Here is a 72089-nt window from a genome sequence, read left to right as displayed (position 1 = left end):
AGAATAAGGGTAAAATCCTGTAATGACCTAACCAGTTGTTTTGAGCATTTTCACTTCGCTCGGTGATTTGTGAGCATGATTAGCTTTGTATAATGTATTATGACTTGTGTGAATCATCGGTTTTGATTTTCAAGTGATCCGGAGTTGATTTAGAAGAATAATTCTCAACTATAAAGCTTTAAGTTGGAAGAGTTAACCAAATTTGACTTTTATGTATTTAACCCCGGATCAGAGGTTTGTTGGTTTCGTTAAATCCGTATGGTGATTTTGGACTTGGGAGTATGCCCGGATTTGCATTCGGATGTTTCTTGAAGGTTCTAGCATTAATTGGCGAAAGTTTGGCAATTTGGAGTTTTGGAATATATATAAGTTTAATCGGAAGTTGACTTTGGTGATATCGGGTTCGGATTTTGATTCAACGCCACATAGGACCACAATCATCAATAACAACAATTGCCTCACACGGCCAATGACAATAACTAACACAAGAATTCATACACGTACCTTAAGGTTGTGATGTCTCAGTTGGACCCTTCTATAGAGGAGGAAATAAGTAGGGATATCTAGACTTCATGTCTTCCTTGGCCTCCTAAGTCATTTCTTCCATATTGTTGTTTCTCTAAAGTACTTTCACCGAAGCTACGTCTTTAGTTCTCAATCTCCGAACCTGTCTGTCTAATAGAGCAATGGGAGTTTTTTCATATGATAGCTGCTCTGTGACCTGAACGTCGTCAACTGACATGATTCTAGAAGGATCTCCGATACATTTACGGAGCATAGACACATGAAAGACTGGTTGTACAAACTCCAAGTCCAAAGGCAAGTTTAACTCATATGCTACCTAGCCTACCTTGCGTATGATCCTATATGGTCCAATGTACCAAGGGTTAAGTTTTACTTTCTTACCGAACCTCATATCACCTTTCATCGGTGATACCTTTAGGAATACCCTATCGTCAACCTGAAACTCTAACTCTCGCCGTCGATTATTTGCATAAGACTTCTGATGGCTTTGAGCTGCTAATAGCCTTTCCTGTATAAGCTTAATTTTCTCGATTACCTGTCGTACGAATTCTGGTCCTACTAACGTAGTTTCCCTAACATCGAACCACCTTATAGGCGACCTACACTTCCGTCCATAAAGAGATTCATATGGAGCCATCTGAATACTGGAATGGTAGCTATTATTATATGCGAACTCAATAAGTGGTAGATGATCATCCCAGCTACCTTTGAAGTCTATCACACAAGCTCGTAACATATCCTCAAGTGTCTGAATAGTAGGCTGAGCCTGTCCATCTATCTGGGGATGAAATGTTGTACTAAGACTTACCTGAGTCCCCATTCCTTTTTGGAAGGACCTCCAGAAGCTAGCTGTAAATTGAGCTCCTCTATCCGAGATAATAGATACAGGGACACCATGCAGTTGTACTATCTCCTTAATATAAAGCCTTGCATAATCTCTGCAGAATATGTAGTCCTAACGGGCAGAAAATAGGCTAACTTTGTAAGCCTATCAATAATCACCTATACCGAATCGAACTTACGCTGGGTACGAGGTAAGACTACGATGAAATCCATATTGATTACTTCCCACTTTCAAGTCGTAATCTCTATAGACTGCAATAATCCACCGGGTTTTTGATGCTCAATCTTGACCTGCTGACAGTTAGGGTGTTGAGCAACAAACTCTGCTATATCCTTTTTTATTCCGTCCCATCAATATACTTCCCTGATATCATGATACATCTTTGTTGCTCCTGGATGAATAGAATAACAAGAATAGTAAGTTTCTCCCATAACTTACCAACGCAGCCCTGCAACATTAGGGACATATAATTGTCCTCGATCTCTGAGGATCCCATCTTCTGTAATCTCAAATGGTGTCTTCTCCTTCGGAAGGGTGGTATCCCTATAATGAACTAACACAGGATCCTTGTACAGACGTTTCTTCACTTTAGTTACTAATGAGGATGTTGTCGTATCCAGAATAGTACTTCCAATATCACCTGAGTCTAGCAACCTAACTCCAATGCTAGCTAGCTGATGAATCTCATGGGCTATTCCCCTCTTCTCTAGCTATAAATATGACAGGTTACCCATAGATCTACGGCTGAGGACATCGGCTACCACGTTTACCTTTCCTAGATGGTATAAAATATCAACGTCATAATCTTTAAGTAGCTCCAACCATCTTCTTTGACGTAAATTCAATTCCTTTTGCTTGAAGACATACTAGAGGCTCTTATGATCCATATAGATATCAATATGAATACCATACAAGTAGTGCCTCCACATCTTTAGTGCATGAATCACCACGGCTAACTCTAAATTGTGGGTCGGGTAGTTCTTCTCGTGCTTTCTTAGTTGTCTAGAAGCATAAGCTACAACCTTACCATGCTGCATTAGCACACAACCCAATCTAACTCCTGAAGTGTCACAATAGATAACATAACCACCGGTCCCTTCTAGGAGTGTTAGAACCAGTGTTGAAATTAATCTGTCCTTCAATGCCTGGAAACTCCGTTCGCAAGCATCAGTCCATTGAAACTTTGCTCCATTCTGAGTCAACTTTGTCAAAGGTTCTGAAAGGGAAGGAATCCCTCTACAAATCTGTTACACCCCGCATTTTTATATGTTAAAATTTCGTCGTAAGTTAATCGACGTAAGTTCAGGAATGAGATTATTTTTGGATTATAAGTATTGTACTACTTCAAATAAGTGATAAGTACATTCGTAAAGGTAAAAGGGTAAGCGAATCAAAGAAAATAAATTTCATCGAAGTTTGATATTTTGGGATAAAATACGGCCCAAGCTAAAATACCTGGTATTTATGGACTAGTACCATACAAGGTACCACATGACCATGATAGTAAGGTGTATAAGGTATGTTAAAAGTGATTAGTATTTTAAGTAATTTGAAATAATTCTTAATTATGTGGGTAATTGGTTAATTATTGAACTGATGAGGGATTACCACGTTAATTAAGAAGTTGAGGAATAATTAATTTAAATCTTTTGGATAAGAATTGAATCAACCAACGTGGCAGCAAGGCTTTGAAGTAATTGTGACTATTTGGTCTTGATAGTTAGGTAGCATGTGTAGGGCAATTTAGGATTAATTAAACCTCAAAAGTGGGGCCCACAAGTCTTTAAAATAAGAGAATGTGGATAATTACATGAAAGACTAATAGTAAATTGGTTATTTTGCCCTCTATTTTCTCATAATCTGCTGACATATGAATTGCCACAAGTAATGTGAAATAAGAGAAAGAAATCTATTGTTTGAAACTACAAGAAACATAATTGTGATACATCTAACCCTCAGTCGTAGCTTTTGTAACTATACTTCAATATACTTATTATATCCTACATATATATTATATACAAATATATTGTACTCCAAAGAAAAGCTTTACTGGAAATCTAGAAGGGAATCACAATAATAAATGGAGCACTTGTGTTGCTAAGAAACGGGAAAAGTCTCAAACACGATTTCATGAAAATCTTTTACAAAGTGAGATACATCTACATGATTTTGCTTAAGCAAATTGTTTTATCCGAAATTATACTACATAACAGTAACGGAATTTTGTGATTCTAAGGGGAGTACAGTGCAATCTTTCTCAAGAATATCATACGAATTTTCCCCTATGTTGGTTACTCAATCCCGTGTTGTCATAATTGACGTATGTTAGAGGGATTGTCAAGAGAATCGGCTCAGGTATGTTAAGGCTATCCCTTCTTTCTCTTTGGCATGATCTATACGACACGAATGAAACGGGCTAATGCACAACTTCCATAAATTACTCTATTCATAGAAGTATTAGAGATGCCTATTTTCTTGAATTCCCATATATCTTATTATTCCATCGTCTATTCATGGGTCTCAGAAAAAATGTAAGCTGATATAGTTTGTTTCATGATATTAATCAAAGGCATAATGGTCTTATGACGTTCTGAGAGATTTTATTGACGTACTTTTAATGCATTACATTCATTTATACATGTACATTTACCCATGACCAGACGGTGTTCTTTCGTGCATATATATATATATATATATATATATATATATATATATATATATATATATATATATATATATATATGTGTGTGTGTGTGTGTGTGTGTGTGTGTGTGTGTGTGTGTGTGTGTGTATAGGTTACGGCGTTATATATGCACTATCACCTAATCAGCTGGTATACGTTGATGATTTTGCCCACACTGGCCGAGATGATATGATGGGATGCCCTCAGAGGCTTGATGATGTTATGAACATATGTACCTATGCACGACATGACATTCATATGCATATGCATGACACCATAAGTATTTCATAATTTACAGAGTTATCTAGACTTACAAGTTGAGTCATTTACTCTATATTTCTTCCATGTCTTTTATGTACTTATTTATATGCCTTACATACTCGGGACATTATTCGTACTGACATCCCTTTTGCCTGGGGATGCTGCGCCTCATGCTTGTAGGTCCTGATAGACAGGTCGAGAGTCCTCCAAGTAAGCTATCAGCTCAGCGAAAGATGTTGGTGCGCTCCATTTGCTCTGGAGTTGCTTGTTTGGTCAGTATGATTTAGACGTGTATTGTTTGGTATGGCGGGGCCCTGTCCAGACTGTTATGTTAAGTATGTACTCGTAGAGATTTGTAGGCAGATGTCATATATACAAATGCTTGTATGGCCTTGCCGTCCTATATTTTGAGTTTACAAATGATATTGTTGGCCTTATAGACCCGTATATCACATGTATAAGTTTTTATATCAGGTTGGGTTGTCCTATATTGAATATTTTCCTATGTTTATTCTGGTTAGCCCATGATGGCCCGTTTGACCCATTTGCCAATGAAAGTACAATAAGAAAGATATGTTATTGTTGTTACTTGGTTAAGTAAGGTACCGGGTGCTCGTTACGGACCATAGGTTTGGGTCGTGACAAAATCTCCTGTAATAGCCTGCCAAACCGAGATAGCTACGAACCTCCATCGGTATTGTGGGTCTAGGCCAAGTCTTTACTGGATCAATCTTTTGTGTATCCACCTGGATGCCTTCACCCGAAATGATATGCCCAAGGAAAACTATGTAGTTCAACCAGAATTCATATTTAGAGAATTTTGCATACAACTTCCCTTTTTATAGAACTCTGAGTACAGTACGCAGATGATCTGCATGCTCAGCCTCTGAACGAGAATACACCAATATATCATCGATAAATACAATTATGAACAGATCTAAAACGGGCCTCAACACACGGTTCATCAAATCCATGAATACTGCTGGGGCATTGGTCAAACCAAATGACATAACACGAAACTCAAAGTGTCCGTATCTGGTCTTGAATGTTGTCTTCGGAATATCTTCCTCCTTAACCCTTACTTGATGGTACCCAGACCTCAATTCTATCTTTGAAAAAAACTTGGCACCTTGCAACTAATCAAATAAATCATCAATCCTTGGGAGCAGGTACTTATTCTTGATTGTCACCTTATTCAACTATCTATAATCAATACACATCCATAAGGAACCATCTTTCTTCCTTACAAATAACACAGGTGCTCCTCACAGCGATGTATTAGGTCTAATAAAGCCTTTTTCAAGTAAGTCCTTTAGTTGTTCCTTCAATTCTTTCAGCTCTGCGGGGGCCATCCTATAGGGAGGAATAAATATTAGATGAGTATCTGGTAGTAGGTCAATAACAAACTCAATTTCTCGCTCTGCCAGAAGACCCGGAAGCTTACCGGGGAAAAAATCAGGAAACTCATTAACCGCAGGGATGGACTGAATAGTTGGTGACTCTACTTCCACATCCTGAACCCGAACTAAGTGATAAATACAACCTTTTTTCCGATCATCTTCCTTGCCTTGAGATAGGAAATAAATCTACCTCTCGGCGACGCCGTATTACCTTTCCACTCCAAAACAGGCTCCCCTAGAAATTAAAATTGGACTATCTTTGATCTACAATCAACGTTGGCATGACAAGAAGCCAGCCAACCCATATCCATTATAACATCAAATTCTACCATATCTAATTCGATTAGCTCCGCTACGGTAGATTGGCTATGAACTACTATTATGCAACCTCTATATACTCGCTTAGTTATTACTGAGTCCCCAACAGGTGTAGACACCTCAAAAGGTTTAACCAATTTAGGTTTTATTCCCAACTTACTAGCAACCGACGGAGTAACATATGATAAGGTGGAACCAGGGTCATTCAATGCATACACATCATATGAGGATACTAATAATATACTAGTAATAACATCATGGGCTGAACGTATAGAGGAGGGCGTTGGAGCTGGTGCCCCTCAGAGCTCTTCTGGAATGGGCAGGGTATGTGAAGTTTGAGATGGAATCTTACTATGAGACTCTCTCCGAGCCTTGGTAACTCATGGCGCTCGACTAGTAGTCTCACCAGCCATGGACTTTCCCTTCTAGGTTCGGAGGCATCGCTGAAAACGTCAAATATTGTTAGGAACATGAATTCTTATATCGCACGATCTAAGATAAAAAGAGAGGATAACATCATGTATGTCCTGTAGCCTCCTATCGATAAGTGTGGTGTACAACACACCCATAAACAAGACTCTACTAGACACGGTTGGTAGACAACCCTAGGACAGAACTGCTCTGATACCACTTTTGTCACGACCCAAACCGATGGGCCGCGACGAGTGCCAGAATCCTACATGTCGAACATCCTTAAACATGTATTTAAAATATAAACGTGAATAACATACATGAGGGAAATCTATCCAAGAGACATATATTCATATACATGCGGAATACAGTGGGCGAGCTGGCAAGGCTGCTATAGACAACTATGTACCCAAAACTGAAAGCCGATAAGACCACATACTATTCAACTATACATAACTGTCTACAGACCTCTAGTAGAAATACAATTGTATAAAGACGGGACTAAGCCACGTTATACCTTATATATACAAGCATATCATACAAAAATCAAAAGCAGCTCTGAATCAAGTGGAGCATGCCAACTCTCGCTGATCAAGGATCCTAAAAAGGGGGACCTTCAGCTTGCCTACCTGCACCTACGGGTATGAAACGCAGACTCCGAGAAATAGGGCGTCAGTATGAATAATTTACTAAGTATGTAAGGCATGAAAATCAGAGCATAAAAGACATAGATGAAACATGGAATCAGAAATTTTGTCTGTAAGTCTAAACAACTTTGTAAATTCTGAAATATTTATAATGTCATGCACGTGCATATAAATGTCGTGTCATGCATAGGTATAGGAGTACATAACATCATTAAGCCTCTGAGGGCATCCCATCATATCGTCTCGGTCACTGTGGTCAAACATCATCAACATATACCAACTGATCAGGTGGTGGTGCGTATATAACGTCGTAACCTTTTTCCTATATACCATATACATATATTTATATATACATATAAATACACGTATATAATGTCCTCTGATCATGCGTCAATGTACATGTATAAATGAATAAAATGCATGAAAATATGTTAATAATCTCAATAATTCTTTCGGATAAACTTTTGTCAACTGTGTGTTATTCTGATACCCATGAACAGAAGATATAATAATATGTCACATGGGGAATCAAGAACACAGATACCCCTAGTATTTCTATGAATAGAGTTGTTTATGAAAATTGTGTGTTTGCTCATTTCTTCTGTATAACTTGAATCATGCCAAAAAAGAAAGAAGAGATAGCCTTAACATACCTGGATTAGGGAAAATTCGTATGATATTCTTGGAAAAGGTTGCCCGTACTCCTTTAGAACCGCAAAATTTTTACATTGTTAATCTTCTAATAATTCTTGTTGAATTTTGGTTGAAGAAATCTCGTTGTTAATGTGCTAAGGTTCACGTCTGTTTGTGGTTTATTGAAAGTCTTAAGTGTTGTATTGAAAGTCTTAGATTTGAAGTATCTTGTAAGTAATATATTAGGTGGCTTAGAATTTAACTGTATTGTAACTAACCTAATTTGGTGCCACCTAATCTCAAATGACTAAGAGTCATTTTATTAGAATGTGACTTGCTGCCACGTGGGGGGATTTTAAATCTTTATCCAAACTTATTAGTTAATTAGGTAATGTCCCGTTACACGATAATTAACTAATTACCTGCATAATTAAGAATTGTCTCAAATTACTTAAAATTCTACTTATTTGATACACTTTATACCTCATACTATCATGGTCATATGTTACCTTGTACAGTACTAGTCCATAAATATCGGCTATTATCGCTCGGCCCGTATTTTATCCCAAATCAACAACCTTCAACGAAACTCATTTTTTTAATTCGTGAACCCTTTATCCTTCATGGTACTTACTTATTGCTTGTTATAAATAGCATAAATATGCTAACCTCAATATAATCTCATCCCTGCGTCTATGTCGATTAACTGAATTTGAAATTTTAACATACAAAAATGCGAGATGTAACACCAGGCATGCTACCGGACATGGATATTAACTTCAGTATTGATTTGGTGCCAGGCACTCAGCTTATTTCTATTCCACCATACCGTATGGCACCGATTGAGTTGAAGGAGCAGCTTCAGGAGCTCCTTGAGAAGGGTTTTATTAGGCCTAGTGTGTCACCATGGGGTGCACCTATTCTATTTGTGAAGAAGAATGATGGCACTATGAGAATTTGCATTGATTATAGGTAGTTGAACAAAGTCACAATCAAGAACAAGTATCCTTTGCCGCATATTGATGATCTATTTGACCAGCTTCAGGGAATGAGGGTGTTCTCCAAGATTGATCTCAGGTCAGGGTATCACCAGTTGAAGATTAGGGACTCGGACATTCTTAAGACAGCTTACAGGACCCGATATGGTCATTATGATTTCCTTGTGATGTCTTTTCGGCTTACCAATGCCTCAGCAATGTTCATGCATTTGATGAACAATGTGTTCTAGCCTTATCTCAACTCGTTTGTTATTGTATTCATTGATGATATCCTAGTGTACTCTTATAGCCAGGAGGAGCATGCCAAGCATTTGCGGATTGTGTTACATCGGTTGAGGGAGGAGAAGCTTTATGCTAAGTTCTCCAAGTGTGAGTTTTGTCTCAGTTCAGTGGCGTTCTTGGGGCATGTGGTGTCCATTAAGGGTATTCAGGTTGACTCGAAGAAGATAGAGGCAGTCTAGAGTTAGCCCAGACCATCTTCAGCCACAGAGATTCGTAGCTTTCTTGGTTTGGCGGGTTATTGCCATCGGTTCGTGCAAGGGTTCTCTTCTATTGAATCGCCCTTAACCAAATTAATCCAAAAGGGTTCTCCTTTCAGGTCGTCGGATGAGTGTGAGGCGAGCTTTCAGAAGCTCAAGATTGCCTTGACCACAGCTCCAGTGTTAGTTCTGCCATCAACTTCTGGTTCATATTCAGTATATTGTGATGCTTTTTGGATCGGTATTGGATGTGTTTTGATGTAGGAGGGTAGAGTGATTGTTTATGCTTCTCGTCAGTTGAAGTCCCATGAGAAAAACTACCATGTTCATGATTTAGAGTTGGCTGTCATTGTTCACGCGTTGAAGATTTGGAGGCATTACCTCTATGGTGTGTCTTGTGAGGTGTTTGCTGATCATCGTATCCTCCAACACTTGTTCAAATAGAAGGATCTCAATTTGAGGCAGTGGAGATAGTTAGAGTTGCTAAAGGACTATGATATTACCATTTTGTATCATCCAAGAAATGCCAATGTGGTGGCCTATTCCTTAAGTAGGAAGGCGGTGAGTATGGGCAGTTTTGCATTTATTCTTGTTGAGGAGAGACCTCTTGCGGTTGATGTTCAGGCTTTGGCCAACCAGCTAGTGAGATTGGATATTTCGGAGCCCAGTCGGGTTCTAGCTTGTGTGGTTTCTCGGTCTTCCTTATTTGATTGCATCAGAGAGTGTCAGTATGATGATCCTTATTTGCTTGTCCTCAAGGACAAAGTTTCGCATTATGATGCCAGGGATATGACTATTGGAGATGACAGGGTATTGAGGATGCAGGGCTGGATATATGTGCCCAATGTGGATGGTCTACGGGAGTCGATTTTAGAGGAGGCCGATAGTTTGCGATATTCCATCCATCCGGTGCCGCAAAGATGTATCAGGATTTGAGACATCACTATTGGTTGAGGAGAATGAATAAAGATATAGTTGGGTTTATAACTCGGTGTCTCAACTGTCAGCAAGTAAAATATGAGCATTAGAGACCGGGTAGCTTGCTTTTGCAGATAGAGATTCCAGAGTAGAAGTGGGAGTGAATCACCATAGATTTTGTAGTTGGGCTCCCACGGACTTCGAGGAAGTTCGACGCTATTTGGGTTATTGTGGATCGGCTAACCAATTCCACACACTTTATTCCTATGATTACTACCTATTCTTCAGATCGGTTGGCTGAGATTTACATCAGAGAGATTGTCCACCTGCACGATGTGCCAGTTTCTATCATTTCAGACCGAGGTACGGAGTTTACATCGTAATTTTGGAGAGCCGTGCAGCGAAAGTTGGTCATTCAGGCTGAGTTGAGTACAACATTTCATCCTCAGATGGACGGATAGTTCGAGCGCACTATTTAGATATTGAAGGACATGTTACGTGCACGTGTCATTAATTTTGGTGGTTCATGGGACCAGTTTGTACCACTCACAAAGTTTGCTTATAATAAGAGTTATCAGTCGAGAATTCAAATGTCTCCATATTAGGCTTTATATGAGAGGCGGTGTAGATCCCCAGTGGGTTGGTTTCAGCTAGGTGAGGCTAGGCTTCTGGGTACCAACTTGGTATAAGATGCTTTGGACAAGGTGAAAGTGATTCAAGAGTGGCTTCACACAGCATAGTCAAGGCAAAAGAGTTATGTTGACACGAAGGTCCGTGATGTGTTTTATATGGTTGGGGAGAAGGTTCTACTGAAGGTTTCACCCATGAAGGGTGTTATGAGGTTTGGAAAGAAGGGCAAGTTGAGCCCTCGGTTTATTGGGCTGTTTGAGGTGCTTCGGAGGATTGGGGAGGTGGCTTATAAGCTTGCTTTGCCACCTAGCTTGTCAGGTGTGCATCCAGCATTTCATGTTTCTATGCTCTGGAAGTATATCCGTGATCCGTCTCACGTCTTGGATTTTAGCAAGCGTGCAGTTAGATGGTGATTTGACTTATGATATGGAGCCAGTGGCTATTTTGGAGCGGCAAGTCCGAAAGTTGAGATCAAAGGATATAGCTTCAGTGAAAGTGCAACATAGAGGTTAGCTCTTGGAGGAGGCTACTTGGGAGACTGAGCGGGAGATGCAGAGCAGATATCCACACCTATTTGAGGCTCTAGGTATGTTTCTAGACCCGTTCGAGGACGAACGTTTGTTTAAGAGGGGGAGGATGTAACGACCCGCCGGTCATTCCAAGAGTTACAACCCTATTTTCCCATTTCCTACTTATTTTATGTTCTTCATCTGTATTTTGACTTACCGGGTTAGTTGGTTCGGATTCGGAATGGTTTTAGAGTGAATTGAGACACTTAGTCTCTTATGTGAAGGCTTAAGTTGGAAAAGTTAACTGAATGGTTGACTTATGTGTAAACGATCTTGGATTTGAATTTTGATGGTTCTGTTAGCTCCGTTAGGTGATTTTGGACTTGGGAGCGCGTATATGATTTGGAGGCCCGTGGTGGAATTACGCTTGAATTGGCGAAAGTTAGAATTTTGGTGATTTTGGTCGGTGGTGGAAATTTTGATATTGGGTTCGGAGGTTATTGATAGTACTCGTAGCTGATCATTGGAGATTGCGAGGTAGCTGCCGGCGTTCGCAGCGCTGCTTTCTTCTTCCCTATCTATCCTTATTTTCTATATTTTGGATTCTAGACTATGTTAGGTCTTGTTACTTTTGGGTCGGCTACGTTAGATGCTCATGACTAGTGACACCCCGATGATGGGCTTTATTTTTGCACTTATGTTTTTGGGGTTCACCTCATTTTATGGCAAAGACTTCAGTTATTTTAAGAGTTTTGATTATTTCTGGTTATGTTGAAAGCGCTTATGTAATGTCGGCTGGCCTAGTATCATCGATAGGCGCCATCACGACGGGTCGTATTTTGGGGTCGTGACAACTAATATAACTTGTATTAACTTGTCAATTGGCTTAATATTTTGATGATAATTCTCTTTAAATATAACATAGATATATATTTTCTTACACTAGAAATATTTTTATTTTTAAATCTCATTTTATTAACAAAATCTCAACTCAAATATTTCTATCTATAAATTCAAAATAATATTTTTATCTTTAAATTCAAAATCAAAGCTCCAGTTGCTACCCCCTGTTCAGCCAGCTAGAGGTGGAGGTCACCCTAGAGGGGGAGGCCAGGCCCGATACTATGCCCTTTCTGCCAGTACCAGGGATGTTGCCTCCAATTCTGTCATCATAGTTATTATACTGGTTTGTCACAGAGATCATCGGTTCTATTTGATCCAGGCTCCACTTATTCTTATGTGTCTTCTTATTTTGCTCCGCATTTGGGTGTATCTCAGGATTATTTGAGTTCCTCTGTTTATGTTTCTACTCCTATGGGAGATTCTCTTATTGTGGACTGCGTTTATCGGTCGTGTTTGGTTGCTCTTAGTGATTTTGAGACCAGAGCCGATTTATTGTTTCTCGGCATCGTAGATTTTGACATTATCTTGGGCATGGACTAGTTGTCGCCCCATTATGCTATTCTTGATTATCACGCTAAAACCGTGACGTTGGCTATGCCAAGTGTACCATGTGTTGAGTGGAGGGGTACTTTAGATCACACTCCCAGTAGAGTTATTTCTTTTCTTAAAGCTCAGCGCATGGTTGAGAATGGGTGTGACGTGTATTTAGCTTATGTGAGAGATGTCAGTATTGATACCCCTTCAGTTGATTCAGTCCTAGTAGTACGGGATTTTCCCGATGTGTTTCCGGCTGATCTTCCAAGCATGCCGCCTGATAGAGATATTGATTTTAGCATTGATCTGTTGTCGAGCACTCAACCTATTTCTATTCATCCGTATCGTATGGCTCCTCCTGAGTTGAAGATATTGAAGGATCAGTTACATGAATTTCTTGATAAGGGTTTTATTTGACCCAATATATTACCTTGGGGTGCTTCTGTCTTGTTTTTGAAGAAAAAGGATGGTTTTATGCGTATGTGTATTGATTATCGCTAGTTGAACAAGGTTACAGTGAAGAACTGTTATCCTTTGCCTCGTATTGATGATCTGTTTGACCAGCTTCAGGGCGCACGGGTGTTTTCTAAGATTGATTTGTGCTCAAGTTACCATTAGTTGAAGATTCGGGAGCCAGATATCCCGAAGACTGCTTTCAGGACTCGGTATGGTCATTATGAGTTCCTTGTTATGTCATTTGGACTGACCAATGCCCCAGCAGCCTTTATGCATTTGATGCACAGTGTGTTTCGGCCGTATCTTGACTCGTTCATCATTGTCCTTATGGATGATATTCTGATGTATTCCCGAAGTCGGGAAGATTATGAGCAGTACCTGAGGACTGTGTTTCAGACTCTAAGAGAGAAGAAATTATATGCTAAGTTCTCAAAATGTGAGTTTTGGTTGGATTAAGTGGCATTCTTAGGCCACGTGGTATCGAGTGAGGTTATTCAGGTGGATTCGAAGAAGATAGAGGCCATGTAGAGTTGGCCCAGACCATCCTCAGCTACCAAGATCCGAAGTTTCCTTGGCCTAGCGGGTTACTACCATCGTTTTGTGGAGGGGTTTTCATCGATTGCAGACCCTATGACCAGGTTGACCCAGAAGGTTGCTCCGTTTCAGTGGACGGAGAAGTGTGAGGCAAGCTTTCAGAAGCTCAAGACAGCTTTGACTGCAGCCCCAATTTTGATATTGCCCACAGGTTCGGGGTCTTATACGGTTTATTGTGATGCCTCGAGGATTAGCCTCGGAGCAGTGTTGATGCAGGATGGTAGGGTGATTGCCTACGCATTCCGATAGTTGAAGGTACATGAGAAGAACTATCCGGTCCATGATCTTGAGTTAGTTGTCATTGTTCACGCCCTGAAGATCTGGCACCATTATTTATACGGTGTGCCTTATGAGATTTATACTAACCATCGGAGCTTGTAGCACTTGTTCCAGCAAAAGGATCTAAATTTGCACCAGAGGAGGTGGTTAGAGCTGCTGAAAGACTATGACATCACTATTTTGTATCACCCGGGCAAGGCCAATATGGTGGCCGATGCTTTGACTCGCCGGGCAGAGAGATTGGGGAGTTTGGCTTATTTACCAGCATCGTAGAGGCCTATGACAATGACAGGCCTTAGCCAGCCAGTTAGTGAGATTGGATCTTTCGGAGCCCAGTCGGGTTCTAGCATGCGTGATTTCTCGGTCTTCCTTATTTGTCGTATCAGGGAGCGGCAGTATGATGACCCTCATTTGCTTGTCCTCAAGGACAAGGTTCAGCACGCTGATGCCATATATGTGACTATTGGTGATGATGGGGTATTGAGGATGCAGGGTCAGATTTGTGTACCCAATGTCGATGGGCTTCGAGAGTTGATTCTAGAGGAGGCCCATAGTTTGCGGCATTCCATCCATCCGGGTGCCGCGAAGATGTATCAGGATTTGAGGCAGCACTACTGGTGGAGACGAATGAACAAAGATATTGTTGGATTTGTAGCTCAGTGCCTTAACTGTCAACAGGTGAAGTATGAGCACCAGAGACCGGGTGGGTTGCTTCAGTAGATAGAGATTCCGGAGTGGAAGTGGGAGCGGATCATAATGGACTTTGTAGTTGGGCTCCCATGGACTTTGAGGAAGTTTGACGCTATCTGGGTGATTGTGGATCGGCAGACCAAGTCCGCTCATTTCATTCCTGTATGTACTACCTATTCTTCGAAGCAGTTGGCAGAGATTTATATCCGGGAGATTGTTCATTTGCATGGTATTCCAGTGTCCATCATTTCAGATAGAGGTACTCAGTTCACATCACAATTCTAGAGGGTCGTTCAGCATGAGTTGGGTACTTGGGTGGAGTTGAGTACAATATTTCACCCTCAGACGGACGGACAGTCTGAGTGCACTATTTAGATTCTTGAGGATATGCTCTGTGCGTATGTGATTGAGTTTGGAGGGTGTCAGGATCAGTTCTTGCCATTGGCAGAGTTTGCTTACAACAATACCTATCAGTCCAGCATTCAGACGGCACCGTATGAGGCTTTATATGGTAGACGATGTAGATCCTTGGTGGGTTGGTTTGAGCCAGGTGAGGCCAAATTATTGGGTACAGACTTGGTTCAGGATGCTTTGGAGAAGGTCAAGGTGATTCAGGATAGACTCTGTACAGCCCAGTCCAGATAGAAGAGTTATGCGAATCGGAAGGTTCATGATGTTTCTTATATGGTTGGAGAACGGGTTCTGCTTCGGGTTTCGCTATGAAGGGCGTTATGAGATTTAGGAAGAAAAGAAAGTTGAGTCCGAGGTTTATTGGCCCTTTTGAGATAATGAGGCATGTTGGGGAGGTTTCTTATGAGCTTGCCTTACCTCCCAGCTTGGCAGGAGTTCATCCGGTATTTCATGTTTTGATGCTCCGGAGGTATCACAGTCACCAGTCATACGTATTGGATTTTAGTTCAGTCCAATTGGACAAGGATCTATCTTATGTTGAGGAGTCAGTGACAATATTGGACAGGCAGGTTAGAGAGCTGAGGTCAAAGAACATTGCATCGGTAAAGGTTCAATCTCGGGGTCAGCCGGTTGAGGAGGCGACCTGGGAGACCGAGCAGGATATGCGCAGTCATTACCCTCACCTTTTCACTACTTCAGGTATGTCTCTATGCTCATTCAAGGACGAACGAATGTCTAAGTGTTGGAGGATGTGACGACCCAGCCGGTCGTCTTAAGAATTAATGCCCCGATCCCCCATTAATTGCTTTCCCCAAGTTTATTTCTGCTATTTTGATTTTTCGGGATGTTCGGTTATGAGTTTCGGAGAGTTTTGAGACACTTAGTCCCTAAATGAGAGCTTAAGTGTTAGAAAGTTGACCGTAGTCGAAAAAGTGTGAAGACGGCCTCGAAATGGAAATCTGATGATTCTGTTAGCTCTGTTGGGTGATTTCGGGCTTAGGGGCGTGTTTGGATTGTGTTTTGGAGGTCTGTAGCAAATTTAGGCTTGAAATACCGAAAGTTGAATTTTTGAAGTTTCCGGTTTGATAGTGAGATCTTGATCCGAGGGTCGGAATGGAATTCCGGGAGTTGGAGTAGCTCCATAGTGTTTAATGTGACATGTGTGCAAAATTTCAGGTCATTCGGACGAGGTTTGATAGACATTTTGATCGAAAGCATATTTTTAGAGTTTTTGGAATTCTTAGGCTTGAATCCGATGAAATATAGATGTTTTGATGTTGTTTTGAGCATTCTGAAGATTGGAACAAGTTTGAATGAAGTTATGGGATATATTGGTAGGTTTGGTTGAGGTCCCGGGGGCCTCGGGTATGTTTCGGATGCTCAACGGACCATTTTTGGACTTGGAGAAGGATTAGATTTTGCTGGTATGTGTTGCAAACTTTTCTTCATCGCGATCGCGTAAGGAGGATCGCGATCGCGAAGGCTTAGATGAGGCAGAGGGAAATTTTTCTCTTCACGTTCGCATGAAGAGGAATGAAAACGCATAGCTTTGGGCAGTGCCGAATCGCGAACGCGTGGACTAGGCCGCGTTTGCGTAGAAGAAATAAGGCGGCAGTGGATTTTAAGTGCTTCTCTACGTGGTCGCGTGAAGCCAACCGCGATCGCGTAGGTCTGAGGGAGATAAGCATCGTGTTCGCGGACGGGGTTCCGCATTCGCATAGAGTAAATTTGAGGCGCGTGGTCTTTTCTCTTCGCGATCGCATCTGGACTTCCGCGATCGCGATTAAGGGAAAAGTTGGGCAGAATATAAAAATTTCAAATCGAGGGTTTAGCCATTTTCAGAAAACTTAAGCTTGGGAGCTCGGATTTGAGCGAGGTTTTGACAGATATTCAGAGATATCGTTTGGGTAATGATTCTTAACTCCTTTTGCTTGTAACTCATTAATCTAAACATGAATTCATCATTAAATTTCGGAATTTATATGAAAATTTGGGGAAAGTTCTTAGACCAAAAATTTGAGTTTTGATTAGGGATTTGACATCAGATTTGGATAATTTTTGTATGGTTATACTCGTGAGAGTATGAGAATTCTGAAAATATAAATTTTACCCTATTCTGAGACGTTGGCCCGAGGGGCATTTTGGCCATTTTACCTAATTTCGCATATTAGCTTTGAATTTCTTTGTAGAATCAGTTACTTGAAGTGTTATTTACATTATGCAATTGAATTGGATAGATTTGGGCCATTTGGAGTCGAGTACTCGTGGCAAAAGCGTGGTTTCGGGTTGATTTTGTGCCGGTTCGAGGTAAGTGGCTTGTCTAACCTTGTGTGGGGGACCTTCCCCTTAGGATTTGGTATATTTGGTAATTGAAATGCCTTGTACGTGAGGTGACGAGTGCGTACTTGTGCTAATTGTTGGAAATCCGATTTTCTTTAAGTAATTACTAGTATGTTTCCTTTCATGTTTTTATTACTTGCACTATTAAGCCTGTTGTTAGCTTAGGAAAGCATGTCTAAGTGACTTAATTGCTTTACTTGCTCAAACTACCTTACCTGAATTCTTTGCTGCATGCTAGGCTAGAATTACTTGTTTGCCTTAATATGAAATTGCCATTTCTGAATATTTTTCCTGATGTTGTTGTGTATTTACATTGGGACTATGGATGTGGGATTCCGGTAGATCCCCCCTTGCCTGTTTATTTGGGACTACGGATGTGGGATTCCGATAGATCCCCCTTGTCTATTTATTTGGGACTACGGATGTGGGATTCCGGTAGATCCCCCTGCACAGTTATATGGAACTACGGGACTCCACCCGGTAGATTCCCCCAATACTAGGTATTTACATTTGGGGACTACGGAACGGGATTTCGGTGATTCCCGGTGCACTATGAGTTGGACTACGGGACGACACCCGAGAGATCCACTGGACATTTACATTTTGGGGCTACAGGACGGTATCCTGGTAGATCCCCGGTTGCTATCTCTGTGTTGAGCTGTGTTCCCTCGGTGATTACTTTGCCTCTGTTCTAGTTGTTGTTGCTTTTTCTATTTTATGTTATTTCTTACAATTGCACTGAATTATACTGTCTTGTTCTACACTGTTATACTTTGTATTTTATTTAACCGCAGTAGGGCCCTGACCTTCCTCGTCAGTACTCGACTGAGGTTAGGCTTGACACTTACTGAGTACCGCTGTGGTATACTCATGCCCCTTCTGCGTATGTTTTTCATGTGCAAATCCAAGTACTTTCACTTTGTCTTATCATCCTTGAGGCGAGGCGCTTCTGTAGAGACTTCGAGTTATATCTGCCGCGTCCACAGACCGGGGAGTCCCTTTCTATCTTTCTGTAATAGTATAGCCCTTCAGTATTCCCCTTTTGGTTAGACATTTCTGGAGTTAGAGCTTCTTATGTATCTCTTAGCTTGTGATTTATGAGTTTTCGGGTTTTAGTAGAGGTATATATATTGGATTTGAGAGTTATATTTTGTATGCCTAGCGACACTTTTAAAACGCTGTTTTATTACATTATTTCTGTTTTAAATTGTATTCTTCCGCAAATTGGTTTATCTTTTGCATTTTAGGCTTACCTAGTCGTAGAGACTAGGTGCCGTCACGATGGTACACGGAGGGCGAACCAGAGTCATGACAGATTTCCACTTGGCTTGATGTGGAGGCTTATTCATCTCCTTTTAATAATATATAGATATATATTATAATACGAAAATTAATTAATGACAAGATTATTTAGAGAATATATTTTTATTGGAAAATATTTGGTTCATTGGATTAAAAATAGGATATTTACGAGATCTAAAATAAATATGTATTTGGTGTATGCAAGTCACTAGATAAGTCGAGATAAATTTTTATTTTTAATTTTAAGCTTGAATTATTTAAAAGAGTTTGGGGGAAGAGCCTTAGAAAGGGCATCTTTGTTATTTTAGTATTTATATCGGGATTAATTGATCCAAGGATTATTATCCACCCTTAATAAAAAAGGACAACCCAATACACCAAACTCTTGCTATGCACGAGGTCCGGGGAAGGGTCGGACCACAAGGGTCTATTGTATGCAACCTTACCACCCTCAATACGGGATAAAATAATATTTAATTTTGGAATTAATTAATTCTGAGATTGTTAATCCCATATTTAAAAATTTGATCAATCGTAGGATAAAATAATTTCCAGCTTGTTTGGATGGTTGTTACCCATTGTATCGTATTGTATTTGTTATCCCAAAACAATGTTTGTTTTGATTATTTATTTAAAATTGATTGTATCATATTGCTAAATCCATTGTTCCGGAACAACCAAAAGCTCCATTTTATGAAATAACTGATTTGGTGTGGTGAGATCGTTTCCTATTTTCTTTTCCAATTATGCCCTTACATATAACTCTAAATTCTATTTTATCATTTAATTTTTTTTAATTTTAACTTCAAATCTCCAACCTATTGACCTACTTTGTCTTCTTCCATCTTTTCTAGAGTTGATTTGCCCCGTTCTTTTTATCCAACTCTCCGTTTGATTCTTTATCTCTTTCCATTGTTTTAATTTATTTATTTTTGCTAATATTAATTAACCTTTTTTTTTCCAGGTTTTTGCTCTTATTTCCAAACTACGTAATTAATGATAAATTACTAGAAAGAGGTTGTCTTAAATTATTTTTATGTGTAATTCTTGATAAATTTTATTAAAAACAATTAGGGTTATTTTAGAGAACTTATCGTTTATACCACAGTACGATACAATAAACCAAACAACAAAATATTATTTAACAACAGCAAACGATACAATCTATTCAAATATTGTATTCATAAAACAATACAATACAATACAATACATTATAAAACGACGGGTAACGATGATCGATACAGAGTGTTCACATCTAATCCCAAAATTATTATATTTAATTATATGGTAAATGTTTGGCTAGTTCGTAAAGAGCAAGTAATAAAAGCTATATGTGGACTTTTATATCGGCAGGCCTGGGATTGAGGCATTTCGAAGTTAGAAAGAAGAACATACGATAAGATAAGTGCACGCCGGGTTTCTCTCCATCCTTTTGTCGCGCACAGAACCTACGAAGGAAGCGAAAGAAAATACTGCGATAATGGCGTTAGAACAAACAATTGCATTAACAAACAACTTCTTCTCTTCAACTCCTCGAAGCCCCTTTACTAGAACTCACATCCCTGCAAAATCTTTGTCTTTTCGCCTTTTTTCGCCGTTGAAGAAAGCATCAAGGCAAACGGAACTTGCAGAACGTGGCAGCATAAGGTGCTCATTCGACTACAATCGCAATGGAAACAGTGACGTTCATGTATATGAGTATGAAAGATTCGCTGGGCGTACTCAATACCCACGACCTTCGGAAATACAGTGGAACAAGGAACTTTGTAATTCGGTGCAACTCATTGGCAACGTAGCAGCGCCTGTCCAAATTAAGCATTTGAATTCCGGAAAGGTAGTAGCTTGGACTCGCCTCGCTGTCAGGAAGTCTCAAAACGACACTACTTGGTAAACCAAACGACACCTAATTCATAGCATTTTTTGTTCTTTTTTGTGTTTGTCCTTTTTGAAAACTTTAACATTTTCCAATCTGCTGTTATAATTTTGTGGGGTTAAATGGATTATTTTGAAGCCGTCATAGCTTGAAATCTTTATGTATTAAATCATTACCACTGCAATCTACTGTTGGCACCATGAGGATATGGCCATCCGTAATCTGACTGCTCAAAACTGAAAAAGATAATTGGCAATGTTGAAGACATAATTAAGTAATAAGTATGCACTTTCGGACAACTTAAACTTTTAGATGAGATGGTCACACACTTCAACATTGGCATCGAGCAAGCAGGTTTCACGGCACCCTTTATCAAAAAGAATTCTCAGGTCTTTGGCCCGTGAAAAACAATTATGCTCGCACGTGAGCGAGCGTGTGAAGACATAAGTAATATAACTGTGCTCTCTATAGCAGTTTAAACTTTTAGATGACAGTCACACACTTTAACAAGCAATGCCATGAAAAAGAATTAAGCTTGCACATGAAAGGGCGTGTTGAAGACATAATTAAGTAATAAAAATATGTTCTCCAGAAGGCGAAATTATTCACGTTTTCAACTGTAATGAATTTGGCTTTTTCTTTTACCTACTTCAAGATACAAGGTTGCAAAATCCATGACCATAAACTGCTTGTTAAATCCATTGACTCATGAAAGCTATCTCTGCTGTAAGAAATCCACGTATCCTAATGTTCACGAATCTACTTTTATTCCTCTTCCTCAGCTGGACAGTCTCTGAGTTCTCCATACCATATAGTCAGAATGTCAGTAATCATGAGGTTCCTGGTACCAATTTTTAGCTCGACTGCAGGACTAGCAATATTTCTAAAACTAAAATTTACTCTAGGGCATGAACTAGGTGCACTTCTGTAAAATAGTCGCTGAAGCAAGCTCTAATTTTGAGATTTCCTTGTCCAAATCCATTTGCATTCTTAGAAATGCCTCCAGGCTTTTGAGTTTGGACGATCATTTTATTTGAAGCAGAAGTAGTGTGAAACCAACAATCTTTTTGATGCCTTTTGTAACTCTATGGAAGTGACATCCTTTTACTTTTAGGACTAAGTACCTGAAAGTGGCCATTTGGTTTTGCGTTACTCCTTGCCTCGGGCTTTCATTTTTTTCACTAGGGCAATGACTAGTCTATTTATCTTGCACTGTGAGGTTTACAGCTGTGTTTGTCCTCCGAATTAATATCTTCTTTGAGGACTCAGTCATGTTCTTTTCGAGTGAATTTGAGTTTAACCTGGATTATTTCTACATAAAAGTTTTATTTCATTGTTCTTGTTTTCCTACTGATGCTTCTTAATGAGTAAAAGAGAGGTTAAGTAGTGATGAAGCTTACTCTGCTTGAAATAGCAATCCTCCCTTTCTATCTTCTTTATCCTGTTTAAATGGCCAATAGCAGAAATTTCAGATCTTGGTTTATTATCAGATAGTTACAGCAGTAGTCTATTTTTGTGGTTTCAGGGTTAATTTGACATTTTGGGATGAGTTGGCTAGTGTTGCCAATCAGCATGTAGAGAAAGGACACCAGATTTATGTCTCTGGTCGCCTAATCTCAGATACAGTTGAAGGTGATGATGGGAAACAGCAGACATATTATAAGGTAGCTTTATTTTAATTTTTCTTTTAGTGTTATGGTAACATCACGTTTGTTCATTTTCTTATTGACTGTGAACTTTTATGGTCTCTTTTGGCAGGTTGTGGTTCAGCAATTAAATTTTGTTGAAAAGACCTCTCCTTCTGTTGCCTCGTATAATGGGGACTCTAATTCCATGGCACCAAGTAAATAACACTTCTTTACCTAAATACTTCGTTACTGCTAGAGCTGTGTACACATCCTTCTGGAGTTAAATTTTAAAGAGATTTTTACCTGTGGCTTTGCAGGTAGAAAGCAAAATAATTATCCCGCAAATACCACTGGATCCACAGAGGAGTTATGGCAAGCTTTCTTTGCTAATCCGCTGGAATGGTGGGATAATAGGAAGAACAAGGTACCCCAGTAAATCATTAAGTTGTCAATTGTGGTAGCATCACTAATTTGGCTTAGTTTCCTTGCATCATAATCAAGTTGCACTTATTTACTTGTCTTTGTTGGTGCATGTGTTATGCATGCGTGTGACACGCTTGTAGCAGAATTGAGCTTTTGAATGCCATATGCTTCATCTAGTGTAACTCCTATTTTTTGGTAAAATTTAGTGCTAATTCTAGAGATAAAAAAAGTGCACTTTTGCTTAGGAGGAAGGAAGACAAACTAAAAGCAAAAGATAGTCTGAATGTTTTATGCACCTATCTAATATAGTAATAAAAATCAAAATATTGTTCGAAATGTGAACTTGGGTGTTCAAATTTCAAGATTGACTAGATTTCACAATGTTATTTTGTTTTGCTAGTACTAACATCCGGCACACGAAAGAAATACTAAATGATATTATTTCCTTACGCAGCGGAGTCCAAACTATCCAGACTTCAAGCACAAAGATACAGGTGAAGCATTGTGGGTAGAAGGCAGGTATAATCCAACATGGGTAAAATCTCAACTTGCAGTACTGGATTCAAAGATGGAATCTTTTCATGATCAAAATGGCAGCGCGAATGCAGACTTCATGTCCATGGAAAATTTCCAATTTTAGCTGTTCTCCATTTGATTTTGGCTGTACTTTCAAATATACTCTTGTATAGTTTTGTTTCTTCAAGTAGTAACATAAAATTTTGTGTTGTCTGTTTGCTAGTATTGCTTTTCAAGGAATTTAGTATTCACAGGGAAGTTTGTGAATCATTCTACGGCGGTTGTAAGCTAAGAAGAAGAATCTACTACAGTCAGCTTCATAATGGCATATCCTTGAGCATACTTCTCAAGAGTAGATGGTTCTCTCATGTGACAAAAAGAATTACTCCATTTAACTAGCATCTGAATCAAACGACTAGGTATTAGTGGAATATCTGGGCAATCATTTGCACAGGGCTTGATTGATGAACAATTACAGAATAAAGAGAGCACATACGGTTGTAAGAAATTTAGTACACTACACTAACGACAACAATCCTAAACATGAGTTTGGCTATCCCAATCTTGCATGTTCCTACACGGTTGAGGGTTTAAAACATTAATCGTGACATTGGGCAGATATAAAAGCAGCTATTAGGTCTGTGTCTGCTACTGCAATCAGCTGGAGTTGGGGGTTCATGAGCTTCCAGCGTTAATTAGTATGGCAATGGATGTTGCTGCAATTATGCTCCCTTTTTGTCTTAAAATGTGTTAGACATAGCAAACTAAGTTAAAATTTGTTGACCCATTTTTTGGTGCAATTCAAAATAACAACATATACTTCTGGGTAGGGGCGTATATAGGTGGGGTTGGTTTGGTTTTTTCCTTTACCAAACCAAACCAATAATAGTCGGGTTTTTCAACTTCAGATTTTCTCAGATTTTTTGTGGTTCGATGGGCATCATCTTACAATAAGTCTATTTACCCTAAAAATTGGATAACAGTTAAACTTATAATGTGGTTTTAAGGACACGTGATTTCACCTAATATCAATTAATGAATTCGAAAATTAGTAGCAGAAATTAACAATAAAATTAAGCAAACCAGTGTTTGAACGGAGTTCAGCCCTCAAGTTGAATACCCTCGAACTGATCGATGCAAGAATAATTAAAAATATAGTAATCTGATGAAAAAGAATATAAGCAAGAAAGTATCGTATTGGTTTGATATGCTTGAATGTAAGGTGTTTACAAAATGATCAAACCCCTCCTTATATAGTAGAAGAATCCTATTTATGGTACAATTCTAATTATAGAAGTAAATCCCATGATAAGCCTGAACAATCGCCCTTGATTTGATTTGTTCTGGAATTTCCGCCGTGATCTTCGACCGGCCACGAATATCCCGCCTTTCCGTTATTGCGCTTTGCTCGAAGTCTACCATATTTGGTCTTGATCATCGCTGGCCTCGATCTCGACAGGCACCTCGATTCTCGAACTCGGCACCTTATCTTCTTCACATTGATCTGCTCCACTACGAGGCTGACCCTCGATGCAACTTTTGGTCTCGATCAAATAGTAAAATCGGGTAGGTCCGGTTTTAACCGTATACACATTCCCCTCGTTTCTTGGAATGTAATGAGAAGAAATGAATTGAGGCTTCGATTTTATACCCAGGCCTTTCATGACGTCATCTTCATGACGTAAGCGGCAGGAGTGATTGAAACGTCCCATCGGTACAGTTCCCAAAGTCATTAATGAGCATCGGCCACCAGTGCCTTTGAACCGTCGCCATGAATCGCTTAAATATGCCCCTTCTCTCATTGATTCAATCTTTTCTTTCACTTCTTTCTAATCCTTTAAGCTATTTACATCTCTTAAGCTCTTTATTTCTTCAAAATCTCCAGTTTTCGTTATCAACCTTCCCTCAAAACACCACACCTTACTCTCTTCTACTTTCTTTATACTTATACAAAAATGACAAAAATGTTAAAGACCGTTCCTCAAAAGGAAAAAGTTTCTTCATCGCGGCCGGCCGGCGACAAAACACTGGTGGAGCCGCGCCCTGAGGAGTGTGTTCCCGAGAAGGGGTGTGTACTTGATTCTCGATAACTGAGAGTGACCTTAAGCAGGTAAAGTAAGAATACCATTGAGAAGATAAAGAGGTGGTGATTCCGGCCCCCGAAGAAGACATCACTACCTATGTGGAAGGGTTTCTAAGTGTTTACACTTACCCTTTCACCCTGGGCTATGTTGATCCCATCATTATTGATTTTTGCCGCCAATATCAAATAACCATCGGCCAGATCCATCCTTATTTTTGGCGGATTGTCATTCTGCTCTAATTCTTCGCGACCAAAGCCGAAGGGATGCCTTTCACCCTCGACCACCTCATCAGGTTGTACAACCCCAGTCTCTTTCGAGGCAGGTTAATAAAACTCCAACTTCGAGCCACCAAGGTGTTGTTCTCAAGTATAGATGAGGATAAGGATCGAAAGGGTTGATGGGAAGGTTCGTTCGAGTGAAGACTCCGGACCTATTCCCGGCCGAGAAAATGCCATTTCCCGAGGAGTGTAATATGTAGCGTAAGTATAATCCTGCCTTTAGCTTCAATTTATTGTTTTGTTTCCTTTTCTTCTTCTCATCGACATTACTTTCTATGATGTAGCGGTCTCTTGGATGTCTGGTGAAATTCCTAACCTCGAGAGCTGGGTTCGGAAACTAGCTTCGACCTCCTCGTATGTTGAGCGCTCATGGCGCGATTTGACAAGGGGCCAATGGGAGGCCAAAAATCATGGAAAGTCCTTTTTAACATACTTAATGATTTTCGCTAAAATGTTTCTTTTCATACTTACTCAACACCCTTTCATATAGTCCATGGAAAAGACGCTGTCATGAGGCCCCCGTTTGGGGAGAAGGAGGTTTCACCCCCGGCCCCGAAGCCGGCGAAGGATAAGAAGAGAAAAAGGGTCTCAACCTCCGAGACTCCAAAGCCCAAGAAGAGTAAGGCTCGTAAGTCAAAGAAAGACACCGCAGTCCTGCCTGCGGATGTAGTTCAGCGACTAAGAGACGAAGAAGAGTAAAATGAAGATGATGGCTTCGATCTGGTGGCCTGAACGATGTGGAGCACCAAAGCGTCGAAGGCCGCTGAGCCGGTGAGGGTCGAAGAAATTCAACCTCGAACCGAGAAAACCTCGGAAGAGGGCCCGAGCAAAGTCCCTGAGTCGTCAGAGGATGAAGATTCCCCTTGCCGAAACGCGCAATCGGTGGGTGTGCCCGAAGGGGCTGGCTCCGAGGCCCTTCAAAATGAAGAGAATGCCCCAAGTGACTCGTTTGGGGAAATAGAAATTGGCGATTCGCCAATCCTCCCTAAATTTTCTGAGGGGCAAATTCAGGAAGCCCAGGCCATGGGGACCTCTGATGTAGAAGAAGCCCACGGGGGAGAGAAACTTTTCCGTGGTTGTTTAACAGGAGCCGAAGATGCTACCGACCTGAATGAGGCATCGAGTATCTTTGATGAGGCTCAACGACTCCTGAGTCAGGTAAATCTCAACTCCCCTCATCGATATCTCACTTGTATTTATTTATTTTTGTCTAATTTCCTTTCTTTCTACATAGACCTTGACACTTCATCGGGATGCGTTTTCTAAATCCCGAGCAAAGATGAGCCGATGCGAGGCCGATCTTCAAAGGCTCACGGAGGAAATAAATGCCCTTAAACTTCTCACCGGTCAAAAAGAAGAGGAGATCAAGGACCTCCGAGCCGAATTGGCCACATCTCATAAAGAGCAAACCGACTTGATTGAGCAGGTAATGAAATTTTTTAGAAGCTCGATGTATCAATTCGGGGACGAGGACTAATACTTCGATCCTGCAGGTTCAGTAGAAGGCCGAAAAGATCGAACAACCCCGTGAGGAGGCCAACATTGGTGATGACAAAGACTTTGGGGTAGAAACAAAACATGGACTGCCTTGCCTCAGAGAAAGATGTTGCCCGAGCCCAACTGTCATCGACCGAACGTTAGCTCCAAAGCATGAAGGAGGAAAGCTCGGCCCAAGCCAAGAAAATTGAGGAGCTCGAGGCTTGGTTGGATGCCAAACTTGTAAAAGTTATATCTGAGGAAGAAAAAGTAAAGGTTGATGCGGAGGCGATTGTGGCCGTCTACCGAGCTGATGCTGAAGCTGCTCAAGCTCGAGCAAAGGAAGTTGTTGATACCGCTCAGACTCGAGCATACTGGGCTGCCGAGCATGCCAAGTACTATTCTCGAAGAGAGACTCTTGAGGAGATTCATGCTCGTTTCTTTAACCTTGTTGTCTAGACCGAGAATGCAAAAAAGCTCAAGGCCGAAGCCAAAATGTTGCTCTCTTCCGATGATGATGATTCTAGGAGCGTGAGTTGATCCGAGGGTGGAGGGTATTCCGTGGCGAAGGTGTAGCTACCAAGTAAAATTAGGCACTTAGAATTTTTTCTTTTTCAAATTTTTTGTGTAGGATCCTAACCGATCCATGTAAATATTTTCATATATAAAAGATCTCTTTTCTATTTGATTTGTCTTTATTTCAATTTCCGCCTCGTACAAATTCTGTTTTGACCATGTCTCGAAAAGTCTCATAAGTATGAGGCTTGGGCAATTTGATCGAAGTCGGACTAGTGTAGTCTTTATAATCGAGTGAGTATTTGCTCGAACTCGAAGTAGGATGACCCTTAGGTTTTAGTTGAGTGAGGATGACTTCTCGAACTCAAAAACAAAATGGCCCTTAGGCTCTTGAATTAGGCCGATATAGCCTCAAAAGAATGGCTCTTTTCCCTTTTTGGCTTAAAAAAGTTAATCATATAAAAAATTGTTATGCCTTAGCAAGAAATGACGTTGTTTCAAGAGTTCGAATAATTTGATGCCCTTTTAGGGTTTTCGAGGGTTGATATTATCGAAAACCCTTTATAATTTTGCCGAGGGTAGGCTTTTTAACCGGTGTGAAGATATTAGAAGGCTTGTTTTCATTACGGAATTCGAACGTCTCCAAACCGTGTTAGTTTGGTTGTACCTTTTAACTTGAGATTTTCCCCACCTAGTGGGAACATACTGGGTTTATTTTTTTTGTTGCTTGCTTCTCAATTGCATTCCGAACTTGTTCGAAATGTTAGTCCCCGAGTGGGGTGGTTGTGACCTATAAAAACGAGGGTTGCATTTTTAAGGTCTTATGGTCTCGAGATTTTAGTAGTTCGATTACATCGATTTTTCGGACGGTAGTCCCCGAGTACGGGGTAAGTTGTTCAAACTTCAGTTGTGATTGGCCCTTAAGCCTGTTTCCACAACAGACCAAAAGTAATAAATTGTAAAGTAAAATTTTCTCTAAGGCATGATGTATTTTGCAAGGAAAAACACTTCTCTCAATAGATTATACATGCGTATATGTTTGTCTTTAGGGCTAGAGTAATCTACATGGGCACGGTTCGTTTGATTGTTTGGCCCTTACAAAGTTTTACCTATCGATACCCTGTTGACACGAAGTACCTTCCTTGTAACAAAGTTAACATCCGAGGGTGATACCCCACAGTATTCGAGTTTGGTTGTAAAGAAGCCTCAGATACTATTGAATTTCCTTAAGGTAGCACAAATAATGGTTGTCTCGTTAAAAACCTCACCGGAAAAACCCACTTGGGACAAAAACTGGTCCAAGGGAAAAAGAGTGCAACGAGTGATTAAAACCTAAGGACTTTGTGTTGGAGAGTTCCTCGATGTCTTCGATCGGACACCTACTATTGGTTAGTATAAAATCCAAATGAAAATGGAGAAGGTCATACCTTAACAGTAATATCATTTGAGGAGTGATATGTTCCAATTGTTTGGTAATTGTTCGCCATCCATCGTGCCAAGTTTGTAGGATCCTTTTTCGACGATATCGAGGACCTGATACAGTTCTTCCTAGTTAGGGCCAAGTTTTCCTTCATTTGGGTTCCGAGTATTAATGGTGACCTTTCTCAGAACTAAGTCCCCGATTTTAAAGTGTCCAAGATTGGCTCTTCGGTTTTAATACCTCTCGATGTGCTGTTTCTGCGCGGCCATTCGAACAAGGGCGACTTCTCGCCTTTTATCTAGCAATTTAAGTCTCCTATTCATAGCCTCATGGTTTGACTCTTTCGTTGCATATCGAAACCTGAAGCTAGGTTCCCCAACTTCGATCGGGATCAAAGCTTCGGCACCATATACTAAAGAGAATGGTGTTTCCCCCGTACTGGATTTTGACATTGTTCGATACGCCCAAAGGACCTCGGGCAACACTTCTCTCCATTTTGCTTTGGCTTCGTTCATTCTTTTCTTCAGATTTTAGATGACGGTCTTGTTTGTCGATTCGGCTTGACCGTTCCCACTAGGATGATACGGTGTTGACAGGATCCTCTTTATTTTGTGATCTTCAAAAAACTTCGTCACTTTGCTACCAACAAATTGCTTTCCATTGTCGCATACGATCTCGGCAGGCATTCCGAATCGACATATAATGTGATCCCAGATGAAGTCTATAACCTCTTTTTCTCTGACTTTCTCTAAGGCCTGTGCTTCAACCCACTTAGAAAAATAGTCAGTCATAAACAAAATGAATTTATCCTTACCTGGGGACGATGGTAGAGGGCCGACGATATTCATTCCCCATTTCATGAACGGCCATTAGGACAGGACTGAATGAAGTTGCTCCCCGGGCTGGTGTATCATTGGCGCATACCTTTGATATTTGTCGCATTTTTCAAATGAATTCTTTAGCGTCTTTTTCCATATCGGCCCAATAGTATCCTGCTCTGATGACTTTGTGAACTAATGACTTGGCACCGGAATGGTTTCCGCAAGTGCCATTGTGAATTTCTCGTAGAACTAATCGGTGTCTCCTGGTCCCAAACATTTTGCTAATGGTCCATCGAACGTTCTCCTATGCAGTGTTCCATCCTCATCCAAAGTGAATCGTGCGACCTTAGTGCGTAAAGTCCTTGATTCTTTAGGATCCGATGGAAGCTTCTCGTTCTTTAGGTATTCGATGTACTTATTCCTCCAATCCCAGGTTAGACTTGTGGAGTTTATCTCAGCGTGTCCTTCTTTGATTATTGACCTTAAAAGTTGTTCGACAGTCCCTAAGATAAGCTCATCATCTTCGATCGACGATCCCAAATTTGCAAGGGCATCGACCTCGTTATTTTGTTCTCGAGATACGTGCTATATCATCCATTCTTTAAATCGATGTAGAGACATTTGTAATTTGTACTTTCAATAAAGAAGTAGTTTAGAATTTTGTTACAATAACTCACGAATTTTCCTAGAAAAAACTGGGGCAAAAAAATTTTGTTTGTTTGTTTGTTTTGGTGTCTGAGCAGGTTTTACCTCGTGGCACAAGGTTCCGATGACCAAAAGAATGAGTCTCAATCCAGAATAAAGAAAAAAGAAGAAAAAGAAAAAGAAGTGAACTCAAAGTGCAGAAGCGGAGAAAAGATGTGGACCGCTCACGACGTGATTGAAGTCACAAGCTTTGCATATCCCGCCCTGATCCGAGAAGTTGAAAAAGGAAAGCACCTGCAGCTAACAAGCATCAAGTTTCAGATCAGAGTCCGCATAAAGAACCAACCAAGACTCAAGATCAAGCTTCAGAAGGCTCATAGATAGGAATCTTGTAACTCGTAGCTGATAAGCTTAGTTAGTATTTTTGATTTTTGATTTTGATGTAATAACGAGACCGCGGACCGGAACCTCGACGGCACCTCAATTGGCTCTCCACCGCGGTATACTCCATCACTCTTCCTAATTTCGAACTACACGTGGCCTGATTCCTTTATAACCAAGGTTATGTAGGCAGCTCAGATACCAGGGCTCGATCACATTCTCCTTTCTCTTAGTTTTTGGTCGCTCTAAATAAGGGTCGGGTCAAAAAACCTGTCTCGTCGTTCTTTGTCTGAAAACTCTTCGCATTTCCAGTCAAAGAGGGGCAGCTGTAGACATGTAATTTTTGACCCTCCCCAAGATTTTATACATTTTAGCGTAAAATATTTAGTTTAGGTTTAATGTCGTTATTTTAAATAGTTTTGACTCTTTTACTTTATTTTATCACAAAAAAATAAAATAAATATGTTCATATTTAGGTTAAAGTCAATTAGTATATTTATATTTATAGTATTATAATATTTGAAAATACAAAAAAATTAGTTTCACTCGTAGTATTTAGTTTTATATTAGTTTATTTTAATTTAGAGTGATTTTTACATTTTTATAGATACATTGTATTATTTGGTCTTTTTAGCCTAAGTTCAAATTCAAAAGACATGGTCTAACCCAATCACTCTTTGTCAATTCTTCCCATCCCATTAGCCCACTTAAGTGCAAGATTTAATCCTAACTATCTATTTCCTTCTAATACAATGACCATCATCTCTTCCCACCTCCATATAAAATACCCAATTATAGAAACCCTATCCTAAGTTTCAATTCTTAGACCTAGAGCTAAAAAAAAGGTGAACGGCGATGCCCAAAACAAAAACTTCTGCCAACTTCGTTGTTTCTCTAGGTGCCACATGAAAAAAGAAACACAAATTAAATCTAAATCTTGAAAAATGAAAGTAAACAAAGGGCCAAATTGATTATAACAGTTGGCAAACCACGTTGCTATATATCCTGTCCCGTTAATCTAATTTACACGCTGCCCTATATGAATATGGAGTTATATGGAGATTTGTGATCTAAGCTAACCAAGAGAAATCACAATCGGCATTTTTTAAGTGAAGCCCATCAGGAGATATTCCGGCGCCAGCCACGGCCGCCGTCGTATTCAGCACCTTGGTTTCCGTCTCCAGTTCCTTTGTTTTTGGTTCTGCTACATTTGTTTCGAGTTTGGGTGTCGGGTGTTCTGGTGTCGATTCGAGGTATCGGTTCGCAATTTCGTTATTTCGGTCCAAGGATTGTTGCTTTGCTTAGCCCGATTGATTTATAATTTTCAGTTTTGTTCATCAATAAAAGGTCCATATCTCAATTTTTATTCTCATTTCATTGTGTTATGATAGTTTGATGCGCGTGTTGGTTGATTTGTGATTCTAAGCTATTTGAGTAGTATGCCTTAATTTTCATTTAAATTATTTTAATTAGTTTTTATTTCAATTGTGATGCATGTAGTCTTGAGTTCTTGAACAAATGCTTTTAATCAGGTAGATGAAAAAATTGGAGTTGTTTCTTTCTTGGCCAGGAATAAGAGTGGGCCATGAGTGGTATTAAGTCAGAAGAATGCATAACTCTTAAGCCTCGCAATAATCCCAAATTAGTTTTAGGAAAAATATGAATATTCGTAGAAAATGCTTTAGGTGCGATTTAATACATCATCGTGATTGTGTACATGTTCGCGTGACATAATTACGATCCTAAAAATAAAACCGGAGTATGCGTTCGCGCAACTTTGACAAAAAATTTCTTAATAACAATAAAGTGTGATTAATTGTGGACACGTACACATGACACAATTTTTGACACGCCAAACCAAATGAGTACACGTACACGTGACTTGTTTTAAGATAATTCCATAATTACGAATAATCAAGCAATTAAATTGGTAAAAGGTAAATGCACATAGGTTCTAAAATAAGTAATTAGACAACTTAAGCCAAGTATAAATTGCTAAGCGACCGTGCTAAAACTACGGAACCCGGGAATACCTAACACCTTCTCCCGGGTTAACAGAATTCCTTATCTAAAATTTCTAGTTCGCAGACTTTTATATAAAGTCAAAATTCTCCTCGATTTGGGATTAAAACTAAACCGGTGACTTGGGACACCAAATAAACTATTCCAAGTGGCGACTCCGAAAAATTAAATAAAATAATCTCATTTTGATTAATGTCACTTTAATTGAAAAAACTCTCTTGTATCCCTTTCGGGTAAAAAGGAGGTGTGACAGATACGGGTTAGGCAACAAAGCTGTCCTTAATTCAACCATATGAAAGGTCATTGGGCCTAAATTGAGGCCCACAATGTTTGATTTAGTTCCTACTAGGATGGGCCTTTCTTGTTTCAGGCCCACAACATGGAATACAACAGAGGGAAGCATGTTATTACCTATTCAGTCACCATATCAATAGTAATTAAATCGAAATCATACAAAACCCAATCAATGAATCTGCCAGAATTATTATAATGATAATCATACGTGAAATTTACAAGTAAAATTAGTTGTAAAACACTAGATTTTATAAGCCATATTGCTCTTTTCTATTTCGCATTTGCTTAACCTTGTACCCAAATCACAAATCTAACCTACTCCGATACATGAATACTAGTCAATTGATGAATGCTATAATTTCAAACTCAACTGTCTGTACAAATTTCATTTCACGCTGTGATACTGCCCTAAGGACATACATCTAGTACCACACAAAAAGGCTCATATTCAGGGAAACAACAAAAATCCAATATTTGTAATTTAAGCAAGTTGAACATGCACTTTTATTTAGCACTTGAACTAACCAAAACAATATGCAATCCAAATCAACAAACAGATTTAGCCAACCAATATAGAACATGTATCCGTAAACAGAATGCTCATAAATCCAGCAAATAACAGTATTTCCAAACATCATGTGATAGTCATGGTATTCAAATAGCTTCCCACATTACTTGGGATACCAATACATACCTTAATTAGCAACCAAGTAAGAAGAAAAATAGGCCTCTGGACAAACTAGAGAGAACAAAGCAGGCAGAAACAACAACAAATCAGTAGAAGAGCAGCCTTGAAATCCCAGAAATAAACTTGATCTTGAATCCAAACTTAACTTTAGAAAACCAGAGTTGATCCCAAAACAAGCTTCTTAAACCATTTTTTTGAAAGGAACTAGATTTGCAAAAAGAAAATGCTAAGGTCACAATTCTGCTTCCAAAGCAGTCCTAAGATGAAGAAAAGAAATGAAATTTCAGAGAAGATTTTAGGGTGTCATTTCCGTCTAACCAAATGAATGAAGAAAATGTGTCTTTTATAGGCTTCAATGCCATGTGCTAGAAAATTGTTTTGGGAAAATATTCCTTATCAGCCTGAAAAAGCATCTTGTAACAATCTGGGATAGCTGGCTGTCCCTTATTGGTCCAGCATTTTGTGTTAACCAAATAAGGACAGTTGCCCCCTATTCTTGAACCTTCCCACATGGTTTTATCCTATTCCATAATTATCCACCCTTCAAACAAACCCCTTAAGTTTTCTTTATTGTTCAATTAACTCCTCACAATTTCAGTTGATACCAAATGATGCCAAACCAGAATTGAAGCTAAAACTAACAATAGGCTCACAATCATACTCTTAAACTAAATTACAACTAATTAATTATTTAGGCAAAACAAACTATCACATAATTTCAAATACAACAAACAACTAACTGCTAGAATAGCCAACACTATTTACTAATTAATCTACGCATGCTTTACTTAACCAAAATCGATAATTAATAAACTAGAACAAAACTAATTAGACTGACTAGAAGATTGAAATGACTCCAAACGAAAATAAGTAATCTAACAGGCTAAGGAATGTATGAAACTATCAAAACCACATTGATTCAAACAAGAAAGACAAGAAGACAGTGATGACTCTAGAACAAGAATAAGCAAATTAACGAACCCTAAAAACTACTGACTCGAACATGAAGGAAACAATGGTGAGATCAAATTGGTACTTAAAGAAAAAGGGGGAGGTGAGATTTTACCTTGTTTAACTCAGAAAAAAAGGTAATGATAAAGACTTGAATGGAACCGATGAATTATGGCTGGAATCCGGCGAGCCTATCCGAATCTGATGTTCTCATAATGACTCAAAACTATCGTCAGTCGATTGCTCTTGTTGAGAGCAATCTATCAACGTAAGATTTAGGTCAAGACGAGTCAGAATTGAACAAAAATCAGAAAAGGAAAAAGGAAATTAGGTTTTTTTTTTTTTGATTTTCAGATCTGAAATTGGGTGGATTTGGCTGGGTTTTAGGGAAAAATATTGATAGATTTGGAAAGAAGGGGCGATGGGGTGAGGATTTCATGGTTAAATTTTGGGGTAGTTTGGAGAAGCTCCGTCACCGTAAGGCGATTTTCGAGCGGCGGAGAAGGCAGAGCCGGCAAGGGGATAAGGGGTGGCTAGGGTTTCGTGGGTTTAGAGAGGGAAAGTGAAATGATAAGGGTTCTGTGGGGGAAGGGGGGAGGGGTCCGAGTTTGGACACTTATATGTAAAAGGGTAACGAGTTACCGTTCATTGGATTAGATTGGATCAACAGTTGGGATTGAGCGTGACAAAACAACGTCGTTTGATTAAAGGGTGAGGTTGGACCGGGTAGGGGAGCTGGGTTTGGACGGAATTCTAATAAATGAACTGGGCTGGAGTTTGTGTATTAAAAATTGGCCCAATCTTCAAAACTAAATTAATCCTTTTTCCAAATTCTTTTTTCTTTTGTTTTCTTTTTCTTTCTTTAATTAATTAAAATCCTAAAATAAATTTTAAATTAATCTGGTTTGCAAAATCAAGCTACTTATGTAATTATGATATTTACAAAACTAGTTGGTCCTAAATTAAAGAAAAAAAATTACTAAATTATCACTAAAGGATAAAAATTTAAAATGAAAGATTTTTTTTTGTGATTTTTATTTTAATAAAGCAATCAATTAACTAATTAATCATGAAATATAAACACAAAAATCTAAATACAATGCATGATATTTTGACATTTTTTTCATAATTTTAATATAATTAGACATGCACAAAAATGCAAACAATTAACAAAATTCTACAAAAATCCTATAAAATTGCAAATAATTTGGGAAAAATCTATTTCTTTAATTTGTAGGAGTATTTCACATAGGGCAAAAATCACGTGCTCATAACAGGTATTATCTCAGTCTGCCACAGAGATGCCTTTGTATTATTTGATTTTGGTTCCACCTTTTCTTATGTGTCATCATATTTTGCCCATTATTTGGATATGCCCCGCGAGTCTCTTATTTCATCTGTTCATATATCTACTCCAGCGGGCGATACTATATTGTGGACTGTGTATATCGGTCGTGTGTAGTGACTATTGGGGGTTTGGATACCCGAGTGGATCTCTTATTGCTTAGTATGGTTGACTTTGACGTGATATTGGGTATGGATTGGTTATCTCTGTGTCGTGCTATTTTGGACTATCATGCTAAGACAGTGACATTGGCTATGCCGGGGTTACCATGGATTGAGTGGCGAGGTTCGACTGATTATGTTCCCAGTAGGGTGATTTCGTTTCTGAAGGCACAACAGATGGTTGGGAAGGGTTGTCTTTCATACTTAGCCTTTGTGAGGGATATCAATGTAGAGACTCCTAGTATTGATTCTGTTCCTATAGTAAGGGATTTTTCTGATGTGTTTCCTGCAGACCTGCCGGGCATGCCCCCAGATAGAGATATTCACTTTGGTATTGATTTGGTGCCGGGCACTCAGCCCATTTCTATTCCACCATATCGTATGGCACCGGCGGAGTTGAAAGAATTAAAGGAGCAGCTTCAAGAACTTCTTGATAAGGGGTTTATTCGGCCTAGTGTTTCACCGTGGGGTGCTCTTGTGCTATTTGTGAAGAAAAAGGATGGCACGATGAGGATGTGCATTGATTATAGATAGTTGAACAAAGTTACAATTAATAACAAGTATCCTTTGCCTCGCATTGATGATTTATTCGACCAACTTCAGGGAGCGAGAGTCTTCTCCAAGATTGATCTCTGTTCAGGGTATCACCAATTGAAGATCAGGGACTCAGATATTCTTAAGACAACTTTCAGGACCCGTTATGGTCATTATGAGTTCCTTGTGATGTCTTTTGGGCTGACCAATTCCCCAACAACGTTCATGCATTTGATGAACAACGTGTTCCAGCCTTATCTCGACTCGTTTGTCATAGTTTTCATTTATGATATTCTGGTGTATTCGCGTAGTCAGGAGGAGCCCGCGGAACATTTGAGAGTTATGTTGCAGAGATTAAGGGAGGAGAAGCTTTATGCAAAGTTCTCCAAATGTGAGTTTTGGCTTAGTTCAGTGGCTTTCTTGGGGCACATGGTGTCCAGTGAGGGTATTCAAGTTGATCCGAAGAAGATAGAGGCGGTTCAGAGTTGGCCCAGACCGTCCTCAGCCATAGAGATTCACAGCTTTCTTGGTTTGGCGGGTTATTACCGCCGGTTCATTCAGGGATTTTCATCTATAGCATCACCCTTGACCAAGTTGACTCAAAAGGGTGCTTCATTCAGGTGGTCGGATGAGTGTGATGAGAGCTTTCAGAAGCTCAAGACTACCTTGACCACAACTCCAGTGTTAGTTTTGTCGTCAGCTTCAGGTTCCTACATAGTGTATTGTGATGCTTCGAGAGTTGGTATTGTGTGTGTTTTGATGTAGGAGGGTAGAGTGATTGTGTATGCTTCTCGTCAGTTGAAGCCCCATGAGAAGAACTACCCTATTCATGATTTGAAGTTGGCTGCCATTGTTCACTCGTTGAAGATTTGGAGGCATTATTTGTATGGTGTGTCATGTGAGGTGTTTACTGATCATCGTAGCCTCCAACACTTGTTCAAGCAAAAGGATATCAATTTGAGACAGCGGAGATGGTTGGAGCTGCTAAAGGATTATGATATCACTATCTTGTACCATCTAGGGAAGGCCAATGTAGTGGTCGATGCTTTGAGTAGGAAGGCGGTGAGTATGGGTAGTCTTGCCCTTATTCCTGTTGGGGAGAGACCTCTCATAGCTGATGTTCAGGCCTTGGCCAATCGGTTTGTGAGGTTGGATATTTCAAAGCCTAGCCGGGTATTAGCTTGTGTAATTTCTCGATCTTCCTTATTTGATCGTATTAGAGAGCGCCAGTATGATGATCCTCATTTGCTTGTCCTTAAGGACAAAGTTCAACACGACGATGCCAGAGATGTGACTATTGGTGATGATGGTGTATTATGGATGCAGGGTGGGATATGTATGCCCATTGTAGATAGGCTTCGGGAGTTGATTCTAGAGGAGGCCCATAGCTCGCGGTATTCCATCCATCCGTGTGTCGCGAAGATGTACCAGGATTTGAGGCAACATTATTGGTGGAAAAGAATGAAGAAGGATATTCTGGGATTTGTATCTCGATGTCTCAATTGTCAGCAGGTGAAATATGAGCATCAGAGACCAGGTGGCTTGCTTCAGTAGATAGATATTCTAGAGTGGAAGTGGGAGCGGATCACTATGGACTTTGCAGTTGGACTGCCATGGACTTTGAAGAAGTTCTATGCTATTTGGGTGATTGTGGATTGGCTGACCAAGTTCGCGCACTTCATTCCTATTTGTACTACCTATTCGTCAGAGCGGTTAGCTGAGATTTATATTGGAGAGGTTGTTCGCCTGCATGGGGTTCCAATTTCCATCATTTCAGATAGAGGTACTCAGTTTACTTCATAGTTTTGGAGAGCAGTGCAATGAGAGTTGGGTACTCAGGTTGAGTTGAGCATAGCTTTTCACCCTCAGACAGACAGGCAGTCCAAGCGCACTATTCAGATATTGGAGGACATGTTGCGTGCTTGTGTCATTGATTTTGGAGGGTCATGGGATCAGTTTCTACCACTCGCAGAGTTTGCCTACAACAACAGTTACCAATCGAGTATTTAGATGGCTCCATACGAGGCTTTATATGAGAGGCGGTGTAGATCTCCAGTTCGTTGGTTTGAGCCCGGTGAGGTTAGACTTTTGGGTAGAGACTTGGTGCAGGATGCTTTAGACAAGGTGAAGGTGATTCAGGAGAGGCTCCGTACAGCTCAGTCGAGGAAAAAGAGTTATGCTGATAGGAAGGTTTGTGACGTGTCTTATATGGTTGGGGAGAAGGTGCTACTGAAGGTTTCACCCATGAAGGGTGTTGTGAGATTTGGAAAGAAGGGGAAGTTGAGTCCTCGTTTCATTGGGCCTTTTGAGGTGTTTCAGAGGACTAGGGAGGTGGCTTATAAGCTTGCTTTTCCACCTAGCTTGTCGAGTGTGCATCCGATATTTCATGTTTTTATGCTCCGAAAGTATATTGGCGATCCGTCTCATGTTCTGGATTTCAGTACGGTTCAGTTAAAGGGTTATTTGACTTATGATGTGGAGCTAGTGGCTTTTGGAGCGTTAGGTTCGAAAGTTGAGATCAAAGGATATAGCTTCAGTGAAAGTGCAGTGGAGAGGTCGGCCCGTGGAGGAGGCTACATAGGAGACCGAGCGGAAGATATGGAGAAGATATCTTCACCTATATAAGGCTTCAGGTATGTTTCTTGACTCGTTCGAGGACGAACGTTTGTTTAAGAGGGGGAGATGTAATGACCCGGCCGGTCGTTTCATGAGTTACCACTCCATTTTCCTTATTTCTGCTTCTTTATGTCTTGTTCAGTCGTATTGTATGGTATCGAGTTGGTTGGTTCGAGTTCGGAATGAATTTGGTGAGGTTTGAGACACTTAGTCTCTTAAGTTGGTGTTTTAGTTGGAAAAGTCAACTAGAAGTTGACTTGTGAGCAAACGATCTCGGAATTTGATTTTTATGATTTGGATAGCTTCGGGAGGTGATTTGTTAGGAGCATGATCTAAATGTGTTTTGGTGGTCCGGAGTAGATTTAGGATTGAATTGCCGAAAATGGATTTTTGGCTTTTTCCGGTTGATAGCGAAGATTTTGATATAGGGGCCGGAATGGAATTTCGAAAGTTGGAATAGGTCCGTTGAGTCATTTGTGACGTGTGCAAAATTTCAGGTCATTCAGACAAGGTTTGATAGACTTTTTGATCGAAAGAGGATTTCGGAAGTTTTTGGAGTTCTTAGGCTTGAATCCGTGGTTGATTTGTTGTTGTAGGTGTTTCGAAGATTGGTATATAAGTTTGGATGGTAGTATATGACTTGTTCGTACTTTTGGTTGAGGTCCCGGGGGCCTCGAGGTGATTTCGGATGGTTGGCGGGAGTTTTGAAGTTGGAAATTTGCAGCTGAAGTGTTGAAGCTCCTGTCATAACCGCACCTGCGGCTTGGGAACCGCAGGTGCGGGCCCGCAAAAGCACAATGAGGGTCATAGATGCGGAAATGGGCAAGAGGAGCTGGAACCACAGATGCAGATGTTTGAGCGCACCTGCGATAGCGCAGGTACGGGATTTTGATCGTAGGTGCAGTCTTGAACGGTTAAGTGAACTCCGTAGATGCGCACCTGGGACAGCAGACCGGGTCCGCAGGTGCGAGATTTTGACCACAGAAGCTGTTTAGCTGGGGCAAAACATATAAATTTAGCCCTTCATGATTTTTCACCATTTTCATGCGGGTTTGAGCTTGAAGTGTAATTTGAAGAGAGAATTCAAGAGGGTTTCGTGGAGGTAAGATTTTTGGACCCTAAACTTATTTTTATGATGATTTTTGACTAATTAAGCTTGAAATCTATGGAAATTAGTAGCAAAAATTGGGAGTTTAGGGCTTGGAAATTGGAGACCTTAATCTAGGGATTTGAGGGGTCATTTATGGCCAAATTTTGGTATTGTTGGTATGCATGAACTCGTGGAAGGATAAGAAGTTTATTGGTGTAATTTTTATCGGATTCCGAGACGTGGGCCTGGGGGTCAGGTTTGGCCAATTTCGGGATTTGTGTTGTAATTTGATTATTTTCGCATAGGCTTCGTTCCCTTAGCATATTTTGACGTTATGATTCTGATTTTTGGATAGATTCGACGCTAGTTGAGGCCGAGTCGAGAGGCAAGGGCATCGCGGAGTAGTATTTCATCTGGTTTGAGGTAATTCACCATTGTAAATCTGGAAGTGAGGGTATGAAACCCCGGTATTTCATATTGTTTTGATAAATTAGGTGACGCACATGCTAGGTGACAAGCGTGTGGGCGTGCGCCGGTAGGGATTGTGACTTGGTCTATCCCATAGCGACTATTAAGCCACGTATTTTGATTTAAAATCTTATGATATTCCGTGTTTAAGAGATTGATACTATATGTTGGGCTGTACGCCGTGTTTGGGGCCTTGTGCCGACCTGTTTAGACCCTTAGGGTATTTTTACTACTTTTCTCACTTTGTTTGATTTGAAAGCATATCCTTAGTCATATTTTACCTGTTATTTGTTTAAAACTGGTTTCATCACTCTATTTCTTAATATATGAAAAATTGTTTGGGCTGAGTTCCCTGATTTATTACTGATATGCCCGAGTGGCCGTGAGGTTAATGACTGAGAGAGAGGTTTAGGACCTAATAGTGAGGATTATATATCTATTATGGATCGAGTTGCATGCCGTATCAATATTATATATATGGATCGGGTTTCACGCCGCAACAATATAAATTGGATCAGGCTGCGCGCCGTAGCGATATGACGCTTGGGCTGTAGGAGCGCCTCCGGAGTCTATACACTACCAGTAAGCGTAGTCGACTAAAAACTATGGATTGGGATGCACGCCGCAGCGATTATTATTATTATTATTATTATCATTATTATGACTATAAGATATTTATGGAGCTGAATTGCTGAGTGTGAGTACTGTGTGACGAGAGCTGAGTCACAAGTGACTGAGAGGCTTACCCGAGAGGCTATATTTATGAGTGATACCTTGCCCGAGGGGATTTTTTATGACTCTTGTTACTTTCACTCTTCTTTTATACTGAGCCTCTGTTGAAAAATGCTGGATAGATATTTTCAAAGGATTTTTAATTGAAACTGAAGTTTTACGAGATGACTAGCGATTAAATTACAGAATTTGACTTGATGTTTTTGGTGAGACTTATTATATAATTTTAACTGCTCGTCATTGCACTCAGACCTTATTTACTTTAGTTACTTACTGAGTTGGCGTACTCATGTTACTCCCTGCACCTTGTGTGCAGATCCAGGTGCTCGGACATTAGAGTGAGAGCTTCCAGCACCCTCAGAGCTTTACTGGAGATTGCAAGGTAGCTACACGACGTTCGCAGCCCTGCTTTCCTCCTTCCTATCTTAGTATTTTCTTATTTCAGACTCATGTTGTATTATTCAGTTAGATTGAGTTGTATTTAGAGGCTCTTGACTAGTGACATCGGGTTGTTGGGCTGTGTTGGTATTTTGTACTGGTTTTTCGCATATTCTATTTTATTCATTTATTTCATATGATGAATTTTAGACTTATTCTATACTAGAAAAATGATTTTTATAAGATATTTCATTGTGGTAAATATTTGGTTGGCTTCCTAGTACTGTGATAGGTGCCATCACGACCGGGTATTTGGGGTCGTGACACGCTGAAAATTGGAAACGTTGAAATTTTGGGAGGTTGAGAGGTTTGACCGAGAGTTGACTTTGATTATCGGGGTCAGAATAAGATTCGGAGAGTTGGACTGACATGCAAAATTTGACGTCATTACGAATTGATTTGGTATGTTTCGACACAAATTTTAAGAGTTGGAAGATTTGAAAGTTCATAAGTTTCATTCGTGGTGCGATTCGTAGTTTTGACGTTGTTTGATGTAATTTGAGACTCGAGCGGGTCCGTATTAGGTTATGAAACTTATTGGTATGTTTGGATGGGGTCCCCGGGACCCTGAGCGTGTTTCGGATAGGCTACAAGCCATTTTCTTATGTTTCAGAGTGCTGCAAATTTGGTGTCTGGTGTCCTTCTCTACGATCGCGGAGGCACAGACGCGATCGCGTAGGCTGTCTGATGAGTGACCCATTTTTCTTCTTCGCGTTCATAGTATGAACGCGTAAATTCTTCTGCATCGTGTTCGCATTTGACCTTCCGTGTTCGCATAGAGTTGGCTTTGCTGGGGACTCCCACTTTGTTTTTCGCATTCACATATCCTTCAACGCGATAGCGTACATTGAGCCTGTGATGAGCCGCGTTCACATCCTTCTTTCTATGATCACGTAAGCTAATATTTTTCTTCTTCTCGATTGCATATAATCCTTCGCGTTCGCGATTCACGTTACCTATGCAGAATATAAAAGTACTCTAAGTCGAGGGCTTGGCCATTTTCTTCATATTTTTAGTTGTAGACCTCAGATTTGAGCGATTCTTCGTGGGTTTTTCAAGAAAATCATTGGGGTAAGTGTTCTTCACCCGAAATTTATTATATTTCATGATTCTATCTTTGACCTATCAACCTAAACTTAGAGCGAGTCCTAGAATTCTCAAATCTCGACGGGGTAAAGGTGTTTCTCTTCATGGAGACGCACAAGAAGAGGCATGTGCTCAGCTGCCCACTGACGCTCTACAAATGTTCGATGGACATAAGACCACCACAGGATCCAACAGTGGGAAACAAAGCCATGATCCTAGTGCCATCATTGAGAACGAATCCTATCCTACTAGGGGGAGTAAGGGAGAATCGGGAACCGGGAAAGTCAAACCTTAACTTCGCCATGAATTGTCCAACAAACTTCATTATATGGAACATAAGAGGTGGGAATAATGACAATTTTAGGAAGAATTTTAGGGAAATGATAGATACACATAGACCCTGCATGGTGACGTTGTTGGAAACAAGAATGGGTAATCATGTTGAGATGCTTCATGACTTTGGGTTTACGGAGATGATTGAGGTGCCATCGGAAGGGTAGTCAGGAGGTATGGTCATGATGTGGAACCATGAAGTGGTCAGTGTTCAAAATGTAGTCCGTAGGAATCAAGAAATCAATGCAACAATTGAGGTACTCCCTATTCGTAACACTGGCTTTTCACTTCAATTTATGCTAGTACTGATGTTCATAAATGGAAATATAATATGGGAGAATCTAGAAAGTATTAGCAATACCTATAATGGGCCTTTGTTGGTAGGGGAGGATTTTAATGATATTCTAACCTCGAATGAAAAATTTGGTGGAAAACCTATTAAGGACACTAGAGCTAGGTACATTTGTTCAAAAATTAATAGTTGCAATTTAATAGACCTAGGGTTTAAAGGGTGTAAGAATACATGGTCTAATAACATACATAAGAATAAAGGGCTTATAATGAAAATGTCACGACCCCGGTTCACCCTCCGTGAACCATCATGACGACACCTAGTCTCTACGACTAGGTAAGCCTAAACTTGGGGAAGATAACCAAAACTTGCGGAAGTAAAATAATTTAAAAATAGAAATAAGGCAATAACAGTGTTAAATGTGTCGCTCGGCATACACCATATTTATATAGATCTCAATACCAATATCTAAATCCAAGACCCGGAAACCCACGAATCACAAGCTAAGATCAATACTACATAGCTCTAACTTCAGGAATGTCTAATAAGAACAGGAAACTACAGAAGGACTAAATACTAAAAGCAGGAATAAAGAGGGACTCCTCGGTCTGCGAACGCAACAGATGTGCATCGAAGTCTCTAAGTAGTCGCCTCCGTCAAGGATGGTAGGCCTAAGTAGAAGTACCTGGATCTGCACATGAAAAATATACGCAGAAGGGACATGAGTACACCACAACGGTACTCAGTAAGTGCCAAGCCTAACCTCGGTCGGGTAGAGACGAGGAAGGTCAGGGCCCTACTGAGGTTAAATACAATATAAGGGTTAACAATGTGGAATAAAATAGTATAAATAAGTGCAACCGTAAGAAATAACATAGAATTGACAGAACAACAACAACTAGAACAGAGACAAAACATGCCACGGGAAAATACAGCTCAACACAGAGATAACAACCGAGGCACCTTCCAGGATACCGTCCTGTAGTCCCAATTACAACTGTCCAGTGGATCTCCCGGGATACCGTTCCGTAGTCCATCATATATATGTCCGAAGGATCTCCCGGGATTCCGTCCTGTAGTCCAACTATCAATGTGCGGAAATCTACCGAAATCCCGATCCGTAGTCCCAAATGTAAATACCCAATACTGGGGGAATCTACCGGGTGCATTCCCGTAGTTCCATATAACTGTGTAGGGGGATCTATCAGAAATCTATCCTGCAGACCCAAAGTAAATGTGCAGGGGGGTCTATCGAGAATCTAACTCGCAGTCCGAAATTAAACAGACAGGGGGGAGGGGGGAGCTACCGGAATCCCACATCCGTAGTCCCAATGTAATACACAGCAGCAACAAGAAGATATACAGAAATGGCAAAATTTCATATAAAGGCAATAAGTGATTCTAGCCTAACATGCTGCACAAAATTCAAGTAAGGCAGGTTTAATCAAATAAAGCAATTAAGTCACTTAGACATGCTTTCCTAAGCTAACAACATGCTTAATAGGGCAAGAAATAGAAACAGAAAAGTAAACATACTAGTAATTACTTAAAGAAAATCGGATTTCCAACAATTAGCACAAGTACACACTCGTCACCTCAGGTACAAGGAATTTCAATTACCAAATATACCAATCCTAAGGGGAGGTCCCCCACACAAGGTTAGACAAGCCACTTACCTCGAACCGGCTCAAAATCAACCTGAAACCACGCTCTTGCCATGATTACTTGACTCCAAATGGCCCAAATCTATTCAATTCAGTTGCATAAGGTAAATAACATTTAAAGTAACTGATTCTACAATTAAATTCTAAGATAATACACAAAATTATGTAAAATGACCAAAACACCCCTCAGGCCCAAATCTCGGAATTGGGTGAAATTTACATTTTCAGAAACCTTGCACTCTCACGAGTCTATACATAATATGGACACTGAAATCGGAGTCCAAATGACCCCTCAAATCCTTATTCAAAGGTCTCTTACCATTTTTCCCAAATCTTTCACCACTTATTAGGTCCTTAATCACATAAATACGAGTTATGAAGTCAAGGATGTTACCTCCAAGTGATTCCCCTTTGGTTTCCTCAAAAATCTCTCTCAAAAGCTTCAAACCTGGATGAAAATGGTGAAAGAAAGGCTCAAATTCGTGAAGGCAACTATTCATATGTTCTGCCCAGCGATTTCCGCATTTGCGACCCTGGGACCGCATCTGCGGTCCCGCTTATGCGGAAACTACATCGCTTCTGCAACTTTCATTTAAATGACCAAAAAACCGCATCTGCGAAACCTAAAGAAAAGACCTAAATCCGATTTTGCAGTCTCCTTATCCGCTTCTGCGGCGCCGCATCTACGGTCCCAAAATCGCAGATGCGAAAATACCAGAAGCAGCAAAAACACAGCAGCTGCAATATTTCTTCAACTTCTCGTTAACCATCCGAAATCACCCCAAGGCCCTTGGGACCTCAACCAAAGGCATCAACATATCCTAAAACCTTGTTCAAACTTGTACCAATCTTCAAAACGCTTCAAACAACATTAAAACAGCCAAAACACATCGGATTCAAGCCTAAGTTTTTCTAAAATCTTCTGAATTCCACTTTTGATAAAAAGCCCAACCAAACTGCATCCGAATGACCTGAAATTTTGCACACACATCCCAAATGACACAATGGAACTACTGTAACTCTCATAATTCTATTCCGACCCTCGGATAAAAATCTCACTATCGAACCGAAATCTTCAAAATTCGACCTCTCGGCATTTCAAGCCTAAATTAGCTACGAACCTCCAAATCACCATCCGAACACGCCCCTAAGCCCGAAATCACCCAACGGAGCTAACGAAACCATCAGATTTCCTTTCTGAGGCTGTCTTCACACTATTCCGACTACGGTCAACTTTCCAACACTTAAGCTCTCATTTAGGGACTAAATGTCCCAAAACTCTCCGAGACTTAAAACCGAACATCCCGGCCAATTAAAATAGCAGAAATAAATTTTGGGAAAGCAGTTAATAGGGGATCGGGGCATAAATTCTTAAGATGACGGGCCGGGTTGTCATCTTACACTTAAACATTCATTCATCCTCGAACGAGCATAGAGACATACCTGAAGTAGTGAAAAGATGAGGGTAACGGCTGCGCATATCCTGCTCGGTGGCCCAGGTCGCCTCCTCGACCGGCTGACCCCGCCATTGGACCTTCACTGATGCAATGTTCTTTGACCTCAGCTTTCTAACCTACATGTCTAATATTGCCACTGGCTCCTCAATATAAAATAGATCCTTGTCCAACTGGACTGAACTGAAATCCAACACGTGCGACGGATCGCCGTGATACCTTCGAAGCATCGAAACATGAAATACCGGATAAACTCCTGCCAAGCTAGAGGTAAGACAAGCTCATAAGCAACCTCCCCAACACGCCTCAATATCTCAAAAGGGCTAATAAACCTCGGACTCAACTTCCCTTTCCGAATCTCATAACGCCCTTCATAGGCGAAACCAGAAGTAGAACCCGCTCTCCAACCATATAGAAAACATCACGAACCTTCCGGTCTGCATAACTCTTCTGTTTGGACTGGGCTCTACGGAGCCTATCCTGAATCACCTTATCCTTCTCCAAAGCATCCTGAACTAAGTATGTGCCCAATAATCTAGCCTCGCCCACCATGGATCTACATCGTCTCCCATATAAAGCCTCATACAGAGCTATTGTTGTAAGCAAACTCCGCCAATGGAAAGAACTGATCCCAAGACTCTCCAAACTCAATCACACACGCACGGAGCATATCCTCAAGAATCTGGATAGTGCTCTCGGACTGCCCGTCCGTCTGAGGGTGAAATGTTGTACTCAACTCCACCCGAGTACCCAACTCATGCTGAAGAACCTTCAGAACCGTGATGTAAACTGAGTACCCCTACCTGAGATGATGGACACTGGAATACCATGCAAACGAACAATCTCCCGGATATAAATCTCCGCCAACCGCTCCGAAGAATAAGTAGTACACACAGGAATAAAATGAGCGAACTTGGTCAGCGGATCCACAATCACCCAAATAGCATCAAACTTCCTCAAAGTCCGTGGGAGCCCAACTACAAAGTCCATGGTGATCGACTCCCACTTCCACTCCGGGATCTCTATCTGCTGAAGCAACCCACCCTGTCTCTGGTGCTCATACTTCACCTATTGACAGTTGAGGCACCGAGCTACAAATCCATCTATATCATTCTTCATCCGCCTCCATCAGTAGTGCTGCCTCAAATCCTGATACATCTTCGCAGCACCCGGATGAATGGAATACCGCGAGCTATGGGCCTCCTCCATAATCAACTCTCGAAGCCCTTCAACATTGGGTACACAAATCAGACCCTGTATCCTCAATATCCCATCATCACCAATAGTCACATCTCTAGCATCACCGTGCTGGACCTTGTCCTTGAGGACAAGCAAATGAGGGTCATCATACTACCGCTCCCTGATACGATCAAATAAGGAAGACCGGGAAACCACGCAAGCTAGAACCCGACTGGGATCCGAAAGATCCAATCTCACAAACTGGCTGGCTAAGGCCTGAACATCCATTGCCATAGGCCTCTCTAATGCTGGTAAATAAGCCAAACTCCCCAAATTCTCTGCCCGTGAGTCAAAGCATTGGCCACCACATTGGCCTTGCCCGAGTGATACAAAATAGTGATATCATAGTCCTTTAGCAACTCTAACCGCCTCTTTTGGCGCAAATTTAGATCCTTTTGCTTGAACAAGTGTTGCAAGCTCCGATGGTCAGTATAAATCTCACAGGGAACACCGTATAAGTAATGGCGCCAAATCTTCAGGGCGTGAACAATGGCAGCTAACTCAAGGTCATGAACATGGTGGTTCTTCTCATGTATCATCAACTGTCTAGACGCGTAGGCGATCACCCTACCATCCTGCATTAACACCGCTCCGAGTCCAACCCTCGAAGCATCACAATAGACTCTATAAGACCCCGAACCTATAGGTAGTATCAAAATTATGGCTGTGGTCAAAGACATCTTGAGCTTTTGAAAGCTCGCCTCACACTCCTCCGTCCATTGAAACGAAGCACCCTTCTGGGTCAATCTGGTCATAGGGGCTACAATCGATGAAACCCCTCTACAAAGTGACAGTAATAGCTTGCCAAGCCAAGGAAACTGCGGATCTCCATAGCTGAGGATGGTCTGGGCCAACTCTACACGACCTCTATCATCTTTGGATCCACCTGAATACCATCACTCGATTCCACGTGGCCTAAGAATGACACTGAATCCAACTAAAACTCACATTTCGAGAATGTAGCATATAACTTCTTCTCTCTCAAAATCTGAAGCACAGTCCTCAGATGCTGCTCATCATCTTCCCGACTCCGGGAATACACCAGAATATCATCAATAAAGACAATGACAAACGAGTCAAGATACAACCGAAACACACTGTGCATCAATTACATAAAGGCTGCTGGGGAATTGGTCAGCCCAAATGACATAACAAGGAACTCGTAATGACCATACCGAGTCCTGAAAGCAGTCTTCGGGATATCTGGCTCCCGAATCTTCAACTGATGGTAACCTGAGCGCACATAAATCTTAGAAAACACCCATGCGCCCTGAAGCTAGTCAAACAGATCATCAATACGAGGCAAAGGATAACATTTCTTCACTGTAACCTTGTTCAACTAGCGATAATCAATACACATACGCATAGACCCATCCTTTTTCTTCACAAACAAGACAAGAGCACCCCAAGATGATACATTGGCTGAATAAAACCCTTATCAAGCAATTCCTATAACTGATCCTTCAACTCCTTCAACTCAGGAGGAGTCATACGATACTGCGGGATAGAAATGGGCTAAGTGCTCGACAATAGATCAATGCCAAAATCAATATCTCTATCAGGCGGCATGCCTGGATGATTAGCTGGAAACATATCGAAAAAATCCCGTACTACTGGAACTGAATCAACTGAAGGGGTATCAATACTGACATCTCTCACATAAGCTAAATACGCGTCACAACCATACGCTGAGCTTTAAGAAAAGAAATAACTCTACTGGGAGTGTGATCTAAAGTACCTCTCCACTCAACACGCGGTACACCTGGCATAGCTAGCGTTATGATTTTGGCGTGACAATCAAGAATAGCATAATAGGGTGACAACCAGTCCATGCCCAAGATAATATCGAAGTCAACCATACTAAGTAACAATAAATCGTCTCTAGTCTCAAAACCACTAAGACTAACCAAACACGACCGATAAATGCGGTCCGTAACAAGAGAATCTCCCATGGAAGTAGAAACATAAATAGGGGAACTCAAAGAATCGCGAGATACACCCAAATGCGGAGCAAAATAAGAAGACACTTAAGAGTAAGTAGAGCCTGGATCGAATAGAACCGATGTATCTCTGTGGCAAACCAATATAATATTTGTGATGATAGAATCAGAGGCGACAGCCTCGATACGACCAGGAATGGCATGGTATCTGGCCTGGCCTCCCCCTCTAGGGTGACCTCTACCCCCCGACCTCCACCTCTAGCTGGCTGAGCAGGTAGGGTAGCAACTAGAGATGTAACCATACTCAGAGAACTCTGCGGGGCACGCTGTGGCTGAGAAGTCTATGGAGGTGAACCCCTCCTAAGTCTGGGGCAATCCCTTACCAAATGACATGTGTCACCACAATCAAAACAAGCTTTGGTAGGACGTGGTGGCTTTGACTAGCTAGGGCCAAGTCTGCTGGACTGACCTCTGAAAGCACCCCGCGTAGGAGGCACGCTAGATACCGGTAGTGCATAATAAGGCTCCTAAGGTCTAGGAGGAGCTGGAGCACTACTGGCTGCTGGAAGAGCTGAATTAACAGGGCGACTCATATAACCCCTACCATGATGACCTGTAGCTAGGGTACAGGCACTAGAATAATGGCCCGACTCTCGAGACCTCTTGGCCTCCCTATCCTCTCTCTCCCTAGAATGCATACCCTCGATACTCCTAGCAATGCTCACCACCTGCTGATAAGAAATATCCATCTCTAACTCACGAGCCATGCTAGATCTGATGCTGGGAATAAGGCCCTTAATAAACCGGCGAACCCTCTCGCGGATAGTAGAAACCAAGGCTGGCGCATGCCTAGCCAAACTGGTGTAACAGATATCATACTCTGAGACAGTCATAGCGCCCTTGCGCAAATGCTCAAACTCTGCGCGCCATGTGTCCCTGAGGCTCTGAGGAACATACTCTCTCAGGAACAAATCTGAAAACTGAGTCCAAGTAAGTGAAGAAGCCTCATCTGAACTATCTAACTCATAGGTGCGCCACCACTCATAGGCGTCTCCTCGAAGCTGGAAGGTAGTGAAAGAAACCCCGCTCAATCCTGAGATACCCATGGTATGGAGAATGCGGTAACACTCATCAAAAAATCCTAGAGCATCCTCCGATGCTAGACCACTAAATACATGGGGCTTGTACTTCTTGAACCTCTCAAGCCTCAACTGCTCATCCTCGGAAGCCGCTGCCCTGTCCTCGGGCTGAACTGGCACTGCAGGTTGCACAGGAATAATCTCAAGGACCTACTCAATATGCACTCGCTGCTCCGGAGTGCGGGCAACGGGAGTCTGTGCTCCTCCCACAGCCTGAGACGTAGCTGCAGCAAGGGGAAACAACCCTGCCTGAGCCAAGGTGGTGTACATGCTCATGAACTATGCCAAAGTCTCCTGAAGAGCTGGAGTAGTAGTAGCAGTAGGCGTGTCAGGTGCTTGGACTCTGGCTAGATCAATTGGTGGTACCTCGGTGGCAGCTCTTGCAGGTGCTCTAGCTGCACCACGTGCGCGTCCTCGGCCTCTACCCCGGCCCCGGCATCTGACGACTGTAGTAGGGGGCACGAGTGCCTGATCATCTCCAGTAGCACGTGTCCTCACCATCTGTGAGAGAATAGAAGACAAAAGTTTAGAATTGTGATGTCAAAATATCGCACGACAAGGAAATCAAATGAAGTGGAAATTTTCCTAACAGTTACATAGCCTCTCGTAGATAAGTACGGACGTCTCCGTACCGATCAATAAGACTCTAATAAACCGGCTTGTGATCCGTGACTCCTATGAACCTAAAGCTCTGATACCAACTTGTCACGACCCCGGTTCGCCCTCCGTGAACCATCGTGACGGCACCTAGTCTGTATGATAAGGTAAGCCTAAACTTGCGGAAGGTAACCAAAACTTGCAGAAGTAAAACAATTTAAAAACAGATATAAGGCAATAACAATGTTAAATGTGCCGCTCGGCATACACCATATTTGTATAGATCTCAATACCAATATCTAAATCCAAGACCCAAAAACCCATGAATCACAAGCTAAGATCAATACTACATAGCTCTAACTTCGGGAATGTCTAATAAGAACAGGAAAGTACAGAAGGGCTAAATACTAAAAGCATGAATAGAGAGGGACTCCTCGATTTGCGGACGTGGAAGATGTACCTCGAAGTCTCTAAGTAGTCGCCTCCCTCAAGGATGGTAGGCCTGAGTAGAAGTACCTAGATCTGCACATGAAAAACATACGCAAGAAGGGGCATGAGTACACCACATCGGTACTCAGTAAGTGCCAAGCCTAACCTCGGTCGGGTAGTGATGAGGAAGGATAGGGCCTTACTGAGGTTAAATACAATATAAGGGTTAACAGTGTGGAATAAAATAGTATAAATAAGTGCAACAGTAAGAAATAATATAGAATTGAAAGAAGAACAACAACTAGAATAGAGACAAAACAAGCCACGGGAAAATACAGCTCAACACAGAGATAACAACCGGGGCACCTTCCAGGATACCGTCTCGTAGTCCATCATATATATGTTCGAAGGATCTCCCGGGATCCCGTCCCGTAGTCCAACTATCAATGCGCGGGGATCTATTGGAATCCCGATCCGTAGTCCCAAATGTAAATTTTCGGTATCGGGGGAATTTGCCGGGTGCATTCCTATAGTTCCATATAACTGTGTAGGGGGATCTATCGGGAATCTAACCCGCAGTTCCAAAATAAATGTGAAGGGGGATCTATCGGGAATCTAACCCGCAGTTCCAAAGTAAATAGACAGGGAGGGGGGGAGCTACCGGAATCCCACATCCGTAGTCCCAATGTAAATATACAGCAGCAGCAAGAAGATATACAAAAATGGCAAAATTTCATATTAAGGCAATAAGTGATTCTAGCCTAGCATGCTATACAGAATTCAAATAAGGCAAGTTGAATCAAATAAAGCAATTAAGTCACTTAGACATGCTTTCTTAAGCTAACAACAGGCTTAATAGGGCAAGAAATAGAAACAGGAAAGGAAACATACTAGTAATTACTTAAAGAAAATCGGATTTCCAATAATTAGCACAAGTACGCACTCGTCACCTCACGTACAAGGCATTTCAATTACCAAATATACCAATCCTAAGGGGAAGGTCCCCCCACAAGGTTAGACAAGCCACTTACCTCGAACCGGCTCAAAATTAACGTGAAACCACGCTCTTGCCACGAGTACTCGACTCTAAATGACCCAAATCTATTCAACTCAATTGCATAAGGTAAATAACACTTCAAGTAACTGATTCTACAATTAAATTCTAAGCTAATACGCAAAATATGTAAAATGACCAAAATGCCCCTCGGGCCCACGTCTCAGAATCAAGTGAAATTTATATTTTTAGAAACTTCGCACTCTTACGAGTCTATAATAACACGAACACTGAAATCGGAGTCCAAATGACCCCTCAAATCCTTATTCAAAGGTCTCTTAAACTCAGCTCTAATTACCCATTTTTCCCAAATTTTTCACCACTAGTTAAGTCCTTAATAAATACAAGTTATGAAGTCAAGGATGTTACCTCCAAGTGATTCCCCTTTGTTTTCCTCGAAAATCTCTCTCAAAAGCTTCAAACCCAGATGAAAATGGTGAAAGAAAAGCTCAAATTCGCGAAGGCAACTATTTATATATTCTGCCCAGCGATTTCCACATTTGCGACCCTAGGACCGCATCTGCGGTCCTGCTTGCGGAAACTACATCGCATCTGCAACTTTCATTTAAATGACCAAAAACTGTATCTGCGATTACCCTTTCGCAGATGCGCCACCGCTTTTGCGGTATTCCTTCCGCATTTGCGAAACCTTATGAAAATACCTAAATCCGCTTCTGCAGTCTCCTTAGCCGCTTCTGCGGCGCCGCATCTGCGGTCCCCAAACCGCAGATGCGAAAATACCAGAAACTGCAAAAATACAGTAGCTGCAACATTTCCTCAACTTCTCGTTAACCATCTGAAATCACCCCGAGGCCCCCGGGACCTCAACCAAAGGCATCAACATATCCTAAAATCTTATTCAAACTTTTACCAATCTTCAAAATACTTCAAACAACATCAAAACAACCAAAACACATCGGATTCAAGCCTAAGTTTTTCTAAAATCTTCCGAATTACGCTTTTGATAAGAAACCCAAACAAACTACGGCTGAATGACCTGAAATTTTGCACACACATCCCAAATGACACAATGGAACTACTGTAACTCTCGGAATTCCATTCCGACCCTCGAATAAAAATCTCACTATCGAACTGGAAACTTCGAAATTTGACATTTCGGCATTTCAAGCCTAAATTAGCTACGGACCTCCAAATCACCATCCGAACACGCCCCTAAGCCGAAATCACCCAACGGAGGTAACAGAACCATCGAATTTCCATTCCGAGGCCGTATTCACACTATTCCGACTACGGTCAACTTTCCAACACTTAAGCTCTCATTTAGGGACTAAGTATTCCAAAACTCTCCGAAACGTAAAACCGAACATCCCGGCAAATCAAAATAGTAGAAATAAACTTGGGAAAAGCTGTTAATAGGGGATCGGGACGTAAATTCTTAAGACCATCAGCCAGGTCGTCATAGGAAAGATTAGATAAAATATTAAGGAATTAGGAATGGATTGAGCTCTTCCCAAAAAGCTCTATAATCCACTTATCCAAAGCTTACTCAGATCATAACCCTATTCTAGTTGAATTAATTCCCAAAAATAGTTTGACTCATAATATACCATTTAGGCTCGAGACCTTTTGGTGTAAATATTCTGAACTCCAATCAATGGTAGAAAAAAATTGGTATGGAACTGATTACTTTAAAGCCAGCCTAAACTTTGTTGAAAAATTGAAACCCTGGAAAAACAACACCTTTGGTAACATTATGGGAAAAAAGAAAAAATTACTTGCTAGACTTCAAGGGATCTAGAATTCCAATAGCTATACTACCAGTAATTTCCTTCGTAATCTGGAGAATGATTTGAAAACGGAATACAATGATATCGTAAAAATAGAAGACGATTATTGAAAATTAAGGTATGGAATCTTGTGGTTAAATGAAGGTGATTCTAATACCAAATTTTTCCATATCTCGACCACTAATAGAAAAAGAAGAAATAAAAAAAACTTCTTTAAGGATGATACGATTAATTGGATCAATGAACATCATCTTATTATGTCTCATGTGGTCAATTACTTTACATCTACATTTACTACCTCTCACTATCTGACAAGTTGGATTAATCCTCTAGGAAACCCCTCTACTTGTAATAAGGTTAACCTAAACTTTTTAGATAGCCCCCTCCTAGATATTGAAATTAAAAAGGCCATATTATCTTTCAAATTCTTCAAAGCCCCTAGACCGGATGGCCTCCATCCTTTCTTTTTCCAGTGATATTGGAAACACATAGGGCATTCGGTAACCAATCTTTGTCATGACATCTTTAGAAAGTAGGTAATCCGTAAAGATATTAATAGAACTTATCTATGCCTTATACCAAATATCCCTAATGCTAACAATATTAGAAATTTCAGACCAATTGGACTTTGCAATACTATATATAAATTAATTACAAAAATCCTAGCAAATCGACTAAAACCATTCCTTGAGCAGTTGATTAGCCCCTTCCAGTCTAGTTTCATGAAAAATAGAAGAGCTTCTGGTAATGCAATCATAATCCAAGAACTTGTTTCCAATTTAAAAATGATAAAAGGGAAACATGGCCAAGTGATATTAAAAATTGACCTAGAAAAGGCTTTTCACCGTTTGGAATGGTCCTTTGTTCGTCACACTCTTGAATACTTTAAATTCCCTCCCCAATTATCTAAACTTTTATTAAGTTGTATTTCAACAAGCAGTATAGCCATTTTAGTTAATGGATCTGTCACAAAATACTTTGAACCAAGTCGAGGCATTAGGCAAGGAGATCCCATTTTACCCTATATTTTCATCCTTTGCTTGGAAATGCTAACTAGATATATAGAACACCAAGTAAATATTAGGAACTGGGATCCTATAACCTTAGGTAAAGATTTCCCCAAATTTTCTCATCTATTTTTTGCGGATGATCTTACCTTAATGGCAAAGGTAAACGACAAATCATGTCATGCCATTAGAAATGGTCTAGAATAGTTTTGTGCTCTATCAGGCCAAAGCATCAATAGTACCAAATCAAAAATTCTCTTCTCCAAAAACTGTTCCACTTCTCTCATCAAAGACATTACGACTAGGCTAGGTATAAAAAAATGTGACTACTTTGGCATATTTCTAGGATTCCCAATTTTAAACAATTGTCCAAGGCCTAGAGATTTCCAATTCTTAATTTATAAAATGAGAGGTAAACTAGCATCCTGAAAACTAAAATTCATCAACTTAGCAGGAAGGACAACCCTATCCCACTCTTGCCTGAATACAATCTCCAATCACTATATGTAGTACACCTTACTACCAAAATATATCCTCAACAAAATTGATAAAATTCAAAGGAATTTTATATGGGGAAGCACATTAGAAAAAAGGAAAATGCATCTAGTTAAATGGTCTACACTATGCCAATCAAAATCAAATGGCGGCCTAGGTATTCATAATGCTGTGAATAAGAATCTATGTACGTTAGCTAGCCTAGTATGGAGAATTCTTACAAATGCTACAACCCCCTTGGCTAAATTAATCATCCCCTCCTATGGGACGTATGTTGCAAAAAAAACAAAAGCTCCTTTGTCTGGAAGAGTATTCAAAAAGGATGGGAATTATGCTCAAAGGGTATCACATGGTCACCCTATTTCCATTCCAACACAAACATATGGGGAACCAACTGGATACCTAATATAAATAACCTTAGAAAAACAGTAACATGTCCTCTCTCTATTAGAGATTACTTTTTAAAACTCAGGAATATTTTCTTTGGAAAAACCTGAAACTTTGATAAACTATCTTTCAACATCCCTTGCGCCTTAAGGGTAACTATCACTAAGGCAAGAATTCATCTTAAAGGCCTTACCAATAATATCCCAATTTGGTCTCTAAATGCGAAAGGTATTTTTACAACCAAATCTTGTTACACTCTTATAGAAACCCCTCCAAACAATAACTTAGAATTTGAATAGATTTGGAACCTCAATTGCCCTAATAAAATTAAATTCTTCTTGTGGCAGTGTCTTCATGATAGGATACCATGCAGGAAATACCTCTCACAAATTGGGCTAAATGTTGATCCCATCTGCCCCATTTGTAAATGCCAAAATGAAGAATCCATAATACATATTTTTCTAGGATGCAAAGCCGTCAATCACTTCTGGGATAGTCTTAGGTGAAAAAATTACTATAAAGAAAAGGAAAAGCATTGGCTCCTACAAGTAAAAGACTTTAACTATTCTTTTAATAACAAGTATATCAATTGAATTCCTTCTTCCCATTTGCCATCTGGAATATATGGCTTAATAGAAATAACAACAATCAAAATAATACTGTCAACCCGATTAATGACGCTCAAATTACTCAAAGAGCTTCTGAATTCAAGCTTCTCACAGAAAAGAACATCAAATCCCCACCAAAAATTCCCATTAAAATAAAGTGGTACAAGCCACCAAGAGGCTGGTTTAAACTAAACATAGATGCTAGTTTCAACAACCATAACCAGAAATGTGGTCTTGGAGGTGTTTTCAGAAATACCAACGGGAAATGGGTGGTTTGATTTGCAAAATCCACACATGGAAATGGATCATTAGAAGAAAAAATAAATGCACTAAAAGAAGGACTTAAAATAGCAAAAGAATGGAGTTTATTCCCTCTTGAAATTGAGACAGACTCCACGGAGGTAATCCATGCAATACAACAAGGTAATAAACTATATGGTAAGGTTGTTAATGAATGTAGGTGGTTCATGCACCGGCAGAAGGTAATCATCCAGCACATCTTCAGGCAAGGGAATATGACAGCTCATCATTTAGCAAAGAAGACCAAGAACAAGGGAAAACAACTTTTTGTACTACCCCTTCTTTTGTAAACAATATTGTGGAAAGTAAACAATTAGAACTCCATGTTTTTGTTAAATCTTTATCAGTTGATGCTTGCAATACACTAGCAAGCTTAGGTAATTAATAAATCTTCAAAGACACAAACTATGATGATTATGTATGAAGCATTACGTAGTTATTAATATATTATTTCCTGTTTGCTAAAAAAAAGTGTTTGAGTTGAGGAAAATGGGAATTTTTGAAAAAACCTTTCAAAATGTAAAATGATGATTTGAGGGACGAATTAGTATCGGAATTTGATAATTTTGGTATGGTTGAACTCATATAGGAATGGGTGTTTGGATTTTGTAAATTTATCGGGTTCTGAGGTGCGACTCTGAGGGTTGACTTTTTAGTTTTAATTAAAGATCGAAACTTTATTATCCAGAATTATTTTCTATGAGTTTTCTTTATGGATTGAAGTTATTTTGGATAGATTTGAGCTGTCCGGAGGTTGTTTCACTTGAGAGGACCATTTTAGAGTAACGGTCTAGCTTCTTTGAGGTAAGTATCTTTCCTAATTTTGTGCGGAGAAAATACCCCTTAGGATTTGAGTTTTTGGTGCTAATTGTGTCATGTGAAGTCCGTGGATGCAAGGTGACGAGTACATACTCGACTTATTTGTGGAAAGTTGACCTTTTAGGGCTCTTAGGTTCTTATGTTCATTAGATATGAAGTTGTTTTATTAAGTTAAGTTGCCTACTTACTAGTTTCACCTCTATGTGTCTTAATTAGAAATAATTGCTTCATGTTACACTCTTATTGCCAATTTGACTCTTGCGTGCCTTAACTGAAGTTGTTACCTCTTCGATTGCCATGCCATCCTTTCCTAATTGCTTATCCTTAATTGAAATTATTATTATCTCTTCTGTAATTGTCTATCCTTAATTGAGGTTATGATTATCTTTTCCGTTGCTTATCCTTAATTGAATTTGTTGTATCTCTTTCGTAATTGCTCAACCCTAAATGAAGTTTAGTTATCCTTTATCATAGTTGCCTCATACTTATTTGGAATTATTGACTCATGTGATCTCCCTTGTTGTCGAATTGTACTTTTGTGGAATCATTTGTTACATATTATTTCTCCCTTGTTGAGCTATTCTTATTGAGACTAGTATTCTCGATTGTGTTTATTCTTTGTGAGCTCATTCTATCGCTTCTTTATGTTCCAAAGCTCTTGAGTTGATTTACTTGTCGTATTCTCGTGTTATTGTTGTTATTGTTGTTGTTGCTGCTATTGTACTTAGTTTGGTGAGATCAGGGCTATATGTGGTTGTGGTATTGACACTATTTACAGGAAATATTGTGGAATATGGGCACATATTGTGCAAGTCATTCTATTGTGTTGTTGTGTTTTTGGCACGTGATATTATTGGGAGGATTTGTTCGGGTATTTGCATGAGGTTTCTACCATGCTATTATTACTATTGATGTTGCACATGCGACATGACAAGGAGAGCTATATCTGTGTGTTTGTGCATGTGGTGAGACAATGTGAGAATATTGCTATGCGCATGTGGAGATATAAGACGGGCATTTACTTTATTATTGTGCACGTGGCGAGACAAGGTGGGCTATGTCGGGGATTGATTTGTGATGACTTGTGATGGCCAAGGGGAATTGTTGTTGCTAATAACTTGTGTGAGTTTTACCTTGTGCAAATCGTGGGGATCATTTCCTATGTACCGTTCATTTCCTCTATTAATGTTTTAAGTGTCAATACCACACAAGAGGGGGGGTGATTTGTGTGGTACCCAATTTTCGCTTAACCGAACTATAGAAGAACCTGGTTCTTCTAGGTGTTCCATCTACTACTGTTTGCGGAATAATAAATACATAAAATAAAGAACACATATATTTTTACGTGGAAAACACCTGGCTTAAAAGGTGAAAAAACCACGACCTACTACTCAGTAGGATTTTCCCAAACTTCCACTAAAATCACTGAGCCAAAACAACATTTACAAAAACTCTTTGTAAACTTAAGGATTAACTCTAATCCCGTTGTGGCACACAGCCTCAACTGTTGCAACAACTTCAAGTTAGCTATAACTTGAACACTCTAGGTACCTAATACAATTGCTTCTATGAAAGCTGAAAGGTACAATTTTAAACCACCAACTACAACTGAACAAGAATAAAAGATAGACACATTGCAACTGGTTCTTCTATCTTGTTCAAGTAGCTTCAGGAGTGCACACTCAAATCACACATAAATTGCTTGCAAAATCGCCTTGCTCTTTTGCTGTCAATTTAGTTTAACTTCTGCGTATGTGCATTACCTATAAAAGAGAACAACACTTACATTTAATAGGTTAGTAATCAGAGTTTGATTGGGACTCAATTGCTGCTCTTCTATCGTGGAAGAGTTCATGATGATCTCAAACTCTAACACTATCTTCATCCTAGATTGTGTTCTCTTCATATAAGGAGACTCTCTCCCCTTATCCAATATGCATCCTTTTCGATCAGATCAGGAGATATTGCTGCTTGATCAGTAGGACTTATCCCCTTCACGTGCATCTCACATATATAGGTTGATTATGACTGTTGCTTCACAAGATGGACCTGGTCCATGACTGAGTTCTTTTGTTAATCTTCAAAACTTCACCTGTTCTTGGGCCAACAAATTCCCCCTTTTTGATGATGACAAACTTTGTGCTTTTTACTGATTTGGAACATGTAAGAACTCAGCTTAACCATTAATACTAAACTTAGAAAATTCACTTATCAGCAAGGACCATGTTAATTAGGTTATAAATATCACTTATTTCAGAATATCAAGCACAATGTCTCTTCCCCCTTTTGGCATCATCGATAAGTTGCATACAAAGTGTGATTCCCAGATTTTAATAAGTACTCATGGCTACTGGGGAAACTGCAAGTGCAATCATGGTGTAATCATCAGTAATCAAGCAAACATATTTAAACTATCAAGGACAGATCAATCATTGAACAAGAGCAAAATAGTAGTTATCATTGACAAAGATATGTTGCCACCAACAATCCACAAAAAGAAAGAAAAACATCCAAACCATGAGCAAAAAAAAGATAGAAACATCCCTAATCTGGGTCACTGAGGCACTTAACAAATTCAGGAGACAAAAGCTAGGAGTCCTAAGGCTTGGAGGAACTAGAGGGTAGGGTTTGGGTTTTGAGAAGATTCAGCATGTTATGAAGATTTCCATCATTCTTCTCCTTTTCTTTGGCAAGCTCAGCTCTGACACCATCCTTCTTAGATTCCACTTCAGTCACACGGGCCTTGTGCCTAGCTATTTCAGCATCCTTGGCTGCACATTCCTGAATCAGAGTCTTTACTTTGATGTTGATGGGTGCCTTCTATGATGAAACAGGTTCATTTGGGATGGCATTGACTGCATAGTCACAAGCAAGAATAGTATTGATGCCAAAGTGATCCTTGCTCGAGGCTATTTCCCATTTTTTCAGAGGCACATTGAGCCTGTCCAGAATTGTGGTTAGAATAAAGCCATAGGGAGTAGCATGAGCCTTGGAGCCATTTATGACCCTGTCTAGCAGCTTGATAATGAAGGCAGGCCAGTTGATTTGCTTTCCTCTCTCCAGGCACTCCATAAGAACTAGATCCATGTAATTTGCAATGTACCTTCTCTCCTGTCTGGGCAATAAATACTTGTTGACAAATTCAAACAAGACCTTGTGCTCAGGCCTCATTTTACTTTTCTGCACAGCCCTGGATTCATTCTCATCTTTTGAATCACAAGACCTCCTAGTGATTGCAAGAGCAGTAGGAATGGAGTCCAGGCAGGGCCACCTTTGCCTTGTATAGTCATCAAACCCATCAGAGGGTATGTCCAGGATCTCTCCCAGTTTCTTTGCATCAAACTGCACATGAACTCCTTTCACCAGGCTACTAACATTGCCATCCTTAACCGCAACATTTGCCATAAATTCAGTTAGCTCATTTCTGGCTAGCCTACCATCCATCTGAAGGACCATGTCCTTCCATCCCTGAGCAGTTAAAGCATCCACCAATCTCATCATTCCTGGTTTCACCAGGTCTTTCAGCAATCTACCCTTTAAAATCTTTTTTTGCCAAACATGGCAAGCTTATCTTGTTCCTTGTCAGAATTATTTTCTTCTTCTTATCCACTCCAGTCATCATCTTCAGAAATTTTTGATTGTTTATTTTTCACTACAGATCTTATCCTCTTGGCTAGTGTAGGTTCAACAGCCTCAGACATAGAGGAAGACTTCTTGGAGAAAGTCTTGGGCTTTTTGGGTTTGGGGGTAGGAACCTCCACTGATGTACCCCTTTCTTGATGGACCAGTTCCATCTCCTCTTGCTCAACAGCCTCTGAGGATTCTGCAATCTTTCCCTTTCCTTTATCCATTTTCTTTTTCTTACTTTCAGCTAAAGCCCTTTGTAGATCAGCTTCACTCTATTTCACCCTGCTTCTTGTGGCTCTACCCTTTGGCAATGATGAGGCAGTAGGTGTTGGGGATGAAGCCTTTATTTTCTTGGAAGACTTAGGAACATTGGGGGCTTTTGTTGTGGGAGTTCTGTGTTTCATTGGTCATAGCTTGCCCCAACCTTTTTCAGTAAATCTGCTAGGGTCTCTTCAGTAGATGAAACAGGTTCATCTCTCTATGTGCTCATATGAACCAACCCCTCAGCAGCTTCTCCAGAACCACTTCCCCCTGACTTCATGCCACTCTCTTCTACCCTTTCTTATGCAACCCCATAGATAACATGCACTACTCATTTCCCATTTTCCCCCTCTTCACTACATGCACCCTCTCTCTCTCTCTTTCTTTTTCAAAATTCTTTTTATCTCCACTCCTTCATGACCCTGGTAATTCTACATCCTTAACACACCCAACCAGAACAAACCTAGTTTCTAGATTTTCAGACACAGAAGAAATTACTTAGATGGAGATTCTTGAGTTTTTTCAAAGTCAGAAGACCCCGGTGTTGATACCCAATTTTTCCTTATATTTTTTTATATATGCACAATACTTTCAATATAGCATGTATATATATATATAAATAAGTGTGTCCCAATGTTTTATTAATTTTCCTTAATTTTTAAAGATTTTTAAATCAATATATTACCCTATTTTATCAAGAAAAACTCAATAATTATTCATAAAATATCATTTTGGGTTATTCATTTGTTTGATTCTCATATTTATACTAAAATATAGCTAGCATAATATTTGCATATTTTTACAAATTTATTTAGTATTTTTAAAGCTAAATCACATATAATTGCAATATTAGCCTCTTTTAAGATTTAATTGTGTTTGTATTTATAAAATTAACTCTAATATTTTTAATTTAATAAATATGTATTTTTAATAATTTATTACTTTTAATTTATTTTCAGAAATTACTATTTTTTATAAAGTAAACAAGGGAAAAGTGGCTATTTAAATGTTAGCCCATTTTCATTTCAATTTTGGCTGGATTTGGCACCCCAATTAAATCCAACCTGAGGCCCAATTACCCTGACCCAAATCCTAATCTACCAGACCCACGGCCCTTTTTAAACAACCCGCCCGGATCCCCATTCAATCCCGTTGATCAAAATGATCAACGACCACCATTTAACCTTTCCTTTTTAATTCCCCATTACCCCCAAACCCTAGTCATTTCTCATCTGCAGCCGCCTTCGAACCCCCTTTCTTTCCCAATTCTCTCTCAAACTCCCTCTCAAACCCTGACCGCCACCTTCAACCACCACCCTAAAATCGCCTAAATCAATGGCTTCCAAAGCCATTAAAGGCTTGTATCCACCTCCTATGACTTCTACCTGCGTGATTATCATGTTTTCAAGGCCAGACCTTGAAGAAGTTTTGGTCCAGACCTGGGTTGATTTCAGTTCTATGGCTGTCTCCGGTCATCTTCGACTTTGCTCCAGCAAGTCATGGCTATTCAAGCCTGACTCTTGACTTCTCCTGCTTAGATCGATGATTTCTAAGCCTTTCTCACCATATGGTTCCTTCTGAAACCCTAATGTTTGAGGTTTTTCCGATTCGTTTAGATCTATTTAGATCTGTGTTTACTCTCAATTCCTAAATATTTTCTCAAGGTTTCTTTCCAAAGCTTTACCAATAGAACCTTTATCTTTTCCGATTTAGGGTTTGGTTAAGTTATTTAGAAGCTTTCTATGATCTTTAGCATGTTCTACTGTGTTTCTTTATGTTGTTCTTTTACTAAAGTGTGCATGATTAAAAGTCTTAGTTCCTTCTTGAGTTTTCTGATTTTGTTTTGTTGATATTTTTGCCTGATTTACTTGTTTTTCATCTTTATACTCGAGTGATGGTAAAAACCCTAAAATTTGGTGTTCATTCGAGTCTTGAGACTATTTGCTATGTGATTTACTCGTTCGTCATACTTTGAATTTGATGGGTTTCAAAACCCTAATTTCTTTTAACCTATTCAAGTTTCTAAAGTTGCTTCACCTGTTGCTCGACTGAATTTCAAAATCTTTTGTTTCTTTATATGATTCTGACTTCCTGCTAAACTCTATAAGGTCTTTTACTTGACCCATTTTTCATGCTATTTGATACTCTCTTTTTTCTCTATTATTGAGTTACTGAAATTGGCCTATGTGACTACCATGTTTCGGTAGTCCACTACTTACTGATTTTGTGATTGCGTGACACTTCTCTTTGTCATAGATTCAGCCTTGCATGCCTAATGTTTATGCACTCTTTATATGCTGAATTTCCCTATGAAATGACCTTCAATTGTGGACTGATTACAAACCTCCTTGTGTAATTCTAATTGATTATTTCCTTGTTTTACTGATTTCCCTGTTTTTTGGACCAATTTGAACACTTCCCTTTGAACTTTCGATCCCTACCTTTTCTACGCAATTTGATTAATTCTCTTACCTTGATTACATTGGTATTTGATTCTTACAGACCTTTCCTTGATTAGAATCTAATGAGCCTAGTCTCTATTACCTATTGTGTACTTATACTGTGCTGAAGTTACTTCCTTATTGGTCCTATTCAACCTTATGTGATTGCTTTTCTTATTTAGTATTTACATGCTACCGTTTAATTTTAACTCCTTAATTAAAGAATTATACTGATTGATTTTAATTGGTACACAGTTCCATAATTATTTTCTTGCCTTATTTTTCAGCCTGTTTTCACACTATAAATACCCTGCTCTTTCATCAACATAGACACACACGAACAAATTTAGTTCTGAAATCACTTACATTCAAAAACATTCTCTTGCTTTACTACTTGTACTGTGGCCTGTCTTCAAAGTCCTACTACCTGCTTTTACTATATTTTGCTTCTCTAAACTGGTATGTTCTGATTAAGATTTCAGCATCAACAACAATATGTTTACTTAATACTTTTGCCTTCTCGTCTACCTACTACTTGTGATCAATTCAGTACTTATTTTAGCATGTTGTAATCTCCTTCTACCTATTTTGAATCTATTATGTGTCCTAAACCCCTACCCCAATATTTTTGATATTGATGACTTGTTTGAGGCATGACAATATTAAGTATTGTTGTCTATGTCTCAAACTTGATTCCCCTGGCATCATAGCCTCTATGTTATCATTATGTGTTGTTTATTATGGTTGATTTTGTAAGCATAACAACACTCCTTATTGTTGTGCATGCCTAGAATTAATTAATGCATAAGTACATAGGCTCTCTGCAAGTTCCCAACCCGTGAATCCCTTTTGTATGAAATTATCAACTTGTTTATGTCTGTTTCCCAGCACCTCTTTCCTCTCCTTTATTCCTTCAGAACTCTATTTCTTCACTTGCATTCTCTCTTAGATTTAAGTTCTACCCCCTCTTGTGAGCCTCGCCTTGGGACCCATGAGCTCCCTATGAACTTGGACACTTGAGAGCTGGCACTTCCACACTGCACTTGTCCCTATTCTGGTAATACCATTTGGCTGTGAGCACTGCCCGGAGTTCCATTGAGGCTCTTAGGGTACTCTGACACACTCAAATTGGAGAAAGGCTTCGGATCAATGGTGTTTGAGTTGGTTTATCTTGTAACTCAGAGAGGAAGTCAAGAATCAGGCCTCCTCCGATTGTACTTTCTTTGTATTTTTTCTTTCTGATGTAATTTATTCTGGTTTGTAATAAGTTGTAATAAACACTTGGGGTTGTCTAGTAAAACAAAGGGTGGGTGACTATGCATGCAAAGGGTAGAAGTCACGCCTATAGGACTGTTCTAATTCTGCATATTCAACTACATATAGAAACCACGCCTATAAGACTGTTCTAATTCTGCATATTCAGCTACATATAGAAACCATGCCTATAGGAATGTTTTAATTTCTACATACTCAACTACATATGGAAATCATGCCTATATGACTGTTCTAATTCTGCATATTCAACTATATATAGAAATCATGCCTATAGACTGTTCTAATTCTGCATATTCAACTCCATATAGAAATCATGCCCATAGGATTGTTCTAATTCTGCATATTGAACTACATATAGATACCATGTCTCTAAGGCTTCTATATATAGATACCATGTCTACAAGGTTTTCTGCATTTCGACACTACGTCTATAAGGCTTTAAAATCAGCAATGCATAAAAAGCATGCCTATAGGAGTTTCTAAATGAATCTGATTCGCTTCACTCAGTGTTAGCTATAAAATCAGTAATATTAGATGTTATCACCCGCAGAACCTATAACCAATTTAGTTAACTTTGTATATTCTGCATCTTTTTTAATAATCTGAGTCTCTCACTTAGCCAGTTTAACAAGTATGCACATAGGAGTTCAAATAATTCATTCCAAGTTTTACTGTCTCATTACCTTCTGAATTCAGTAGATATCATGCCTATAGGACCCTGTCTAAACACTTAGGCAATCCTTAGAGCAGTAATTGAAATTGAATCTGCTTCTGTTAATTATTACAACCAGCAGGCAGACCTAATTCAGACTTCTTATCTGAGTTATGCAATAAACTAAAATTGCCTCAACAATCTCATCTCCCTCGTCTTTAATGCTTTTAAATCAGATCAAAATAGTATGTGCAAGACATGCTATTTTATGTGTTTTGAGAAGGTATACATGAGCCTCTATTTATTTATATGTTTCCCCCAAACATGCATATGTGTTTTGTATGTCGCTTTAGATTTTTTACCTTTAAAACTCCAAATAAGCCTAACATCCCTCCCTTTTAGGATTAGTAGTCCTAAGTACCTCTGGGACTGATAGGAATGAGACAAGTAATAGCATGTAATAAGTAATCGAGACCAATTCACGCTTTAATACCTTAACGGGGTGGGAAGGGTAGATATGGATATGATGACCACATGATAATGTCACGTGTAGCCCCTCATTGAGGAGTGATTACCGGATATTGCGTGGGGTGATCCATATTTTTAATAAACCTAGGACCCCCCCTCTCTTTATTCTTTAGCATTTCAATTCTTTCTTTTAAAAAATCAGCTTTTCTATTTGTTCTTGCAAACTTTGTTTACTTTCAAACCATTATGTGAAATCCCCTCTTATTTGAGCCTTATTTGTCTACATGTTAAATTCACCAAATTTACAATAATTGTCTGGCCGGGAACTACACTAGTGGATTCTAAGGGGTGCCTAACACCTTCCCCTTAGAATAATTTCAAGCCCTTACCCTATCTTTGGTTATTCAAATCAAACTCTTTTTGTGTCCTAATACACCTTAAATCATTAGGTGGCGACTCATCAAAATTAAAACCCAGTTCCCAAAAGGAACGAGTTGTCCTTCCAAATGTCATAAATCCGATTTCGCGAGAAAAAGGGGGCGCGACAACGTGGCGACTCTGCTGGAGATTTTTAGGCTTCTACAATTTCAGACTATTATTGTGAATTTTTGCTGTATGCGCAATTATTTGTTATTTCTTTTAAGCATTCAATTTCCTTTTCGATTGCAAAACTGACTTGTCTTTTTGTTTCTTTGCCTTACTACTTTCCTTCATTACCGCTTTAAATTATGAAATTTTTATATTTACTGCTTTCTTAAACGTGCAAATACGTGACAACATTCCTTTAATTATTGCATAATCATGCTCAACATCATATTCCACTCGTTCCAAACAAATACCATAGCAACGCTTATAGTGAGTGGTTGCGCTCTTCCTATATTATTACCCCCTAAATCCGGAAAAGGCATATTTACGGTAAAACCAGTCAATCAACGGTGTAGTCGACGGTTTCGTGCCTTTTCCTCTTGAGTTGTCTGCTCAAGTGTACCGGTCTAAAACCCTATAGAAATCTTACTCTGTTCAAGTTGTGCATGCATCATGGTCAAACCTAGTCGGGCCAGTTATGTTGTCCACATAATGATCCTTTAAGATAGCCTTGTCCAAAGTCCACTAGGTTTCCCTAAAACCCAAACGGACACCATCACGTTGTGTGCATTTATTTGGAGAACTAAATGCTTTATGCTAATTGTTGATGTTAAATAGTCCAGTCTGATGGGGGTAAGGGCCTAACCTTGTTTGTCTTGCAAAAAATGAAGAACGAGGTCCCCAATTTCGGTATGGTTAGCACGCCCCCAGTTTTACTAGATTGGTGGAGGAATCTTCCATCAGATGACCAAATCAATGAGTGGAAAGAGAAGGCCGCCAGAGCTAGCGAAAAGTTGGAATATTTGGAATATAGTCTGCTGGAATTAAAAGGAAAAGTGAGGAAGAGAGTCATCGACTGCCAGAACGCTGAGGGAAACGAAGGAAAACACCTGGCCAAGGTATTTTTATTGGTGAACCTATGCGAACTGGAAGATTTGATCAATGAGAGCATTCAACCTGTGGAAGGTCCTTCTGGGACTAAATAGAAAGGAGTTTTCTTTTGCTTTTTGAAATGTAATAAGGCCAATGGCCATTAATGACATTTCATTTCTTGTTATTTAGTGTCGATTTGGGATCCTTCTATTTTATCAATAAAATGAGGCATTTAGCATCCTAAGTTCTCCAAATCAATTTGTTGCTAGGCCTACCTCGGGCACAAAGAGGTCCCCAAATTAGGACACGATTTACATTCTTGCACTATGTGTTTAAATATCACGACATTTTTCTTATAATCCTCACTAACTTGTTACCTTTTTGTTTTTATTTTTTGTTTTTACTTTTTGTTTATCTATTCCCCTCCCCAAAGGTTAGTTCGTGCATTCTGGCAACATCATCTTATCTCACGAGATCTAGGGGCCCTCTACCCGTTCCTCCTCTTAGTCCTGTCAAAAACAAGATCAAAGGAAAATGGAAGATTTGAACAACTCCAGAAAGGAGAACTCAACTGAACGAGTAGATGTCACTCATGGTCATGGTACTCTGGTTCCTAAGGAAAATGCATCCCAACTTGAAAAAAAGCTGCTAAAATTCCAAGAAGAACTTGATCAGGTTCGGAATCTGGCAAACCTGTCATTTTCCCTTACCACTCCCGATGTCAATTTCCCAAATGCTCAGAACCCCACACCTCCACAAAATATTCCAAAGCCGCAAAACCCTCCCGCTCTTCACCACCACTGCAATACTTGACAACAATACCCCACTGCTCATCCTGGAACCCCAAAACTCCACAAATGACAACTTCCACACCCATCACAACACCCCCATCTATGTGGAGACCATGCCACACTCTACCCAAACCATATCAAGTACACCCGAGTCTGATGATAAAGACTCACTCATCAGGAATCTGGCAGAAGAACTTAAGAAATTGACTAGCCAGATTCAAGGCGTTGAAGGAAGCAAGGGAATTGAAGGGCTAAACTATGAAGATATTTGTATACAGCCCGATGTCGAACTGCCTGAGGGGTACAAACCTCCTAAGTTCGAGATGTTTGATGGTACAGGGGATCCGAGGGTCCATTTGAGAATGTACTGTGACAAGCTGGTTGGAGTAGGGAAAGACGAGAGAATCCGCATGAAGTTTTTCACGAGGAGTCTGAAAGGAGATGCTCTATCTTGGTCCATTAGCCAAGATCCGAAGAAGTGGTCAAGTTGGGTAGGCATGGAGTCCGATTTTATGGATAGGTTCAGGTTCAATATGGAGAATGTGTCGTATGAGTTCTACATTCAGAATCTGAAGAAAAAACCTACAGAAATGTTTTGCGAGTATGCTACTCGTTGGAGGTACGAAGCTGGTAAGGTCAGACCTACCTTAGAAGAGGAACAGATGAATAAATTCTTTGTCCGGACTCAGGACCCGCAGTATTATGAAAGACTGATGATGATTCAGAGCCACAAATTTTCCGACATTATCAAGCTGGTTGAAAGGATTGAAGAAAGCATCAAAAGTGGTATGGTTACAAACCTCGAGGCCTTGCAAGCTACAAATAAGGCGTTACAGTCTGGTAGTGTGTCCAAGAAAAGGGATGTAAGAGCCGTAATGGTGGCACAGAAAACCAAATCTCCTATTAAATACCAAACCAATCCAATGCCTCCACCCACATATCAGCCTACTCCAAACTACCAAGTACCCTCACCCTCTTACCAAACTCCACCACCCACTTATCAATCATCTCCACCACCCATATATCAACCTACTTCACCCAGATATTCCCAACCCACACATGTTTACCAAGCCTACAATGCTCAACCATCCCACCATCAATCACCTCCTACACGCCAAAACTTTCCTAGACTTCGACCAAATTTTGACCGCAGACCTCCTAAATAGTATACAGCCATTGCCGAACCCATTGACCAGTTGTACGAGAGACTCAAAGTTGCTGGTTATGTCACCCCTATCCCTGCTATAACCCTTGAGAACCCTTCTCACTGGGTTAATCCAAACAAATCCTGTGCATACCATTCCGGCATGAAGGGACACACCATCGACGAATGTCGTTCTCTAAAAGGCAAGATTCATGCTCTGATTGACAACAAAATTATTGTGGCAAAGGAACCCGCTACAAATCCGCAAAAACCCTCTGCCAGACCATAAGGTGGAGGCGTTCATATGATTGAAATAGAGGATGATTGGGATCCCGAGGGGTCTATCGGGTTGATCGCAGAAGGTGATGACCCAAAGAAGTCGATAATTACTCTTAAACCGATCGTGGTCTAGATTTAGCCCTCGAGGAACACTGATATAAATATGTTTGTGCCACTTGAGTTTGAAACCACATTATCTGCAAAGACACCAGCGCCAATTGAGGTCGAATTCGTGTCTCCAGCGAACGCACCTATGCCATTCGAAGTTGCAGTTTTTTCACCCAAGGCCCATGCTCCATTCGGAGTAAAGATAGCAGCGCCGATCCCAGTGGCGATGTCGACCATGACACCATTCCATACAAAGGCTATACCATGAGACTATACAACAGAGGTAAGGAGGAAAGGCAAGGTTAGGTTCGAGGAAACTGTTGCCGCACAGGGTATGACAAGAACTGGTAGGGTCTATACCCCGGAACACCTAGCTGAGTCAAGCAAGAAAGCCTCTAATCGATCGCCCATCATTGAGATGGGTACAGATGATCTTTGGAGAAAGATACAGGCCAAGGAATACTCGATCATCGACCAGTTGAACAAAATACCGGCACAGATCTCCATACTTGCTTTGCTACAAAATTCTGAGGCACACAAGAATGCTCTGTTGAGGGTGCTAAGTGAAGCATATGTGCCAAGCAACATTACTGGCGGATAAATGGCTAACATGGTCGGACAGGTATTGGAAAGTCACAAAATTACTTTTCATGAGGATGAGCTACCGCCTGAAAGGTTGGGTCACAATAAGGCACTACACATCACTGTGCAGTGCGAGGACTACTTTATCACCAGGATCTTGATCGCCGGGGGTTCTAGTCTCAATATTTGTCCACTGGTAACATTCAAGAAGTTGGGCAAAGGACTGCACAAGATAAAGGACGGAGCT

At 40.1% G+C, this 72089-nt stretch overlaps 1 protein-coding gene across 1 annotated transcript; it reads left to right on the top strand.

Moving 5' to 3' along the window:
* Positions 1 to 20009: 20009 nt before the first annotated feature.
* LOC107779956 (protein OSB1, mitochondrial) lies at positions 20010 to 23475 on the top strand. Its single transcript, XM_016600459.2, has 5 exons — positions 20010 to 20652; positions 22164 to 22302; positions 22397 to 22481; positions 22584 to 22690; positions 23144 to 23475. The coding sequence occupies exons 1-5, from the start codon at positions 20246 to 20248 to the stop codon at positions 23327 to 23329; spliced, it is 924 nt and encodes a 307-aa protein (XP_016455945.1). The 5' UTR covers positions 20010 to 20245; the 3' UTR covers positions 23330 to 23475.
* The last annotated feature ends 48614 nt before the right edge of the window (positions 23476 to 72089 follow it).

The sequence above is a fragment of the Nicotiana tabacum genome, chromosome 22, assembly GCF_000715075.1.
Source record: "Nicotiana tabacum cultivar K326 chromosome 22, ASM71507v2, whole genome shotgun sequence".
NCBI classification, from domain to species: Eukaryota; Viridiplantae; Streptophyta; class Magnoliopsida; order Solanales; family Solanaceae; genus Nicotiana; species Nicotiana tabacum.
Note: the sequence above shows the minus strand (reverse complement) of the source record. Positions and strands in the feature narration are given on the sequence as shown.

Excerpts from the sequence above, each read along its gene's own strand:
- LOC107779956 (XM_016600459.2), top strand. The coding sequence starts at position 20,246 with ATGGCGTTAGAACAAACAATTGCATTAACAAACAACTTCTTCTCTTCA. Across the intron at positions 20,653-22,163 it reads TCTCAAAACGACACTACTTG|GGTTAATTTGACATTTTGGG; the intron begins GTAAACCAAACG and ends TTGTGGTTTCAG. Across the intron at positions 22,691-23,143 it reads GGGATAATAGGAAGAACAAG|CGGAGTCCAAACTATCCAGA; the intron begins GTACCCCAGTAA and ends TTCCTTACGCAG.